Here is a 72,089-nt window from a genome sequence, read left to right as displayed (position 1 = left end):
GTGATCGGGGACCGTCGGATAATCTCCCTGTGATCAGAGACTGTCGGATAAACTTCCAGTGATCGGGGACTCTCCGGATAAACATCCAGTGATCGGGGACTGTCGGATAAACTCACAGTGATCGGGGACTGTCGGATAAACTCCCAGTGATCCGGGACTGTCGGATAAACTCCCAGTGCTCGGGGACTGTCGGATAAACTCTCAGTAATCGGGGACTGTCGGATAAACTCCCAGTGATCGGGGACTGTCGGATAAACTCCCAGTGATCGGGGACTGTCGGATAAACTCCCAGTGATAGGGGAATGTCGGATAAACTCCCAGTGATCGGGGACTGTCGGATAAACTCCCAGTGATCGGGGACTCTCCGGATAAACTCCCAGTGATCGGGGACTGTCGGATAAACTCCCAGTGATCGGGGACTGTCGGATAAACTCCCAGTGATCAGAGACTGTCGGATAAACTCCCAGTGATCGGGGACCGTCGGATAAACTCCCTGTGATCAGGGACTGTCGGATAAACTCCCAGTGATTGGGGACTGTCGGATAAACTCCCAGTGATCGGGGACTGTCGGATAAACTCCCAGTGATCGGGGACTCTCCGGATAAACTCCCAGTGATCGGGGACTGTCGGATAAACTCCCAGTGATCGGGGACTGTCGGATAAACTCCCAGTGATCGGGGACTGTCGGATAAACTCTCAGTGATCGGGGACTGTAGGATAAACTCCCAGTGATTGGAGACTCTCCGGATAAACTCCCAGTGATCGGGGACTGTCGGATAAACTCCCAGTGATCGTGGACTCTCCGGATAATCTCCCAGTGATCGGGGACTGTCGGATAAACTCCCAGTGATCGGGGACTCTCTGGAGAAACTCCCAGTGATCGGGGACTGTCGGATCAACTCCCAGTGATCGGGGACTGTCGGATAAACTCCCAGTGATCGGGGACTGTCGGATAAACTCCCAGTGATCGGGGACACTCCGGATAAACTCCCAGTGCTCGGGGACAGTCGGATAATCTCCTTGTGATCGGGGACTGTCGGATAAACTCCCAGTGATCGGGGACTGTCGGATAAACTCCCAGTGATCGTGGACTGTCGGATAAACTCCCAGTGATCGGGGACTGTCGGATAAACTCCCAGTGATCGGGGACTCTCTGGAGAAACTCCCAGTGATCGGGGACTGTCGGATCAACTCCCAGTGATCGGGGACTGTCGGATAAACTCCCAGTGATCGGGGACTGTCGGATAAACTCCCAGTGATCGGGGACACTCCGGATAAACTCCCAGTGCTCGGGGACAGTCGGATAATCTCCTTGTGATCGGGGACTGTCGGATAAACTCCCAGTGATCGGGGACTGTTGGATAAACTCCCAGTGATCGGGGACTGTCGGATAAACTCCCAGTGATCGTGGACTGTCGGATCAACTCCCAGTGATCGGGGACTGTCGGATAAACTCCCAGTGATCGGGGACTCCCCGGATAAACTCCCAGTGATCGGGGACTGTCGGATAAACTCCCAGTGATCGGGGACTGTCGGAAATACTCCCAGTGATCGGGGACTGTCGGATAAACTCCCAGTGATCGGGGACTCTCCGGATAAACTCCCAGTGATCGGGGACTGTCGGATAAACTCCCAGTGATCGGGGACTGTCGGATAAACTCCCAGTGATCGGGGCTGTCGGATAAACTCCCAGTGATCGGGGACTGTCGGACAAACTCCCAGTGATCGAGGACATCGGATAAACTCCCAGCGATCGGGGACTGTCGGATAAACTCCCAGCGATCAGCGACTGTCGGATAAACTCCCAGTGATCGGGGACTGTCGGATAAACTCCCAGTGATCGGGGACTCTCCGGATAAACTCCCAGTGATCGGGGACTGTCGGATAAACTCCCAGTGATCGGGGACTCTCCGGATAATCTCCCAGTGATCGGGGACTGTCGGATAAACTCCCAGTGATCGGGGACTCTCTGGATAAACTCCCAGTGATCGGGGACTGTCGGATCAACTCCCAGTGATCGGGGACTGTCGGATAAACTCCCAGTGAATGGGAACTGTCGGATAAACTCCCAGTGATCGGGGACACTCCGGATAAACTCCCAGTGCTCGGGGACTGTCGGATAATCTCCTTGTGATCGGGGACTGTCGGATAAACTCCCAGTGATCGGGGACTGTTGGATAAACTCCCAGTGATCGGGGACTGTCGGATAAACTCCCAGTGATCGGGGACTGTCGGATAAACGCCCAGTGATCGGGCGCTGTGGGATAAAATCCCAGTGAATTGGGACTGTCGGATAAACTCCCAGTGATCGGGGATATGTCGGATAAACTCCCAGTGATCGGGGACTATCGGATGAACTCCCAGTGATCGGGGACTCTCCGGATAAACTCCCAGTGATCGGGGACTGTCGGATAAACTCCCAGTGATCGGGGACTGTGGGATAAACTCCCAGTGATCGGGGACTGTCGGATAAACTCCCAGTGATCGGGGACCGTCGGATAAACTCCCAGTGATCGGGGACTGTCGGACAAACTCCCAGTGATCGGGGATATGTCGGATAAACTCCCAGTGATCGGGGACCGTCGGATAATCTCCCTGTGATCAGAGACTGTCGGATAAACTTCCAGTGATCGGGGACTCTCCGGATAAACATCCAGTGATCGGGGACTGTCGGATAAACTCACAGTGATCGGGGACTGTCGGATAAACTCCCAGTGATCCGGGACTGTCGGATAAACTCCCAGTGCTCGGGGACTGTCGGATAAACTCTCAGTAATCGGGGACTGTCGGATAAACTCCCAGTGATCGGGGACTGTCGGATAAACTCCCAGTGATCGGGGACTGTCGGATAAACTCCCAGTGATAGGGGAATGTCGGATAAACTCCCAGTGATCGGGGACTGTCGGATAAACTCCCAGTGATCGGGGACTCTCCGGATAAACTCCCAGTGATCGGGGACTGTCGGATAAACTCCCAGTGATCGGGGACTGTCGGATAAACTCCCAGTGATCAGAGACTGTCGGATAAACTCCCAGTGATCGGGGACCGTCGGATAAACTCCCTGTGATCAGGGACTGTCGGATAAACTCCCAGTGATTGGGGACTGTCGGATAAACTCCCAGTGATCGGGGACTGTCGGATAAACTCCCAGTGATCGGGGACTCTCCGGATAAACTCCCAGTGATCGGGGACTGTCGGATAAACTCCCAGTGATCGGGGACTGTCGGATAAACTCCCAGTGATCGGGGACTGTCGGATAAACTCTCAGTGATCGGGGACTGTAGGATAAACTCCCAGTGATTGGAGACTCTCCGGATAAACTCCCAGTGATCGGGGACTGTCGGATAAACTCCCAGTGATCGTGGACTCTCCGGATAATCTCCCAGTGATCGGGGACTGTCGGATAAACTCCCAGTGATCGGGGACTCTCTGGAGAAACTCCCAGTGATCGGGGACTGTCGGATCAACTCCCAGTGATCGGGGACTGTCGGATAAACTCCCAGTGATCGGGGACTGTCGGATAAACTCCCAGTGATCGGGGACACTCCGGATAAACTCCCAGTGCTCGGGGACAGTCGGATAATCTCCTTGTGATCGGGGACTGTCGGATAAACTCCCAGTGATCGGGGACTGTCGGATAAACTCCCAGTGATCGTGGACTGTCGGATAAACTCCCAGTGATCGGGGACTGTCGGATAAACTCCCAGTGATCGGGGACTCTCTGGAGAAACTCCCAGTGATCGGGGACTGTCGGATCAACTCCCAGTGATCGGGGACTGTCGGATAAACTCCCAGTGATCGGGGACTGTCGGATAAACTCCCAGTGATCGGGGACACTCCGGATAAACTCCCAGTGCTCGGGGACAGTCGGATAATCTCCTTGTGATCGGGGACTGTCGGATAAACTCCCAGTGATCGGGGACTGTTGGATAAACTCCCAGTGATCGGGGACTGTCGGATAAACTCCCAGTGATCGTGGACTGTCGGATCAACTCCCAGTGATCGGGGACTGTCGGATAAACTCCCAGTGATCGGGGACTCCCCGGATAAACTCCCAGTGATCGGGGACTGTCGGATAAACTCCCAGTGATCGGGGACTGTCGGAAATACTCCCAGTGATCGGGGACTGTCGGATAAACTCCCAGTGATCGGGGACTCTCCGGATAAACTCCCAGTGATCGGGGACTGTCGGATAAACTCCCAGTGATCGGGGACTGTCGGATAAACTCCCAGTGATCGGGGCTGTCGGATAAACTCCCAGTGATCGGGGACTGTCGGACAAACTCCCAGTGATCGAGGACATCGGATAAACTCCCAGCGATCGGGGACTGTCGGATAAACTCCCAGCGATCAGCGACTGTCGGATAAACTCCCAGTGATCGGGGACTGTCGGATAAACTCCCAGTGATCGGGGACTCTCCGGATAAACTCCCAGTGATCGGGGACTGTCGGATAAACTCCCAGTGATCGGGGACTCTCCGGATAATCTCCCAGTGATCGGGGACTGTCGGATAAACTCCCAGTGATCGGGGACTCTCTGGATAAACTCCCAGTGATCGGGGACTGTCGGATCAACTCCCAGTGATCGGGGACTGTCGGATAAACTCCCAGTGAATGGGAACTGTCGGATAAACTCCCAGTGATCGGGGACACTCCGGATAAACTCCCAGTGCTCGGGGACTGTCGGATAATCTCCTTGTGATCGGGGACTGTCGGATAAACTCCCAGTGATCGGGGACTGTTGGATAAACTCCCAGTGATCGGGGACTGTCGGATAAACTCCCAGTGATCGCGGACTGTCGGATCAACTCCCAGTGATCGGGGACTGTCGGATAAACTCCCAGTGATCGGGGACTCTCCGGATAAACTCCCAGTGATCGGGGACTGTCGGATAAACTCCCAGTGATCGGGGACTGTCGGAAATACTCCGAGTGATCGGGGACTGTCGGATAAACTCCCAGTGATCGGGGACTCTCCGGATAAACTCCCAGTGATCGGGGACTGTCGGATAAACTCCCAGTGATCGGGGACTGTCGGATAAACGCCCAGTGATCGGGCGCTGTGGGATAAAATCCCACTGAATTGGGACTGTCGGATAAACTCCCAGTGATCGGGGATATGTCGGATAAACTCCCAGTGATCGGGGACTGTCGGATGAACTCCCAGTGATCGGGGACTCTCCGGATAAACTCCCAGTGATCGGGGACAGTCGGATAAACTCCCAGTGATCGGGGACTGTGGGATAAACTCCCAGTGATCGGGGAATGTCGGATAAACTCCCAGTGATCGGGGATATGTCGGATAAACTCCCAGTGATCGGGGACTGTCGGATAAACTCCCAGTGATCGGGGACTGTCGGATAAACTCCCAGTGATCGGGGACCGTCGGATAATCTCCCTGTGATCAGAGACTGTCGGATAAACTTCCAGTGATCGGGGACTCTCCGGATAAACTTCCAGTGATCGGGGACTGTCGGATAAACTCACAGTGATCGGGGACTGTCGGATAAACTCCCAGTGATCCGGGACTGTCGGATAAACTCCCAGTGCTCGGGGACTGTCGGATAAACTCCCAGTAATCGGGGACTGTCGGATAAACTCCCAGTGATCGGGGACTGTCGGATAAACTCCCAGTGATAGGGGAATGTCGGATAAACTCCCAGTGATCGGGGACTGTCGGATAAACTCCCAGTGATCGGGGACTCTCCGGATAAACTCCCAGTGATCGGGGACTGTCGGATAAACTCCCAGTGATCGGGGACTGTCGGATAAACTCCCAGTGATCAGAGACTGTCGGATAAACTCCCAGTGATCGGGGACCGTCGGATAAACTCCCAGTGATCAGGGACTGTCGGATTAACTCCCAGTGATCGGGGACTGTCGGATAAACTCCCAGTGAGCGGGGACTGTCGGATAAACTCCCAGTGATCGGGGACTGTCGGATAAACTCACAGTGATCGGGGACTGTCGGATAAACTCCCAGTGATCGGGGACTGTCGGATAAACTCCCAGTGAACGGGGACTGTCGGATAAACTCCCAGTGATCGGGGACTCTCCGGATAAACTCCCAGTGATCGGGGCTGTCGGATAAACTCCCAGTGATCGGGGACTGTCGGATAAACTCCCAGTGATCGGGGACTGTCGGAAAATCTCCCAGTGATCGGGGACTGTCGGATAAACTCCCAGTGATCGGGGACTCTCCGGATAAACTCCCAGTGATCGGGGACTGTCGGATAAACTCCCAGTGATCGGGGACTGTCGGATAAACTCCCAGTGATCGGGGACTGTCGGATAAACTCCCAGTGATCGGGGACTGTCGGATAAACTCCCAGTGATCAGAGACTGTCGGATAAACTCCCAGTGATCGGGGACTGTCGGATAAACTCCCAGTGATCGGGGACTGTCGGATAAACTCCCAGTGATCGGGGACTGTTGGATAAACTCCCAGTGCTCGGGGACCGTCGGATAAACTCCCAGTGATCAGGGACTGTCGGATAAACTCCCAGTGATTGGGGACTGTCGGATAAACTCCCAGTGATCGGGGACTGTCGGATAAACTCCCAGTGCTCGGGGACCGTCGGATAAACTCCCAGTGATCAGGGACTGTCGGATAAACTCCCAGTGATTGGGGACTGTCGGATAAACTCCCAGTGATCGGGGACTGTCGGATAAACACCCAGTGAGCGGGGACTGTCGGATAACTCCCAGTGATCGGGGACTGTCGGATAAACTCCCAGTGATCGGGGACTCTCCGGATACACTCCCAGTGATCGGGGACTGTCGGATAAACTCCCAGTGATCGGGGACTGTCGGATAAACTCCCAGTGATTGGGGACTCTCCGGATAAACTCCCAGTGATCGGGGACTGTCGGATAAACTCCCAGTGATCGGAGACTCTCCGGATAATCTCCCAGTGATCGGGGACTGTCGGATAAACTCCCAGTGATCGGGGACTCTCTGGATAAACTCCCAGTGATCGGGGACTGTCGGATCAACTCCCAGTGATCGGGGACTGTCGGATAAACTCCCAGTGAACGGGGACCGTCGGATAAACTCCCAGTGATCGGGGACACTCCGGATAAACTCCCAGTGCTCGGGGACTGTCGGATAATCTCCTTGTGATCGGGGACTGTCGGATAAACTCCCAGTGATCGGGGACTGTTGGATAAACTCCCAGTGATCGGGGACTGTCGGATAAACTCCCAGTGATCGCGGACTGTCGGATCAACTCCCAGTGATCGGGGACTGTCGGATAAACTCCCAGTGATCGGGGACTCTCCGGATAAACTCCCAGTGATCGGGGATTGTCGGATAAACTCCCAGTGATCGGGGACTGTCGGAAATACTCCCAGTGATCGGGGACTGTCGGATAAACTCCCAGTGATCGGGGACTCTCCGGATAAACTCCCAGTGATCGGGGACTGTCGGATAAACTCCCAGTGATCGGGGACTGTCGGATAAACTCCCAGTGATCGGGAACTGTCGGATAAACTCCCAGTGATCGGGGACTGTCGGATAAACTCCCAGTGATCGGGGACTCTCCGGATAAACTCCCGGTGATAGGGGAATGTCGGGTAAACTCCCAGTGATCGGGGAGTGTGGGATAAACTCCCAGTGATCGGGGACTGTCGGATAAACTCCCAGTGATTGGGGACTGTCGGATAAACTCCCAGTGATCAGTGACTCTCCGGATAAACTCCCAGTGATCGGGGACTGTCGGATAAACTCCCAGTGATCGGGGACTGTCGGATAAACGCCCAGTGATCGGGCGCTGTGGGATAAAATCCCAGTGAATTGGGACTGTCGGATAAACTCCCAGTGATCGGGGATATGTCGGATAAACTCCCAGTGATCGGGGACTGTCGGATGAACTCCCAGTGATCGGGGACTCTCCGGATAAACTCCCAGTGATCGGGGACTGTCGGATAAACTCCCAGTGATCGGGGACTGTGGGATAAACTCCCAGTGATCGGGGACTGTCGGATAAACTCCCAGTGATCGGGGACCGTCGGATAAACTCCCAGTGATCGGGGACTGTCGGACAAACTCCCAGTGATCGGGGATATGTCGGATAAACTCCCAGTGATCGGGGACCGTCGGATAATCTCCCTGTGATCAGAGACTGTCGGATAAACTTCCAGTGATCGGGGACTCTCCGGATAAACATCCAGTGATCGGGGACTGTCGGATAAACTCACAGTGATCGGGGACTGTCGGATAAACTCCCAGTGATCCGGGACTGTCGGATAAACTCCCAGTGCTCGGGGACTGTCGGATAAACTCTCAGTAATCGGGGACTGTCGGATAAACTCGCAGTGATCGGGGACTGTCGGATAAACTCCCAGTGATCGGGGACTGTCGGATAAACTCCCAGTGATAGGGGAATGTCGGATAAACTCCCAGTGATCGGGGACTGTCGGATAAACTCCCAGTGATCGGGGACTCTCCGGATAAACTCCCAGTGATCGGGGACTGTCGGATAAACTCCCAGTGATCGGGGACTGTCGGATAAACTCCCAGTGATCAGAGACTGTCGGATAAACTCCCAGTGATCGGGGACCGTCGGATAAACTCCCTGTGATCAGGGACTGTCGGATAAACTCCCAGTGATTGGGGACTGTCGGATAAACTCCCAGTGATCGGGGACTGTCGGATAAACTCCCAGTGATCGGGGACTCTCCGGATAAACTCCCAGTGATCGGGGACTGTCGGATAAACTCCCAGTGATCGGGGACTGTCGGATAAACTCCCAGTGATCGGGGACTGTCGGATAAACTCTCAGTGATCGGGGACTGTAGGATAAACTCCCAGTGATTGGAGACTCTCCGGATAAACTCCCAGTGATCGGGGACTGTCGGATAAACTCCCAGTGATCGTGGACTCTCCGGATAATCTCCCAGTGATCGGGGACTGTCGGATAAACTCCCAGTGATCGGGGACTCTCTGGAGAAACTCCCAGTGATCGGGGACTGTCGGATCAACTCCCAGTGATCGGGGACTGTCGGATAAACTCCCAGTGATCGGGGACTGTCGGATAAACTCCCAGTGATCGGGGACACTCCGGATAAACTCCCAGTGCTCGGGGACAGTCGGATAATCTCCTTGTGATCGGGGACTGTCGGATAAACTCCCAGTGATCGGGGACTGTCGGATAAACTCCCAGTGATCGTGGACTGTCGGATAAACTCCCAGTGATCGGGGACTGTCGGATAAACTCCCAGTGATCGGGGACTCTCTGGAGAAACTCCCAGTGATCGGGGACTGTCGGATCAACTCCCAGTGATCGGGGACTGTCGGATAAACTCCCAGTGATCGGGGACTGTCGGATAAACTCCCAGTGATCGGGGACACTCCGGATAAACTCCCAGTGCTCGGGGACAGTCGGATAATCTCCTTGTGATCGGGGACTGTCGGATAAACTCCCAGTGATCGGGGACTGTTGGATAAACTCCCAGTGATCGGGGACTGTCGGATAAACTCCCAGTGATCGTGGACTGTCGGATCAACTCCCAGTGATCGGGGACTGTCGGATAAACTCCCAGTGATCGGGGACTCCCCGGATAAACTCCCAGTGATCGGGGACTGTCGGATAAACTCCCAGTGATCGGGGACTGTCGGAAATACTCCCAGTGATCGGGGACTGTCGGATAAACTCCCAGTGATCGGGGACTCTCCGGATAAACTCCCAGTGATCGGGGACTGTCGGATAAACTCCCAGTGATCGGGGACTGTCGGATAAACTCCCAGTGATCGGGGCTGTCGGATAAACTCCCAGTGATCGGGGACTGTCGGACAAACTCCCAGTGATCGAGGACATCGGATAAACTCCCAGCGATCGGGGACTGTCGGATAAACTCCCAGCGATCAGCGACTGTCGGATAAACTCCCAGTGATCGGGGACTGTCGGATAAACTCCCAGTGATCGGGGACTCTCCGGATAAACTCCCAGTGATCGGGGACTGTCGGATAAACTCCCAGTGATCGGGGACTCTCCGGATAATCTCCCAGTGATCGGGGACTGTCGGATAAACTCCCAGTGATCGGGGACTCTCTGGATAAACTCCCAGTGATCGGGGACTGTCGGATCAACTCCCAGTGATCGGGGACTGTCGGATAAACTCCCAGTGATCGGGGACTGTCGGATAAACTCCCAGTGATCGGGGACACTCCGGATAAACTCCCAGTGCTCGGGGACAGTCGGATAATCTCCTTGTGATCGGGGACTGTCGGATAAACTCCCAGTGATCGGGGACTGTTGGATAAACTCCCAGTGATCGGGGACTGTCGGATAAACTCCCAGTGATCGTGGACTGTCGGATCAACTCCCAGTGATCGGGGACTGTCGGATAAACTCCCAGTGATCGGGGACTCCCCGGATAAACTCCCAGTGATCGGGGACTGTCGGATAAACTCCCAGTGATCGGGGACTGTCGGAAATACTCCCAGTGATCGGGGACTGTCGGATAAACTCCCAGTGATCGGGGACTCTCCGGATAAACTCCCAGTGATCGGGGACTGTCGGATAAACTCCCAGTGATCGGGGACTGTCGGATAAACTCCCAGTGATCGGGGCTGTCGGATAAACTCCCAGTGATCGGGGACTGTCGGACAAACTCCCAGTGATCGAGGACATCGGATAAACTCCCAGCGATCGGGGACTGTCGGATAAACTCCCAGCGATCAGCGACTGTCGGATAAACTCCCAGTGATCGGGGACTGTCGGATAAACTCCCAGTGATCGGGGACTCTCCGGATAAACTCCCAGTGATCGGGGACTGTCGGATAAACTCCCAGTGATCGGGGACTCTCCGGATAATCTCCCAGTGATCGGGGACTGTCGGATAAACTCCCAGTGATCGGGGACTCTCTGGATAAACTCCCAGTGATCGGGGACTGTCGGATCAACTCCCAGTGATCGGGGACTGTCGGATAAACTCCCAGTGAATGGGAACTGTCGGATAAACTCCCAGTGATCGGGGACACTCCGGATAAACTCCCAGTGCTCGGGGACTGTCGGATAATCTCCTTGTGATCGGGGACTGTCGGATAAACTCCCAGTGATCGGGGACTGTTGGATAAACTCCCAGTGATCGGGGACTGTCGGATAAACTCCCAGTGATCGCGGACTGTCGGATCAACTCCCAGTGATCGGGGACTGTCGGATAAACTCCCAGTGATCGGGGACTCTCCGGATAAACTCCCAGTGATCGGGGACTGTCGGATAAACTCCCAGTGATCGGGGACTGTCGGAAATACTCCGAGTGATCGGGGACTGTCGGATAAACTCCCAGTGATCGGGGACTCTCCGGATAAACTCCCAGTGATCGGGGACTGTCGGATAAACTCCCAGTGATCGGGGACTGTCGGATAAACGCCCAGTGATCGGGCGCTGTGGGATAAAATCCCACTGAATTGGGACTGTCGGATAAACTCCCAGTGATCGGGGATATGTCGGATAAACTCCCAGTGATCGGGGACTGTCGGATGAACTCCCAGTGATCGGGGACTCTCCGGATAAACTCCCAGTGATCGGGGACAGTCGGATAAACTCCCAGTGATCGGGGACTGTGGGATAAACTCCCAGTGATCGGGGAATGTCGGATAAACTCCCAGTGATCGGGGATATGTCGGATAAACTCCCAGTGATCGGGGACTGTCGGATAAACTCCCAGTGATCGGGGACTGTCGGATAAACTCCCAGTGATCGGGGACCGTCGGATAATCTCCCTGTGATCAGAGACTGTCGGATAAACTTCCAGTGATCGGGGACTCTCCGGATAAACTTCCAGTGATCGGGGACTGTCGGATAAACTCACAGTGATCGGGGACTGTCGGATAAACTCCCAGTGATCCGGGACTGTCGGATAAACTCCCAGTGCTCGGGGACTGTCGGATAAACTCCCAGTAATCGGGGACTGTCGGATAAACTCCCAGTGATCGGGGACTGTCGGATAAACTCCCAGTGATAGGGGAATGTCGGATAAACTCCCAGTGATCGGGGACTGTCGGATAAACTCCCAGTGATCGGGGACTCTCCGGATAAACTCCCAGTGATCGGGGACTGTCGGATAAACTCCCAGTGATCGGGGACTGTCGGATAAACTCCCAGTGATCAGAGACTGTCGGATAAACTCCCAGTGATCGGGGACCGTCGGATAAACTCCCAGTGATCAGGGACTGTCGGATTAACTCCCAGTGATCGGGGACTGTCGGATAAACTCCCAGTGAGCGGGGACTGTCGGATAAACTCCCAGTGATCGGGGACTGTCGGATAAACTCACAGTGATCGGGGACTGTCGGATAAACTCCCAGTGATCGGGGACTGTCGGATAAACTCCCAGTGAACGGGGACTGTCGGATAAACTCCCAGTGATCGGGGACTCTCCGGATAAACTCCCAGTGATCGGGGCTGTCGGATAAACTCCCAGTGATCGGGGACTGTCGGATAAACTCCCAGTGATCGGGGACTGTCGGAAAATCTCCCAGTGATCGGGGACTGTCGGATAAACTCCCAGTGATCGGGGACTCTCCGGATAAACTCCCAGTGATCGGGGACTGTCGGATAAACTCCCAGTGATCGGGGACTGTCGGATAAACTCCCAGTGATCGGGGACTGTCGGATAAACTCCCAGTGATCGGGGACTGTCGGATAAACTCCCAGTGATCAGAGACTGTCGGATAAACTCCCAGTGATCGGGGACTGTCGGATAAACTCCCAGTGATCGGGGACTGTCGGATAAACTCCCAGTGATCGGGGACTGTTGGATAAACTCCCAGTGCTCGGGGACCGTCGGATAAACTCCCAGTGATCAGGGACTGTCGGATAAACTCCCAGTGATTGGGGACTGTCGGATAAACTCCCAGTGATCGGGGACTGTCGGATAAACTCCCAGTGCTCGGGGACCGTCGGATAAACTCCCAGTGATCAGGGACTGTCGGATAAACTCCCAGTGATTGGGGACTGTCGGATAAACTCCCAGTGATCGGGGACTGTCGGATAAACACCCAGTGAGCGGGGACTGTCGGATAACTCCCAGTGATCGGGGACTGTCGGATAAACTCCCAGTGATCGGGGACTCTCCGGATACACTCCCAGTGATCGGGGACTGTCGGATAAACTCCCAGTGATCGGGGACTGTCGGATAAACTCCCAGTGATTGGGGACTCTCCGGATAAACTCCCAGTGATCGGGGACTGTCGGATAAACTCCCAGTGATCGGAGACTCTCCGGATAATCTCCCAGTGATCGGGGACTGTCGGATAAACTCCCAGTGATCGGGGACTCTCTGGATAAACTCCCAGTGATCGGGGACTGTCGGATCAACTCCCAGTGATCGGGGACTGTCGGATAAACTCCCAGTGAACGGGGACCGTCGGATAAACTCCCAGTGATCGGGGACACTCCGGATAAACTCCCAGTGCTCGGGGACTGTCGGATAATCTCCTTGTGATCGGGGACTGTCGGATAAACTCCCAGTGATCGGGGACTGTTGGATAAACTCCCAGTGATCGGGGACTGTCGGATAAACTCCCAGTGATCGCGGACTGTCGGATCAACTCCCAGTGATCGGGGACTGTCGGATAAACTCCCAGTGATCGGGGACTCTCCGGATAAACTCCCAGTGATCGGGGATTGTCGGATAAACTCCCAGTGATCGGGGACTGTCGGAAATACTCCCAGTGATCGGGGACTGTCGGATAAACTCCCAGTGATCGGGGACTCTCCGGATAAACTCCCAGTGATCGGGGACTGTCGGATAAACTCCCAGTGATCGGGGACTGTCGGATAAACTCCCAGTGATCGGGAACTGTCGGATAAACTCCCAGTGATCGGGGACTGTCGGATAAACTCCCAGTGATCGGGGACTCTCCGGATAAACTCCCGGTGATAGGGGAATGTCGGGTAAACTCCCAGTGATCGGGGAGTGTGGGATAAACTCCCAGTGATCGGGGACTGTCGGATAAACTCCCAGTGATTGGGGACTGTCGGATAAACTCCCAGTGATCAGTGACTCTCCGGATAAACTCCCAGTGATCGGGGACTGTCGGATAAACTCCCAGTGATCGGGGACTGTCGGATAAACGCCCAGTGATCGGGCGCTGTGGGATAAAATCCCAGTGAATTGGGACTGTCGGATAAACTCCCAGTGATCGGGGATATGTCGGATAAACTCCCAGTGATCGGGGACTGTCGGATGAACTCCCAGTGATCGGGGACTCTCCGGATAAACTCCCAGTGATCGGGGACTGTCGGATAAACTCCCAGTGATCGGGGACTGTGGGATAAACTCCCAGTGATCGGGGACTGTCGGATAAACTCCCAGTGATCGGGGACCGTCGGATAAACTCCCAGTGATCGGGGACTGTCGGACAAACTCCCAGTGATCGGGGATATGTCGGATAAACTCCCAGTGATCGGGGACCGTCGGATAATCTCCCTGTGATCAGAGACTGTCGGATAAACTTCCAGTGATCGGGGACTCTCCGGATAAACATCCAGTGATCGGGGACTGTCGGATAAACTCACAGTGATCGGGGACTGTCGGATAAACTCCCAGTGATCCGGGACTGTCGGATAAACTCCCAGTGCTCGGGGACTGTCGGATAAACTCTCAGTAATCGGGGACTGTCGGATAAACTCGCAGTGATCGGGGACTGTCGGATAAACTCCCAGTGATCGGGGACTGTCGGATAAACTCCCAGTGATAGGGGAATGTCGGATAAACTCCCAGTGATCGGGGACTGTCGGATAAACTCCCAGTGATCGGGGACTCTCCGGATAAACTCCCAGTGATCGGGGACTGTCGGATAAACTCCCAGTGATCGGGGACTGTCGGATAAACTCCCAGTGATCAGAGACTGTCGGATAAACTCCCAGTGATCGGGGACCGTCGGATAAACTCCCTGTGATCAGGGACTGTCGGATAAACTCCCAGTGATTGGGGACTGTCGGATAAACTCCCAGTGATCGGGGACTGTCGGATAAACTCCCAGTGATCGGGGACTCTCCGGATAAACTCCCAGTGATCGGGGACTGTCGGATAAACTCCCAGTGATCGGGGACTGTCGGATAAACTCCCAGTGATCGGGGACTGTCGGATAAACTCTCAGTGATCGGGGACTGTAGGATAAACTCCCAGTGATTGGAGACTCTCCGGATAAACTCCCAGTGATCGGGGACTGTCGGATAAACTCCCAGTGATCGTGGACTCTCCGGATAATCTCCCAGTGATCGGGGACTGTCGGATAAACTCCCAGTGATCGGGGACTCTCTGGAGAAACTCCCAGTGATCGGGGACTGTCGGATCAACTCCCAGTGATCGGGGACTGTCGGATAAACTCCCAGTGATCGGGGACTGTCGGATAAACTCCCAGTGATCGGGGACACTCCGGATAAACTCCCAGTGCTCGGGGACAGTCGGATAATCTCCTTGTGATCGGGGACTGTCGGATAAACTCCCAGTGATCGGGGACTGTCGGATAAACTCCCAGTGATCGTGGACTGTCGGATAAACTCCCAGTGATCGGGGACTGTCGGATAAACTCCCAGTGATCGGGGACTCTCTGGAGAAACTCCCAGTGATCGGGGACTGTCGGATCAACTCCCAGTGATCGGGGACTGTCGGATAAACTCCCAGTGATCGGGGACTGTCGGATAAACTCCCAGTGATCGGGGACACTCCGGATAAACTCCCAGTGCTCGGGGACAGTCGGATAATCTCCTTGTGATCGGGGACTGTCGGATAAACTCCCAGTGATCGGGGACTGTTGGATAAACTCCCAGTGATCGGGGACTGTCGGATAAACTCCCAGTGATCGTGGACTGTCGGATCAACTCCCAGTGATCGGGGACTGTCGGATAAACTCCCAGTGATCGGGGACTCCCCGGATAAACTCCCAGTGATCGGGGACTGTCGGATAAACTCCCAGTGATCGGGGACTGTCGGAAATACTCCCAGTGATCGGGGACTGTCGGATAAACTCCCAGTGATCGGGGACTCTCCGGATAAACTCCCAGTGATCGGGGACTGTCGGATAAACTCCCAGTGATCGGGGACTGTCGGATAAACTCCCAGTGATCGGGGCTGTCGGATAAACTCCCAGTGATCGGGGACTGTCGGACAAACTCCCAGTGATCGAGGACATCGGATAAACTCCCAGCGATCGGGGACTGTCGGATAAACTCCCAGCGATCAGCGACTGTCGGATAAACTCCCAGTGATCGGGGACTGTCGGATAAACTCCCAGTGATCGGGGACTCTCCGGATAAACTCCCAGTGATCGGGGACTGTCGGATAAACTCCCAGTGATCGGGGACTCTCCGGATAATCTCCCAGTGATCGGGGACTGTCGGATAAACTCCCAGTGATCGGGGACTCTCTGGATAAACTCCCAGTGATCGGGGACTGTCGGATCAACTCCCAGTGATCGGGGACTGTCGGATAAACTCCCAGTGAATGGGAACTGTCGGATAAACTCCCAGTGATCGGGGACACTCCGGATAAACTCCCAGTGCTCGGGGACTGTCGGATAATCTCCTTGTGATCGGGGACTGTCGGATAAACTCCCAGTGATCGGGGACTGTCGGATAAACTCACAGTGATCGGGGACTGTCGGATAAACTCCCAGTGATCCGGGACTGTCGGATAAACTCCCAGTGCTCGGGGACTGTCGGATAAACTCCCAGTAATCGGGGACTGTCGGATAAACTCCCAGTGATCGGGGACTGTCGGATAAACTCCCAGTGATAGGGGAATGTCGGATAAACTCCCAGTGATCGGGGACTGTCGGATAAACTCCCAGTGATCGGGGACTCTCCGGATAAACTCCCAGTGATCGGGGACTGTCGGATAAACTCCCAGTGATCGGGGACTGTCGGATAAACTCCCAGTGATCAGAGACTGTCGGATAAACTCCCAGTGATCGGGGACCGTCGGATAAACTCCCAGTGATCAGGGACTGTCGGATTAACTCCCAGTGATCGGGGACTGTCGGATAAACTCCCAGTGAGCGGGGACTGTCGGATAAACTCCCAGTGATCGGGGACTGTCGGATAAACTCACAGTGATCGGGGACTGTCGGATAAACTCCCAGTGATCGGGGACTGTCGGATAAACTCCCAGTGAACGGGGACTGTCGGATAAACTCCCAGTGATCGGGGACTCTCCGGATAAACTCCCAGTGATCGGGGCTGTCGGATAAACTCCCAGTGATCGGGGACTGTCGGATAAACTCCCAGTGATCGGGGACTGTCGGAAAATCTCCCAGTGATCGGGGACTGTCGGATAAACTCCCAGTGATCGGGGACTCTCCGGATAAACTCCCAGTGATCGGGGACTGTCGGATAAACTCCCAGTGATCGGGGACTGTCGGATAAACTCCCAGTGATCGGGGACTGTCGGATAAACTCCCAGTGATCGGGGACTGTCGGATAAACTCCCAGTGATCAGAGACTGTCGGATAAACTCCCAGTGATCGGGGACTGTCGGATAAACTCCCAGTGATCGGGGACTGTCGGATAAACTCCCAGTGATCGGGGACTGTTGGATAAACTCCCAGTGCTCGGGGACCGTCGGATAAACTCCCAGTGATCAGGGACTGTCGGATAAACTCCCAGTGATTGGGGACTGTCGGATAAACTCCCAGTGATCGGGGACTGTCGGATAAACTCCCAGTGCTCGGGGACCGTCGGATAAACTCCCAGTGATCAGGGACTGTCGGATAAACTCCCAGTGATTGGGGACTGTCGGATAAACTCCCAGTGATCGGGGACTGTCGGATAAACACCCAGTGAGCGGGGACTGTCGGATAACTCCCAGTGATCGGGGACTGTCGGATAAACTCCCAGTGATCGGGGACTCTCCGGATACACTCCCAGTGATCGGGGACTGTCGGATAAACTCCCAGTGATCGGGGACTGTCGGATAAACTCCCAGTGATTGGGGACTCTCCGGATAAACTCCCAGTGATCGGGGACTGTCGGATAAACTCCCAGTGATCGGAGACTCTCCGGATAATCTCCCAGTGATCGGGGACTGTCGGATAAACTCCCAGTGATCGGGGACTCTCTGGATAAACTCCCAGTGATCGGGGACTGTCGGATCAACTCCCAGTGATCGGGGACTGTCGGATAAACTCCCAGTGAACGGGGACCGTCGGATAAACTCCCAGTGATCGGGGACACTCCGGATAAACTCCCAGTGCTCGGGGACTGTCGGATAATCTCCTTGTGATCGGGGACTGTCGGATAAACTCCCAGTGATCGGGGACTGTTGGATAAACTCCCAGTGATCGGGGACTGTCGGATAAACTCCCAGTGATCGCGGACTGTCGGATCAACTCCCAGTGATCGGGGACTGTCGGATAAACTCCCAGTGATCGGGGACTCTCCGGATAAACTCCCAGTGATCGGGGATTGTCGGATAAACTCCCAGTGATCGGGGACTGTCGGAAATACTCCCAGTGATCGGGGACTGTCGGATAAACTCCCAGTGATCGGGGACTCTCCGGATAAACTCCCAGTGATCGGGGACTGTCGGATAAACTCCCAGTGATCGGGGACTGTCGGATAAACTCCCAGTGATCGGGAACTGTCGGATAAACTCCCAGTGATCGGGGACTGTCGGATAAACTCCCAGTGATCGGGGACTCTCCGGATAAACTCCCGGTGATAGGGGAATGTCGGGTAAACTCCCAGTGATCGGGGAGTGTGGGATAAACTCCCAGTGATCGGGGACTGTCGGATAAACTCCCAGTGATTGGGGACTGTCGGATAAACTCCCAGTGATCAGTGACTCTCCGGATAAACTCCCAGTGATCGGGGACTGTCGGATAAACTCCCAGTGATCGGGGACTGTCGGATAAACGCCCAGTGATCGGGCGCTGTGGGATAAAATCCCAGTGAATTGGGACTGTCGGATAAACTCCCAGTGATCGGGGATATGTCGGATAAACTCCCAGTGATCGGGGACTGTCGGATGAACTCCCAGTGATCGGGGACTCTCCGGATAAACTCCCAGTGATCGGGGACTGTCGGATAAACTCCCAGTGATCGGGGACTGTGGGATAAACTCCCAGTGATCGGGGACTGTCGGATAAACTCCCAGTGATCGGGGACCGTCGGATAAACTCCCAGTGATCGGGGACTGTCGGACAAACTCCCAGTGATCGGGGATATGTCGGATAAACTCCCAGTGATCGGGGACCGTCGGATAATCTCCCTGTGATCAGAGACTGTCGGATAAACTTCCAGTGATCGGGGACTCTCCGGATAAACATCCAGTGATCGGGGACTGTCGGATAAACTCACAGTGATCGGGGACTGTCGGATAAACTCCCAGTGATCCGGGACTGTCGGATAAACTCCCAGTGCTCGGGGACTGTCGGATAAACTCTCAGTAATCGGGGACTGTCGGATAAACTCGCAGTGATCGGGGACTGTCGGATAAACTCCCAGTGATCGGGGACTGTCGGATAAACTCCCAGTGATAGGGGAATGTCGGATAAACTCCCAGTGATCGGGGACTGTCGGATAAACTCCCAGTGATCGGGGACTCTCCGGATAAACTCCCAGTGATCGGGGACTGTCGGATAAACTCCCAGTGATCGGGGACTGTCGGATAAACTCCCAGTGATCAGAGACTGTCGGATAAACTCCCAGTGATCGGGGACCGTCGGATAAACTCCCTGTGATCAGGGACTGTCGGATAAACTCCCAGTGATTGGGGACTGTCGGATAAACTCCCAGTGATCGGGGACTGTCGGATAAACTCCCAGTGATCGGGGACTCTCCGGATAAACTCCCAGTGATCGGGGACTGTCGGATAAACTCCCAGTGATCGGGGACTGTCGGATAAACTCCCAGTGATCGGGGACTGTCGGATAAACTCTCAGTGATCGGGGACTGTAGGATAAACTCCCAGTGATTGGAGACTCTCCGGATAAACTCCCAGTGATCGGGGACTGTCGGATAAACTCCCAGTGATCGTGGACTCTCCGGATAATCTCCCAGTGATCGGGGACTGTCGGATAAACTCCCAGTGATCGGGGACTCTCTGGAGAAACTCCCAGTGATCGGGGACTGTCGGATCAACTCCCAGTGATCGGGGACTGTCGGATAAACTCCCAGTGATCGGGGACTGTCGGATAAACTCCCAGTGATCGGGGACACTCCGGATAAACTCCCAGTGCTCGGGGACAGTCGGATAATCTCCTTGTGATCGGGGACTGTCGGATAAACTCCCAGTGATCGGGGACTGTCGGATAAACTCCCAGTGATCGTGGACTGTCGGATAAACTCCCAGTGATCGGGGACTGTCGGATAAACTCCCAGTGATCGGGGACTCTCTGGAGAAACTCCCAGTGATCGGGGACTGTCGGATCAACTCCCAGTGATCGGGGACTGTCGGATAAACTCCCAGTGATCGGGGACTGTCGGATAAACTCCCAGTGATCGGGGACACTCCGGATAAACTCCCAGTGCTCGGGGACAGTCGGATAATCTCCTTGTGATCGGGGACTGTCGGATAAACTCCCAGTGATCGGGGACTGTTGGATAAACTCCCAGTGATCGGGGACTGTCGGATAAACTCCCAGTGATCGTGGACTGTCGGATCAACTCCCAGTGATCGGGGACTGTCGGATAAACTCCCAGTGATCGGGGACTCCCCGGATAAACTCCCAGTGATCGGGGACTGTCGGATAAACTCCCAGTGATCGGGGACTGTCGGAAATACTCCCAGTGATCGGGGACTGTCGGATAAACTCCCAGTGATCGGGGACTCTCCGGATAAACTCCCAGTGATCGGGGACTGTCGGATAAACTCCCAGTGATCGGGGACTGTCGGATAAACTCCCAGTGATCGGGGCTGTCGGATAAACTCCCAGTGATCGGGGACTGTCGGACAAACTCCCAGTGATCGAGGACATCGGATAAACTCCCAGCGATCGGGGACTGTCGGATAAACTCCCAGCGATCAGCGACTGTCGGATAAACTCCCAGTGATCGGGGACTGTCGGATAAACTCCCAGTGATCGGGGACTCTCCGGATAAACTCCCAGTGATCGGGGACTGTCGGATAAACTCCCAGTGATCGGGGACTCTCCGGATAATCTCCCAGTGATCGGGGACTGTCGGATAAACTCCCAGTGATCGGGGACTCTCTGGATAAACTCCCAGTGATCGGGGACTGTCGGATCAACTCCCAGTGATCGGGGACTGTCGGATAAACTCCCAGTGAATGGGAACTGTCGGATAAACTCCCAGTGATCGGGGACACTCCGGATAAACTCCCAGTGCTCGGGGACTGTCGGATAATCTCCTTGTGATCGGGGACTGTCGGATAAACTCCCAGTGATCGGGGACTGTTGGATAAACTCCCAGTGATCGGGGACTGTCGGATAAACTCCCAGTGATCGCGGACTGTCGGATCAACTCCCAGTGATCGGGGACTGTCGGATAAACTCCCAGTGATCGGGGACTCTCCGGATAAACTCCCAGTGATCGGGGACTGTCGGATAAACTCCCAGTGATCGGGGACTGTCGGAAATACTCCGAGTGATCGGGGACTGTCGGATAAACTCCCAGTGATCGGGGACTCTCCGGATAAACTCCCAGTGATCGGGGACTGTCGGATAAACTCCCAGTGATCGGGGACTGTCGGATAAACTCCCAGTGATCGGGAACTGTCGGATAAACTCCCAGTGATCGGGGACTGTCGGATAAACTCCCAGTGATCGGGGACTCTCCGGATAAACTCCCGGTGATAGGGGAATGTCGGGTAAACTCCCAGTGATCGGGGAGTGTGGGATAAACTCCCAGTGATCGGGGACTGTCGGATAAACTCCCAGTGATTGGGGACTGTCGGATAAACTCCCAGTGATCGGTGACTCTCCGGATAAACTCCCAGTGATCGGGGACTGTCGGATAAACTCCCAGTGATCGGGGACTGTCGGATAAACGCCCAGTGATCGGGCGCTGTGGGATAAAATCACAGTGAATTGGGACTGTCGGATAAACTCCCAGTGATCGGGGATATGTCGGATAAACTCCCAGTGATCGGGGACTGTCGGATGAACTCCCAGTGATCGGGGACTCTCCGGATAAACTCCCAGTGATCGGGGACTGTCGGATAAACTCCCAGTGATCGGGGACTGTCAGATAAACTCCCAGTGATCAGAGACTGTCGGATAAACTCCCAGTGATCAGGGACTGTCGGATAAACTCCCAGTGATTGGGGACTGTCGGATAAACTCCCAGTGATCGGGGACTGTCGGATAAACTCCCAGTGAGCTGGGACTGTCGGATAACTCCCAGTGATCGGGGACTGTCGGATAAACTCCCAGTGATCGGGGACTCTCCGGATAAACTCCCAGTGATCGGGGACTGTCGGATAAACTCCCAGTGATCGGGGACTGTCGGATAAACTCCCAGTGATCGGGGACTGTCGGATAAACTCCCAGTGATCGGGGACTGTCGGATAAACTCCCAGTGATCAGAGACTGTCGGATAAACTCCCAGTGATCGGGGACTGTCGGATAAACTCCCAGTGATCGGGGACTGTTGGATAAACTCCCAGTGCTCGGGGACCGTCGGATAAACTCCCAGTGATCAGGGACTGTCGGATAAACTCCCAGTGATTGGGGACTGTCGGATAAACTCCCAGTGATCGGGGACTGTCGGATAAACTCCCAGTGCTCGGGGACCGTCGGATAAACTCCCAGTGATCAGGGACTGTCGGATAAACTCCCAGTGATCGGGGACTGTCGGATAAACTCCCAGTGAGCGGGGACTGTCGGATAACTCCCAGTGATCGGGGACTGTCGGATAAACTCCCAGTGATCGGGGACTCTCCGGATACACTCCCAGTGATCGGGGACTGTCGGATAAACTCCCAGTGATCGGGGACTGTCGGATAAACTCCCAGTGATTGGGGACTCTCCGGATAAACTCCCAGTGATCGGGGACTGTCGGATAAACTCCCAGTGATCGGGGACTCTCCGGATAATCTCCCAGTGATCGGGGACTGTCGGATAAACTCCCAGTGATCGGGGACTCTCTGGATAAACTCCCAGTGATCGGGGACTGTCGGATCAACTCCCAGTGATCGGGGACTGTCGGATAAACTCCCAGTGAATGGGAACTGTCGGATAAACTCCCAGTGATCGGGGACACTCCGGATAAACTCCCAGTGCTCGGGGACTGTCGGATAATCTCCTTGTGATCGGGGACTGTCGGATAAACTCCCAGTGATCGGGGACTGTTGGATAAACTCCCAGTGATCGGGGACTGTCGGATAAACTCCCAGTGATCGCGGACTGTCGGATCAACTCCCAGTGATCGGGGACTGTCGGATAAACTCCCAGTGATCGGGGACTCTCCGGATAAACTCCCAGTGATCGGGGACTGTCGGATAAACTCCCAGTGATCGGGGACTGTCGGAAATACTCCGAGTGATCGGGGACTGTCGGATAAACTCCCAGTGATCGGGGACTCTCCGGATAAACTCCCAGTGATCGGGGACTGTCGGATAAACTCCCAGTGATCGGGGACTGTCGGATAAACTCCCAGTGATCGGGAACTGTCGGATAAACTCCCAGTGATCGGGGACTGTCGGATAAACTCCCAGTGATCGGGGACTCTCCGGATAAACTCCCGGTGATAGGGGAATGTCGGGTAAACTCCCAGTGATCGGGGAGTGTGGGATAAACTCCCAGTGATCGGGGACTGTCGGATAAACTCCCAGTGATTGGGGACTGTCGGATAAACTCCCAGTGATCGGTGACTCTCCGGATAAACTCCCAGTGATCGGGGACTGTCGGATAAACTCCCAGTGATCGGGGACTGTCGGATAAACGCCCAGTGATCGGGCGCTGTGGGATAAAATCCCAGTGAATTGGGACTGTCGGATAAACTCCCAGTGATCGGGGATATGTCGGATAAACTCCCAGTGATCGGGGACTGTCGGATGAACTCCCAGTGATCGGGGACTCTCCGGATAAACTCCCAGTGATCGGGGACAGTCGGATAAACTCCCAGTGATCGGGGACTGTGGGATAAACTCCCAGTGATCGGGGAATGTCGGATAAACTCCCAGTGATCGGGGATATGTCGGATAAACTCCCAGTGATCGGGGACTGTCGGATAAACTCCCAGTGATCGGGGACTGTCGGATAAACTCCCAGTGATCGGGGACCGTCGGATAATCTCCCTGTGATCAGAGACTGTCGGATAAACTTCCAGTGATCGGGGACTCTCCGGATAAACTTCCAGTGATCGGGGACTGTCGGATAAACTCACAGTGATCGGGGACTGTCGGATAAACTCCCAGTGATCCGGGACTGTCGGATAAACTCCCAGTGCTCGGGGACTGTCGGATAAACTCCCAGTAATCGGGGACTGTCGGATAAACTCCCAGTGATCGGGGACTGTCGGATAAACTCCCAGTGATAGGGGAATGTCGGATAAACTCCCAGTGATCGGGGACTGTCGGATAAACTCCCAGTGATCGGGGACTCTCCGGATAAACTCCCAGTGATCGGGGACTGTCGGATAAACTCCCAGTGATCGGGGACTGTCGGATAAACTCCCAGTGATCAGAGACTGTCGGATAAACTCCCAGTGATCGGGGACCGTCGGATAAACTCCCAGTGATCAGGGACTGTCGGATTAACTCCCAGTGATCGGGGACTGTCGGATAAACTCCCAGTGAGCGGGGACTGTCGGATAAACTCCCAGTGATCGGGGACTGTCGGATAAACTCACAGTGATCGGGGACTGTCGGATAAACTCCCAGTGATCGGGGACTGTCGGATAAACTCCCAGTGAACGGGGACTGTCGGATAAACTCCCAGTGATCGGGGACTCTCCGGATAAACTCCCAGTGATCGGGGCTGTCGGATAAACTCCCAGTGATCGGGGACTGTCGGATAAACTCCCAGTGATCGGGGACTGTCGGAAAATCTCCCAGTGATCGGGGACTGTCGGATAAACTCCCAGTGATCGGGGACTCTCCGGATAAACTCCCAGTGATCGGGGACTGTCGGATAAACTCCCAGTGATCGGGGACTGTCGGATAAACTCCCAGTGATCGGGGACTGTCGGATAAACTCCCAGTGATCGGGGACTGTCGGATAAACTCCCAGTGATCAGAGACTGTCGGATAAACTCCCAGTGATCGGGGACTGTCGGATAAACTCCCAGTGATCGGGGACTGTCGGATAAACTCCCAGTGATCGGGGACTGTTGGATAAACTCCCAGTGCTCGGGGACCGTCGGATAAACTCCCAGTGATCAGGGACTGTCGGATAAACTCCCAGTGATTGGGGACTGTCGGATAAACTCCCAGTGATCGGGGACTGTCGGATAAACTCCCAGTGCTCGGGGACCGTCGGATAAACTCCCAGTGATCAGGGACTGTCGGATAAACTCCCAGTGATTGGGGACTGTCGGATAAACTCCCAGTGATCGGGGACTGTCGGATAAACACCCAGTGAGCGGGGACTGTCGGATAACTCCCAGTGATCGGGGACTGTCGGATAAACTCCCAGTGATCGGGGACTCTCCGGATACACTCCCAGTGATCGGGGACTGTCGGATAAACTCCCAGTGATCGGGGACTGTCGGATAAACTCCCAGTGATTGGGGACTCTCCGGATAAACTCCCAGTGATCGGGGACTGTCGGATAAACTCCCAGTGATCGGAGACTCTCCGGATAATCTCCCAGTGATCGGGGACTGTCGGATAAACTCCCAGTGATCGGGGACTCTCTGGATAAACTCCCAGTGATCGGGGACTGTCGGATCAACTCCCAGTGATCGGGGACTGTTGGATAAACTCCCAGTGAACGGGGACCGTCGGATAAACTCCCAGTGATCGGGGACACTCCGGATAAACTCCCAGTGCTCGGGGACTGTCGGATAATCTCCTTGTGATCGGGGACTGTCGGATAAACTCCCAGTGATCGGGGACTGTTGGATAAACTCCCAGTGATCGGGGACTGTCGGATAAACTCCCAGTGATCGCGGACTGTCGGATCAACTCCCAGTGATCGGGGACTGTCGGATAAACTCCCAGTGATCGGGGACTCTCCGGATAAACTCCCAGTGATCGGGGATTGTCGGATAAACTCCCAGTGATCGGGGACTGTCGGAAATACTCCCAGTGATCGGGGACTGTCGGATAAACTCCCAGTGATCGGGGACTCTCCGGATAAACTCCCAGTGATCGGGGACTGTCGGATAAACTCCCAGTGATCGGGGACTGTCGGATAAACTCCCAGTGATCGGGAACTGTCGGATAAACTCCCAGTGATCGGGGACTGTCGGATAAACTCCCAGTGATCGGGGACTCTCCGGATAAACTCCCGGTGATAGGGGAATGTCGGGTAAACTCCCAGTGATCGGGGAGTGTGGGATAAACTCCCAGTGATCGGGGACTGTCGGATAAACTCCCAGTGATTGGGGACTGTCGGATAAACTCCCAGTGATCAGTGACTCTCCGGATAAACTCCCAGTGATCGGGGACTGTCGGATAAACTCCCAGTGATCGGGGACTGTCGGATAAACGCCCAGTGATCGGGCGCTGTGGGATAAAATCCCAGTGAATTGGGACTGTCGGATAAACTCCCAGTGATCGGGGATATGTCGGATAAACTCCCAGTGATCGGGGACTGTCGAATGAACTCCCAGTGATCGGGGACTCTCCGGATAAACTCCCAGTGATCGGGGACTGTCGGATAAACTCCCAGTGATCGGGGACTGTGGGATAAACTCCCAGTGATCGGGGACTGTCGGATAAACTCCCAGTGATCGGGGACCGTCGGATAAACTCCCAGTGATCGGGGACTGTCGGACAAACTCCCAGTGATCGGGGATATGTCGGATAAACTCCCAGTGATCGGGGACCGTCGGATAATCTCCCTGTGATCAGAGACTGTCGGATAAACTTCCAGTGATCGGGGACTCTCCGGATAAACATCCAGTGATCGGGGACTGTCGGATAAACTCACAGTGATCGGGGACTGTCGGATAAACTCCCAGTGATCCGGGACTGTCGGATAAACTCCCAGTGCTCGGGGACTGTCGGATAAACTCTCAGTAATCGGGGACTGTCGGATAAACTCCCAGTGATCGGGGACTGTCGGATAAACTCCCAGTGATCGGGGACTGTCGGATAAACTCCCAGTGATAGGGGAATGTCGGATAAACTCCCAGTGATCGGGGACTGTCGGATAAACTCCCAGTGATCGGGGACTCTCCGGATAAACTCCCAGTGATCGGGGACTGTCGGATAAACTCCCAGTGATCGGGGACTGTCGGATAAACTCCCAGTGATCAGAGACTGTCGGATAAACTCCCAGTGATTGGGGACTGTCGGATAAACTCCCAGTGATCGGGGACTGTCGGATAAACTCCCAGTGATCGGGGACTCTCCGGATAAACTCCCAGTGATCGGGGACTGTCGGATAAACTCCCAGTGATCGGGGACTGTCGGATAAACTCCCAGTGATCGGGGACTGTCGGATAAACTCTCAGTGATCGGGGACTGTAGGATAAACTCCCAGTGATTGGAGACTCTCCGGATAAACTCCCAGTGATCGGGGACTGTCGGATAAACTCCCAGTGATCGTGGACTCTCTGGATAATCTCCCAGTGATCGGGGACTGTCGGATAAACTCCCAGTGATCGGGGACTCTCTGGAGAAACTCCCAGTGATCGGGGACTGTCGGATCAACTCCCAGTGATCGGGGACTGTCGGATAAACTCCCAGTGATCGGGGACTGTCGGATAAACTCCCAGTGATCGGGGACACTCCGGATAAACTCCCAGTGCTCGGGGACAGTCGGATAATCTCCTTGTGATCGGGGACTGTCGGATAAACTCCCAGTGATCGGGGACTGTCGGATAAACTCCCAGTGATCGTGGACTGTCGGATAAACTCCCAGTGATCGGGGACTGTCGGATAAACTCCCAGTGATCGGGGACTCTCTGGAGAAACTCCCAGTGATCGGGGACTGTCGGATCAACTCCCAGTGATCGGGGACTGTCGGATAAACTCCCAGTGATCGGGGACTGTCGGATAAACTCCCAGTGATCGGGGACACTCCGGATAAACTCCCAGTGCTCGGGGACAGTCGGATAATCTCCTTGTGATCGGGGACTGTCGGATAAACTCCCAGTGATCGGGGACTGTTGGATAAACTCCCAGTGATCGGGGACTGTCGGATAAACTCCCAGTGATCGTGGACTGTCGGATCAACTCCCAGTGATCGGGGACTGTCGGATAAACTCCCAGTGATCGGGGACTCCCCGGATAAACTCCCAGTGATCGGGGACTGTCGGATAAACTCCCAGCGATCGGGGACTGTCGGAAATACTCCCAGTGATCGGGGACTGTCGGATAAACTCCCAGTGATCGGGGACTCTCCGGATAAACTCCCAGTGATCGGGGACTGTCGGATAAACTCCCAGTGATCGGGGACTGTCGGATAAACTCCCAGTGATCGGGGCTGTCGGATAAACTCCCAGTGATCGGGGACTGTCGGACAAACTCCCAGTGATCGAGGACATCGGATAAACTCCCAGCGATCGGGGACTGTCGGATAAACTCCCAGCGATCAGCGACTGTCGGATAAACTCCCAGTGATCGGGGACTGTCGGATAAACTCCCAGTGATCGGGGACTCTCCGGATAAACTCCCAGTGATCGGGGACTGTCGGATAAACTCCCAGTGATCGGGGACTCTCCGGATAATCTCCCAGTGATCGGGGACTGTCGGATAAACTCCCAGTGATCGGGGACTCTCTGGATAAACTCCCAGTGATCGGGGACTGTCGGATCAACTCCCAGTGATCGGGGACTGTCGGATAAACTCCCAGTGAATGGGAACTGTCGGATAAACTCCCAGTGATCGGGGACACTCCGGATAAACTCCCAGTGCTCGGGGACTGTCGGATAATCTCCTTGTGATCGGGGACTGTCGGATAAACTCCCAGTGATCGGGGACTGTTGGATAAACTCCCAGTGATCGGGGACTGTCGGATAAACTCCCAGTGATCGCGGACTGTCGGATCAACTCCCAGTGATCGGGGACTGTCGGATAAACTCCCAGTGATCGGGGACTCTCCGGATAAACTCCCAGTGATCGGGGACTGTCGGATAAACTCCCAGTGATCGGGGACTGTCGGAAATACTCCGAGTGATCGGGGACTGTCGGATAAACTCCCAGTGATCGGGGACTCTCCGGATAAACTCCCAGTGATCGGGGACTGTCGGATAAACTCCCAGTGATCGGGGACTGTCGGATAAACTCCCAGTGATCGGGAACTGTCGGATAAACTCCCAGTGATCGGGGACTGTCGGATAAACTCCCAGTGATCGGGGACTCTCCGGATAAACTCCCGGTGATAGTGGAATGTCGGGTAAACTCCCAGTGATCGGGGAGTGTGGGATAAACTCCCAGTGATCGGGGACTGTCGGATAAACTCCCAGTGATTGGGGACTGTCGGATAAACTCCCAGTGATCGGTGACTCTCCGGATAAACTCCCAGTGATCGGGGACTGTCGGATAAACTCCCAGTGATCGGGGACTGTCGGATAAACGCCCAGTGATCGGGCGCTGTGGGATAAAATCCCAGTGAATTGGGACTGTCGGATAAACTCCCAGTGATCGGGGATATGTCGGATAAACTCCCAGTGATCGGGGACTGTCGGATGAACTCCCAGTGATCGGGGACTCTCCGGATAAACTCCCAGTGATCGGGGACAGTCGGATAAACTCCCAGTGATCGGGGACTGTGGGATAAACTCCCAGTGATCGGGGAATGTCGGATAAACTCCCAGTGATCGGGGATATGTCGGATAAACTCCCAGTGATCGGGGACTGTCGGATAAAGTCCCAGTGATCGGGGACTGTCGGATAAACTCCCAGTGATCGGGGACCGTCGGATAATCTCCCTGTGATCAGAGACTGTCGGATAAACTTCCAGTGATCGGGGACTCTCCGGATAAACTTCCAGTGATCGGGGACTGTCGGATAAACTCACAGTGATCGGGGACTGTCGGATAAACTCCCAGTGATCCGGGACTGTCGGATAAACTCCCAGTGCTCGGGGACTGTCGGATAAACTCCCAGTAATCGGGGACTGTCGGATAAACTCCCAGTGATCGGGGACTGTCGGATAAACTCCCAGTGATAGGGGAATGTCGGATAAACTCCCAGTGATCGGGGACTGTCGGATAAACTCCCAGTGATCGGGGACTCTCCGGATAAACTCCCAGTGATCGGGGACTGTCGGATAAACTCCCAGTGATCGGGGACTGTCGGATAAACTCCCAGTGATCAGAGACTGTCGGATAAACTCCCAGTGATCGGGGACCGTCGGATAAACTCCCAGTGATCAGGGACTGTCGGATTAACTCCCAGTGATCGGGGACTGTCGGATAAACTCCCAGTGAGCGGGGACTGTCGGATAAACTCCCAGTGATCGGGGACTGTCGGATAAACTCACAGTGATCGGGGACTGTCGGATAAACTCCCAGTGATCGGGGACTGTCGGATAAACTCCCAGTGAACGGGGACTGTCGGATAAACTCCCAGTGATCGGGGACTCTCCGGATAAACTCCCAGTGATCGGGGCTGTCGGATAAACTCCCAGTGATCGGGGACTGTCGGATAAACTCCCAGTGATCGGGGACTGTCGGAAAATCTCCCAGTGATCGGGGACTGTCGGATAAACTCCCAGTGATCGGGGACTCTCCGGATAAACTCCCAGTGATCGGGGACTGTCGGATAAACTCCCAGTGATCGGGGACTGTCGGATAAACTCCCAGTGATCGGGGACTGTCGGATAAACTCCCAGTGATCGGGGACTGTCGGATAAACTCCCAGTGATCAGAGACTGTCGGATAAACTCCCAGTGATCGGGGACTGTCGGATAAACTCCCAGTGATCGGGGACTGTCGGATAAACTCCCAGTGATCGGGGACTGTTGGATAAACTCCCAGTGCTCGGGGACCGTCGGATAAACTCCCAGTGATCAGGGACTGTCGGATAAACTCCCAGTGATTGGGGACTGTCGGATAAACTCCCAGTGATCGGGGACTGTCGGATAAACTCCCAGTGCTCGGGGACCGTCGGATAAACTCCCAGTGATCAGGGACTGTCGGATAAACTCCCAGTGATTGGGGACTGTCGGATAAACTCCCAGTGATCGGGGACTGTCGGATAAACACCCAGTGAGCGGGGACTGTCGGATAACTCCCAGTGATCGGGGACTGTCGGATAAACTCCCAGTGATCGGGGACTCTCCGGATACACTCCCAGTGATCGGGGACTGTCGGATAAACTCCCAGTGATCGGGGACTGTCGGATAAACTCCCAGTGATTGGGGACTCTCCGGATAAACTCCCAGTGATCGGGGACTGTCGGATAAACTCCCAGTGATCGGAGACTCTCCGGATAATCTCCCAGTGATCGGGGACTGTCGGATAAACTCCCAGTGATCGGGGACTCTCTGGATAAACTCCCAGTGATCGGGGACTGTCGGATCAACTCCCAGTGATCGGGGACTGTCGGATAAACTCCCAGTGAACGGGGACAGTCGGATAAACTCCCAGTGATCGGGGACACTCCGGATAAACTCCCAGTGCTCGGGGACTGTCGGATAATCTCCTTGTGATCGGGGACTGTCGGATAAACTCCCAGTGATCGGGGACTGTTGGATAAACTCCCAGTGATCGGGGACTGTCGGATAAACTCCCAGTGATCGCGGACTGTCGGATCAACTCCCAGTGATCGGGGACTGTCGGATAAACTCCCAGTGATCGGGGACTCTCCGGATAAACTCCCAGTGATCGGGGATTGTCGGATAAACTCCCAGTGATCGGGGACTGTCGGAAATACTCCCAGTGATCGGGGACTGTCGGATAAACTCCCAGTGATCGGGGACTCTCCGGATAAACTCCCAGTGATCGGGGACTGTCGGATAAACTCCCAGTGATCGGGGACTGTCGGATAAACTCCCAGTGATCAGGAACTGTCGGATAAACTCCCAGTGATCGGGGACTGTCGGATAAACTCCCAGTGATCGGGGACTCTCCGGATAAACTCCCGGTGATAGGGGAATGTCGGGTAAACTCCCAGTGATCGGGGAGTGTGGGATAAACTCCCAGTGATCGGGGACTGTCGGATAAACTCCCAGTGATTGGGGACTGTCGGATAAACTCCCAGTGATCGGTGACTCTCCGGATAAACTCCCAGTGATCGGGGACTGTCGGATAAACTCCCAGTGATCGGGGACTGTCGGATAAACGCCCAGTGATCGGGCGCTGTGGGATAAAATCCCAGTGAATTGGGACTGTCGGATAAACTCCCAGTGATCGGGGATATGTCGGATAAACTCCCAGTGATCGGGGACTGTCGGATGAACTCCCAGTGATCGGGGACTCTCCGGATAAACTCCCAGTGATCGGGGACTGTCGGATAAACTCCCAGTGATCGGGGACTGTGGGATAAACTCCCAGTGATCGGGGACTGTCGGATAAACTCCCAGTGATCGGGGACCGTCGGATAAACTCCCAGTGATCGGGGACTGTCGGACAAACTCCCAGTGATCGGGGATATGTCGGATAAACTCCCAGTGATCGGGGACCGTCGGATAATCTCCCTGTGATCAGAGACTGTCGGATAAACTTCCAGTGATCGGGGACTCTCCGGATAAACATCCAGTGATCGGGGACTGTCGGATAAACTCACAGTGATCGGGGACTGTCGGATAAACTCCCAGTGATCCGGGACTGTCGGATAAACTCCCAGTGCTCGGGGACTGTCGGATAAACTCTCAGTAATCGGGGACTGTCGGATAAACTCCCAGTGATCGGGGACTGTCGGATAAACTCCCAGTGATCGGGGACTGTCGGATAAACTCCCAGTGATAGGGGAATGTCGGATAAACTCCCAGTGATCGGGGACTGTCGGATAAACTCCCAGTGATCGGGGACTCTCCGGATAAACTCCCAGTGATCGGGGACTGTCGGATAAACTCCCAGTGATCGGGGACTGTCGGATAAACTCCCAGTGATCAGAGACTGTCGGATAAACTCCCAGTGATCGGGGACCGTCGGATAAACTCCCTGTGATCAGGGACTGTCGGATAAACTCCCAGTGATTGGGGACTGTCGGATAAACTCCCAGTGATCGGGGACTGTCGGATAAACTCCCAGTGAGCGGGGACTGTCGGATAACTCCCAGTGATCGGGGACTGTCGGATAAACTCCCAGTGATCGGGGACTCTCCGGATAAACTCCCAGTGATCGGGGACTGTCGGATAAACTCCCAGTGATCGGGGACTGTCGGATAAACTCTCAGTGATCGGGGACTGTAGGATAAACTCCCAGTGATTGGAGACTCTCCGGATAAACTCCCAGTGATCGGGGACTGTCGGATAAACTCCCAGTGATCGTGGACTCTCCGGATAATCTCCCAGTGATCGGGGACTGTCGGATAAACTCCCAGTGATCGGGGACTCTCTGGAGAAACTCCCAGTGATCGGGGACTGTCGGATCAACTCCCAGTGATCGGGGACTGTCGGATAAACTCCCAGTGATCGGGGACTGTCGGATAAACTCCCAGTGATCGGGGACACTCCGGATAAACTCCCAGTGCTCGGGGACAGTCGGATAATCTCCTTGTGATCGGGGACTGTCGGATAAACTCCCAGTGATCGGGGACTGTCGGATAAACTCCCAGTGATCGTGGACTGTCGGATAAACTCCCAGTGATCGGGGACTGTCGGATAAACTCCCAGTGATCGGGGACTCTCTGGAGAAACTCCCAGTGATCGGGGACTGTCGGATCAACTCCCAGTGATCGGGGACTGTCGGATAAACTCCCAGTGATCGGGGACTGTCGGATAAACTCCCAGTGATCGGGGACACTCTGGATAAACTCCCAGTGCTCGGGGACAGTCGGATAATCTCCTTGTGATCGGGGACTGTCGGATAAACTCCCAGTGATCGGGGACTGTTGGATAAACTCCCAGTGATCGGGGACTGTCGGATAAACTCCCAGTGATCGTGGACTGTCGGATCAACTCCCAGTGATCGGGGACTGTCGGATAAACTCCCAGTGATCGGGGACTCCCCGGATAAACTCCCAGTGATCGGGGACTGTCGGATAAACTCCCAGTGATCGGGGACTGTCGGAAATACTCCCAGTGATCGGGGACTGTCGGATAAACTCCCAGTGATCGGGGACTCTCCGGATAAACTCCCAGTGATCGGGGACTGTCGGATAAACTCCCAGTGATCGGGGACTGTCGGATAAACTCCCAGTGATCGGGGCTGTCGGATAAACTCCCAGTGATCGGGGACTGTCGGACAAACTCCCAGTGATCGAGGACATCGGATAAACTCCCAGTGATCGGGGACTGTCGGATAAACTCCCAGTGATCGGGGACTGTCGGATAAACTCCCAGCGATCGGGGACTGTCGGATAAACTCCCAGCGATCAGCGACTGTCGGATAAACTCCCAGTGATCGGGGACTGTCGGATAAACTCCCAGTGATCGGGGACTCTCCGGATAAACTCCCAGTGATCGGGGACTGTCGGATAAACTCCCAGTGATCGGGGACTGTCGGATAAACTCCCAGTGATCGGGGATATATCGGATAAACTCCCAGTGATCGGGGACTGTCGGATAAACTCCCAGTAATCGGGGACTGTCGGATAAACTCCCAGTGATCGGGGACTGTCGGATAAACTCCCAGTGATAGGGGAATGTCGGATAAACTCCCAGTGATCGGGGACTGTCAGATAAACTCCCAGTGATCGGGGACTCTCCGGATGAACTCCCAGTGATCGGGGACTGTCGGATAAACTCCCAGTGATCGGGGACTGTCGGATAAACTCCCAGTGATCAGAGACTGTCGGTTAAACTCCCAGTGATCGGGGACCGTCGGATAAACTCCCAGTGATCAGGGACTGTCGGATAAACTCCCAGTGATTGGGGACTGTCGGATAAACTCACAGTGATCGGGGACTGTCGGATAAACTCCCAGTGAGCGGGGACTGTCGGATAACTCCCAGTGATCGGGGACTGTCGGATAAACTCCCAGTGATCGGGGACTCTCCGGATAAACTCCCAGTGATCGGGGACAGTCGGGTAAACTCCCAGTGATCGGGGACTGTCGGATAAACTCCCAGTGATCGGGGACTGTCGGATAAACTCTCAGTGATCGGTGACTGTAGGATAAACTCCCAGTGATTGGAGACTCTCCGGATAAACTCCCAGTGATCGGGGACTGTCGGATAAACTCCCAGTGATCGTGGACTCTCCGGATAATCTCCCAGTGATCGGGGACTGTCGGATAAACTCCCTGTGATCGGGGACTCTCTGGAGAAACTCCCAGTGATCGGGGACTGTCGGATCAACTCCCAGTGATCGGGGACTGTCGGATAAACTCCCAGTGATCGGGGACTGTCGGATAAACTCCCAGTGATCGGGGACACTCCGGATAAACTCCCAGTGCTCGGGGACAGTCGGATAATCTCCTTGTGATCGGGGACTGTCGGATTAACTCCCAGTGATCGGGGACTGTTGGATAAACTCCCAGTGATCGGGGACTGTCGGATAAACTCCCAGTGATCGCGGACTGTCGGATCAACTCCCAGTGATCGGGGACTGTCGGATAAACTCCCAGTGATCGGGGACTCTCCGGATAAACTCCCAGTGATCGGGGACTGTCGGATAAAGTCCCAGTGATCGGGGACTGTCGGAAATACTCCCAGTGATCGGGGACTGTCGGATAAACTCCCAGTGATCGGGGACTCTCCGGATAAACTCCCAGTGATCGGGGACTGTCGGATAAACTCCCAGTGATCGGGGACTGTCGGATAAACTCCCAGTGATCGGGGATTGTCGGATAAACTCCCAGTGATCGGGGACTGTCGGATAAACTCCCAGTGATCGGGGACTGTCGGATAAACTCCCGGTGATAGGGGAATGTCGGATAAACTCCCAGTGATCGGGGACTGTGGGATAAACTCCCAGTGATCGGGGACTGTCGGATAAACTCCCAATGATTGGGGACTGTCGGATAAACTCCCAGTGATCGGGGACTGTCGGATAAACTCCCAGTGATCGGTGACTCTCCGGATAAACTCCCAGTGATCGGGGACTGTCGGATAAACTCCCAGTGATCGGGGACTGTCGGATAAACTCCTAGTGATCGGGCGCTGTGGGATAAAATCCCAGTGAATTGGGACTGTCGGATAAACTCCCAGTGATCGGGGATATGTCGGATAAACTCCCAGTGATCGGGGACTGTCGGATGAACTCCCAGTGATCGGGGACTCTCCGGATAAACTCCCAGTGATCGGGGACTGTCGGATAAACTCCCAGTGATCGGGGACTGTGGGATAAACTCCCAGTGATCGGGGACTGTCGGATAAACTCCCAGTGATCGGGGATATGTCGGATAAACTCCCAGTGATCGGGGACTGTCGGATAAACTCCCAGTGATCGGGGACTGTCGGATAAACTCCCAGTGATCGGGGACCGTCGGATAATCTCCCTGTGATCAGAGACTGTCGGATAAACTCCCAGTGATCGGGGACTCTCCGGATAAACTTCCAGTGATCGGGGACTGTCGGATAAACTCACAGTGATCGGGGACTGTCGGATAAACTCCCAGTGATCCGGGACTGTCGGATAAACTCCCAGTGCTCGGGGACTGTCGGATAAACTCCCAGTAATCGGGGACTGTCGGATAAACTCCCAGTGCTCGGGGACTGTCGGATAAACTCCCAGTGATCGGGGACTGTCGGATAAACTCCCAGTGATAGGGGAATGTCGGATAAACTCCCAGTGATCGGGGACTGTCGGATAAACTCCCAGTGATCGCGGACTCTCCGGATAAACTCCCAGTGATCGGGGACTGTCGGATAAACTCCCAGTGCTCGGGGACCGTCGGATAAACTCCCAGTGATCAGGGACTGTCGGATAAACTCCCAGTGATTGGGGACTGTCGGATAAACTCCCAGTGATCGGGGACTGTCGGATAAACTCCCAGTGCTCGGGGACCGTCGGATAAACTCCCAGTGATCAGGGACTGTCGGATAAACTCCCAGTGATTGGGGACTGTCGGATAAACTCCCAGTGATCGGGGACTGTCGGATAAACACCCAGTGAGCGGGGACTGTCGGATAACTCCCAGTGATCGGGGACTGTCGGATAAACTCCCAGTGATCGGGGACTGTCGGATAAACTCCCAGTGATCAGAGACTGTCGGTTAAACTCCCAGTGATCGGGGACCGTCGGATAAACTCCCAGTGATCAGGGACTGTCGGATAAACTCCCAGTGATTGGGGACTGTCGGATAAACTCACAGTGATCGGGGACTGTCGGATAAACTCCCAGTGAGCGGGGACTGTCGGATAACTCCCAGTGATCGGGGACTGTCGGATAAACTCCCAGTGATCGGGGACTCTCCGGATAAACTCCCAGTGATCGGGGACAGTCGGGTAAACTCCCAGTGATCGGGGACTGTCGGATAAACTCCCAGTGATCGGGGACTGTCGGATAAACTCTCAGTGATCGGTGACTGTAGGATAAACTCCCAGTGATTGGAGACTCTCCGGATAAACTCCCAGTGATCGGGGACTGTCGGATAAACTCCCAGTGATCGTGGACTCTCCGGATAATCTCCCAGTGATCGGGGACTGTCGGATAAACTCCCTGTGATCGGGGACTCTCTGGAGAAAATCCCAGTGATCGGGGACTGTCGGATCAACTCCCAGTGATCGGGGACTGTCGGATAAACTCCCAGTGATCGGGGACTGTCGGATAAACTCCCAGTGATCGGGGACACTCCGGATAAACTCCCAGTGCTCGGGGACAGTCGGATAATCTCCTTGTGATCGGGGACTGTCGGATTAACTCCCAGTGATCGGGGACTGTTGGATAAACTCCCAGTGATCGGGGACTGTCGGATAAACTCCCAGTGATCGCGGACTGTCGGATCAACTCCCAGTGATCGGGGACTGTCGGATAAACTCCCAGTGATCGGGGACTCTCCGGATAAACTCCCAGTGATCGGGGACTGTCGGATAAAGTCCCAGTGATCGGGGACTGTCGGAAATACTCCCAGTGATCGGGGACTGTCGGATAAACTCCCAGTGATCGGGGACTCTCCGGATAAACTCCCAGTGATCGGGGACTGTCGGATAAACTCCCAGTGATCGGGGACTGTCGGATAAACTCCCAGTGATCGGGGATTGTCGGATAAACTCCCAGTGATCGGGGACTGTCGGATAAACTCCCAGTGATCGGGGACTGTCGGATAAACTCCCGGTGATAGGGGAATGTCGGATAAACTCCCAGTGATCGGGGACTGTGGGATAAACTCCCAGTGATCGGGGACTGTCGGATAAACTCCCAATGATTGGGGACTGTCGGATAAACTCCCAGTGATCGGGGACTGTCGGATAAACTCCCAGTGATCGGTGACTCTCCGGATAAACTCCCAGTGATCGGGGACTGTCGGATAAACTCCCAGTGATCGGGGACTGTCGGATAAACTCCTAGTGATCGGGCGCTGTGGGATAAAATCCCAGTGAATTGGGACTGTCGGATAAACTCCCAGTGATCGGGGATATGTCGGATAAACTCCCAGTGATCGGGGACTGTCGGATGAACTCCCAGTGATCGGGGACTCTCCGGATAAACTCCCAGTGATCGGGGACTGTCGGATAAACTCCCAGTGATCGGGGACTGTGGGATAAACTCCCAGTGATCGGGGACTGTCGGATAAACTCCCAGTGATCGGGGATATGTCGGATAAACTCCCAGTGATCGGGGACTGTCGGATAAACTCCCAGTGATCGGGGACTGTCGGATAAACTCCCAGTGATCGGGGACCGTCGGATAATCTCCCTGTGATCAGAGACTGTCGGATAAACTCCCAGTGATCGGGGACTCTCCGGATAAACTTCCAGTGATCGGGGACTGTCGGATAAACTCACAGTGATCGGGGACTGTCGGATAAACTCCCAGTGATCCGGGACTGTCGGATAAACTCCCAGTGCTCGGGGACTGTCGGATAAACTCCCAGTAATCGGGGACTGTCGGATAAACTCCCAGTGCTCGGGGACTGTCGGATAAACTCCCAGTGATCGGGGACTGTCGGATAAACTCCCAGTGATAGGGGAATGTCGGATAAACTCCCAGTGATCGGGGACTGTCGGATAAACTCCCAGTGATCGCGGACTCTCCGGATAAACTCCCAGTGATCGGGGACTGTCGGATAAACTCCCAGTGCTCGGGGACCGTCGGATAAACTCCCAGTGATCAGGGACTGTCGGATAAACTCCCAGTGATTGGGGACTGTCGGATAAACTCCCAGTGATCGGGGACTGTCGGATAAACTCCCAGTGCTCGGGGACCGTCGGATAAACTCCCAGTGATCAGGGACTGTCGGATAAACTCCCAGTGATTGGGGACTGTCGGATAAACTCCCAGTGATCGGGGACTGTCGGATAAACACCCAGTGAGCGGGGACTGTCGGATAACTCCCAGTGATCGGGGACTGTCGGATAAACTCCCAGTGATCGGGGACTCTCCGGATACACTCCCAGTGATCGGGGACTGTCGGATAAACTCCCAGTGATCGGGGACTGTCGGATAAACTCCCAGTGATTGGGGACTCTCCGGATAAACTCCCAGTGATCGGGGACTGTCGGATAAACTCCCAGTGATCGGAGACTCTCCGGATAATCTCCCAGTGATCGGGGACTGTCGGATAAACTCCCAGTGATCGGGGACTCTCTGGATAAACTCCCAGTGATCGGGGACTGTCGGATCAACTCCCAGTGATCGGGGACTGTCGGATAAACTCCCAGTGAACGGGGACAGTCGGATAAACTCCCAGTGATCGGGGACACTCCGGATAAACTCCCAGTGCTCGGGGACTGTCGGATAATCTCCTTGTGATCGGGGACTGTCGGATAAACTCCCAGTGATCGGGGACTGTTGGATAAACTCCCAGTGATCGGGGACTGTCGGATAAACTCCCAGTGATCGCGGACTGTCGGATCAACTCCCAGTGATCGGGGACTGTCGGATAAACTCCCAGTGATCGGGGACTCTCCGGATAAACTCCCAGTGATCGGGGATTGTCGGATAAACTCCCAGTGATCGGGGACTGTCGGAAATACTCCCAGTGATCGGGGACTGTCGGATAAACTCCCAGTGATCGGGGACTCTCCGGATAAACTCCCAGTGATCGGGGACTGTCGGATAAACTCCCAGTGATCGGGGACTGTCGGATAAACTCCCAGTGATCGGGAACTGTCGGATAAACTCCCAGTGATCGGGGACTGTCGGATAAACTCCCAGTGATCGGGGACTCTCCGGATAAACTCCCGGTGATAGGGGAATGTCGGGTAAACTCCCAGTGATCGGGGAGTGTGGGATAAACTCCCAGTGATCGGGGACTGTCGGATAAACTCCCAGTGATTGGGGACTGTCGGATAAACTCCCAGTGATCGGTAACTCTCCGGATAAACTCCCAGTGATCGGGGACTGTCGGATAAACTCCCAGTGATCGGGGACTGTCGGATAAACGCCCAGTGATCGGGCGCTGTGGGATAAAATCCCAGTGAATTGGGACTGTCGGATAAACTCCCAGTGATCGGGGATATGTCGGATAAACTCCCAGTGATCGGGGACTGTCGGATGAACTCCCAGTGATCGGGGACTCTCCGGATAAACTCCCAGTGATCGGGGACTGTCGGATAAACTCCCAGTGATCGGGGACTGTGGGATAAACTCCCAGTGATCGGGGACTGTCGGATAAACTCCCAGTGATCGGGGACCGTCGGATAAACTCCCAGTGATCGGGGACTGTCGGACAAACTCCCAGTGACGGGGAATATGTCGGATAAACTCCCAGTGATCGGGGACCGTCGGATAATCTCCCTGTGATCAGAGACTGTCGGATAAACTTCCAGTGATCGGGGACTCTCCGGATAAACATCCAGTGATCGGGGACTGTCGGATAAACTCACAGTGATCGGGGACTGTCGGATAAACTCCCAGTGATCCGGGACTGTCGGATAAACTCCCAGTGCTCGGGGACTGTCGGATAAACTCTAAGTAATCGGGGACTGTCGGATAAACTCCCAGTGATCGGGGACTGTCGGATAAACTCCCAGTGATCGGGGACTGTCGGATAAACTCCCAGTGATAGGGGAATGTCGGATAAACTCCCAGTGATCGGGGACTGTCGGATAAACTCCCAGTGATCGGGGACTCTCCGGATAAACTCCCAGTGATCGGGGACTGTCGGATAAACTCCCAGTGATCGGGGACTGTCGGATAAACTCCCAGTGATCAGAGACTGTCGGATAAACTCCCAGTGATCGGGGACCGTCGGATAAACTCCCTGTGATCAGGGACTGTCGGATAAACTCCCAGTGATTGGGGACTGTCGGATAAACTCCCAGTGATCGGGGACTGTCGGATAAACTCCCAGTGAGCGGGGACTGTCGGATAACTCCCAGTGATCGGGGACTGTCGGATAAACTCCCAGTGATCGGGGACTCTCCGGATAAACTCCCAGTGATCGGGGACTGTCGGATAAACTCCCAGTGATCGGGGACTGTCGGATAAACTCCCAGTGATCGGGGACTGTCGGATAAACTCTCAGTGATCGGGGACTGTAGGATAAACTCCCAGTGATTGGAGACTCTCCGGATAAACTCCCAGTGATCGGGGACTGTCGGATAAACTCCCAGTGATCGTGGACTCTCCGGATAATCTCCCAGTGATCGGGGACTGTCGGATAAACTCCCAGTGATCGGGGACTCTCTGGAGAAACTCCCAGTGATCGGGGACTGTCGGATCAACTCCCAGTGATCGGGGACTGTCGGATAAACTCCCAGTGATCGGGGACTGTCGGATAAACTCCCAGTGATCGGGGACACTCCGGATAAACTCCCAGTGCTCGGGGACAGTCGGATAATCTCCTTGTGATCGGGGACTGTCGGATAAACTCCCAGTGATCGGGGACTGTCGGATAAACTCCCAGTGATCGTGGACTGTCGGATAAACTCCCAGTGATCGGGGACTGTCGGATAAACTCCCAGTGATCGGGGACTCTCTGGAGAAACTCCCAGTGATCGGGGACTGTCGGATCAACTCCCAGTGATCGGGGACTGTCGGATAAACTCCCAGTGATCGGGGACTGTCGGATAAACTCCCAGTGATCGGGGACACTCCGGATAAACTCCCAGTGCTCGGGGACAGTCGGATAATCTCCTTGTGATCGGGGACTGTCGGATAAACTCCCAGTGATCGGGGACTGTTGGATAAACTCCCAGTGATCGGGGACTGTCGGATAAACTCCCAGTGATCGTGGACTGTCGGATCAACTCCCAGTGATCGGGGACTGTCGGATAAACTCCCAGTGATCGGGGACTCCCCGGATAAACTCCCAGTGATCGGGGACTGTCGGATAAACTCCCAGTGATCGGGGACTGTCGGAAATACTCCCAGTGATCGGGGACTGTCGGATAAACTCCCAGTGATCGGGGACTCTCCGGATAAACTCCCAGTGATCGGGGACTGTCGGATAAACTCCCAGTGATCGGGGCTGTCGGATAAACTCCCAGTGATCGGGGACTGTCGGACAAACTCCCAGTGATCGAGGACATCGGATAAACTCCCAGTGATCGGGGACTGTCGGATAAACTCCCAGTGATCGGGGACTGTCGGATAAACTCCCAGCGATCGGGGACTGTCGGATAAACTCCCAGCGATCAGCGACTGTCGGATAAACTCCCAGTGATCGGGGACTGTCGGATAAACTCCCAGTGATCGGGGACTCTCCGGATAAACTCCCAGTGATCGGGGACTGTCGGATAAACTCCCAGTGATCGGGGACTGTCGGATAAACTCCCAGTGATCGGGGATATATCGGATAAACTCCCAGTGATCGGGGACTGTCGGATAAACTCCCAATAATCGGGGACTGTCGGATAAACTCCCAGTGATCGGGGACTGTCGGATAAACTCCCAGTGATAGGGGAATGTCGGATAAACTCCCAGTGATCGGGGACTGTCAGATAAACTCCCAGTGAACGGGGACTCTCCGGATGAACTCCCAGTGATCGGGGACTGTCGGATAAACTCCCAGTGATCGGGGACTGTCGGATAAACTCCCAGTGATCAGAGACTGTCGGTTAAACTCCCAGTGATCGGGGACCGTCGGATAAACTCCCAGTGATCAGGGACTGTCGGATAAACTCCCAGTGATTGGGGACTGTCGGATAAACTCACAGTGATCGGGGACTGTCGGATAAACTCCCAGTGAGCGGGGACTGTCGGATAACTCCCAGTGATCGGGGACTGTCGGATAAACTCCCAGTGATCGGGGACTCTCCGGATAAACTCCCAGTGATCGGGGACAGTCGGGTAAACTCCCAGTGATCGGGGACTGTCGGATAAACTCCCAGTGATCGGGGACTGTCGGATAAACTCTCAGTGATCGGTGACTGTAGGATAAACTCCCAGTGATTGGAGACTCTCCGGATAAACTCCCAGTGATCGGGGACTGTCGGATAAACTCCCAGTGATCATGGACTCTCCGGATAATCTCCCAGTGATCGGGGACTGTCGGATAAACTCCCTGTGATCGGGGACTCTCTGGAGAAACTCCCAGTGATCGGGGACTGTCGGATCAACTCCCAGTGATCGGGGACTGTCGGATAAACTCCCAGTGATCGGGGACTGTCGGATAAACTCCCAGTGATCGGGGACACTCCGGATAAACTCCCAGTGCTCGGGGACAGTCGGATAATCTCCTTGTGATCGGGGACTGTCGGATTAACTCCCAGTGATCGGGGACTGTTGGATAAACTCCCAGTGATCGGGGACTGTCGGATAAACTCCCAGTGATCGCGGACTGTCGGATCAACTCCCAGTGATCGGGGAGTGTCGGATAAACTCCCAGTGATCGGGGACTCTCCGGATAAACTCCCAGTGATCGGGGACTGTCGGATAAAGTCCCAGTGATCGGGGACTGTCGGAAATACTCCCAGTGATCGGGGACTCTCCGGATAAACTCCCAGTGATCGGGGACTCTCCGGATAAACTCCCAGTGATCGGGGACTGTCGGATAAAGTCCCAGTGATCGGGGACTGTCGGAAATACTCCCAGTGATCGGGGACTGTCGGATAAACTCCCAGTGATCGGGGACTGTCGGATAAACTCCCAGTGATCGGGGATTGTCGGATAAACTCCCAGTGATCGGGGACTGTCGGATAAACTCCCAGTGATCGGGGACTGTCGGATAAACTCCCGGTGATAGGGGAATGTCGGATAAACTCCCAGTGATCGGGGACTGTGGGATAAACTCCCAGTGATCGGGGACTGTCGGATAAACTCCCAATGATTGGCGACTGTCGGATAAACTCCCAGTGATCGGGGACTGTCGGATAAACTCCCAGTGATCGGTGACTCTCCGGATAAACTCCCAGTGATCGGGGACTGTGGGATAAACTCCCAGTGATCGGGGACTGTCGGATAAACTCCTAGTGATCGGGCGCTGTGGGATAAAATCCCAGTGAATTGGGACTGTCGGATAAACTCCCAGTGATCGGGGATATGTCGGATAAACTCCCAGTGATCGGGGACTGTCGGATGAACTCCCAGTGATCGGGGACTCTCCGGATAAACTCCCAGTGATCGGGGACTGTCGGATAAACTCCCAGTGATCGGGGACTGTGGGATAAACTCCCAGTGATCGGGGACTGTCGGATAAACTCCCAGTGATCGGGGATATGTCGGATAAACTCCCAGTGATCGGGGACTGTCGGATAAACTCCCAGTGATCGGGGACTGTCGGATAAACTCCCAGTGATCGGGGACCGTCGGATAATCTCCCTGTGATCAGAGACTGTCGGATAAACTCCCAGTGATCGGGGACTCTCCGGATAAACTTCCAGTGATCGGGGACTGTCGGATAAACTCACAGTGATCGGGGACTGTCGGATAAACTCCCAGTGATCCGGGACTGTCGGATAAACTCCCAGTGCTCGGGGACTGTCGGATAAACTCCCAGTAATCGGGGACTGTCGGATAAACTCCCAGTGCTCGGGGACTGTCGGATAAACTCCCAGTGATCGGGGACTGTCGGATAAACTCCCAGTGATAGGGGAATGTCGGATAAACTCCCAGTGATCGGGGACTGTCGGATAAACTCCCAGTGATCGCGGACTCTCTGGATAAACTCCCAGTGATCGGGGACTGTCGGATAAACTCCCAGTGATCGGGGACTGTCGGATAAACTCCCAGTGATCGGGGACTGTCGGTTAAACTCCCAGTGAATTGGGACAGTCGGATAAATTCCCAGTGATCGGGGACTCTCCGGATAAACTCCGAGTGATCGGGGACTCTCGGATAAACTCCCAGTGATCGGGGACTGTCGGATAAACTCCCAGTGATCGGGGGCTGTCGGATAAACTCCCAGTGATCGGGGACTGTCGGATTAACTCCCAGTGATCGGGGACTGTCTGATAATCTCCCAGTGATCGGGGACTGTCGGATAAACTCCCAGTGATCGGGGCCTCTCCGGATAAACTCCCACTGATCAGGGACTGTCGGATAAACTCCCAGTGATCGGGGACTGTCGGATAAACTCCCAGTGATCGGGGACTGTCGGATAAGATCGCAGTGATCGGGGACTGTCGGATAAACTCCCAGTGATCGGGGACTGTCGGATAAACTCCCAGTGATCGGGGACTGCCGGATAAACTCCCAGTGATCGGGGACTGTCGGATAAACTCCCAGTGATAGGGGAATGTCGGATAAACTCCCAGTGATCGGGGACTGTCGGATAAACTCCCAGTGATCGGGGACTGTCGGATAAACCCCCAGTGATCGGGGACTGTCGGATAAACGCCCAGTGATCGGGGACTGTCGGATAAACTCCCAGTGATCGGGGACTGTCGGATAAACTCCCCGTGATCGGGGACTGTCGGATAAACTCCCGGTGATCGGGGATATGTCGAATAAACTCCCAGTGATCGGGGACTGTCGGATAAACTCCCAGTGATCGGGGACTGTCGGATAAACTCCCAGTGATCAGGGACTGTCGGATAAACTCCCAGTGATCGGGGACTGTCGGATATACTCCCTGTGATCGGGGACTGTCGGATAAACTCCCAGTGATCGGGGACTGTCGGATAAACTCCCAGTGATCGGGGACTCTCCGGATAAACTCCCAGTGATCGGGGACTGTGGGATAAACTCCCTGTGAATTGGGACTGTCGGATAAAGTCGCAGTGATCGGGGATATGTCGGATATACTCCCAGTGATCGGGGGCTGTCGGATAAACTCCCAGTGATCGTGGACTGTCGGATAAACTCCCAGTGATCGGGGACTCTCCGGATAAACTCCCAGTGATCGGGGACCGTCGGATAATCTCCCAGTGATCAGAGACTGTCGGATAAACTCCCAGTGATCGGGGACTGTCGGATAAACTCCCAGTGATCGGGGACTGTCGGATGAACTCCCAGTGATCGGGGACTGTCGGATAAACTCCCAGTGATCGGGGACTGTCGGATAAACTCCCAGTGATCGGGGACTGTCAGATAAACTCCCAGTGATCGGTGACTCTCCGGATAAACTCCCAGTGATCGGGGACTATCGGATAAACTCCCAGTGATCGGGGACTGTCGGATAAACTCCCAGTGATCGGGCACTGTGGGATAAAATCCCAGTGAATTGGGACTGTCGGATAAACTCCCAGTGATCGGGGACTGTCGGATCAACTCCCAGTGATCGGGGACTGTCGGATAAACTCCCAGTGATCGGGGACACTCCGGATAAACTCCCAGTGATCGGGGACTGTCGGAAATACTCCCAGTGATCGGGGACTGTCGGATAAACTCCCAGTGATCGGGGACTCTCCGGATAAACTCCCAGTGATCGGGGACTGTCGGATAAACTCCCAGTGATCGGGGACTGTCGGAAAAACTCCCAGTGATCGGGGACTCTCCGGATAAACTCCCAGTGATCGGGGACTGTCGGATAAACTCCCAGTGATCGGGGACTGTCGGATAAACTCCCAGTGATCGGGGACTGTCGGATAAACTCCCAGTGATCGGGGACTGTCGGACAAACTCCCAGTGATCGAGGACATCGGATAAACTCCCAGTGATCGGGGACTGTCGGATAAACTCCCAGCGATCGGGGACTGTCGGATAAACTCCCAGCGATCAGCGACTGTCGGATAAACTCCCAGTGATCGGGGACTGTCGGATAAACTCCCAGTGATCGGGGACTCTCCGGATAAACTCCCAGTGATCGGGGACTGTCGGATAAACTCCCAGTGATCGGGGACTGTGGGATAAACTCCCAGTGATCGGGGACTGTCGGATAAACTCCCAGTGATCGGGGATATATCGGATAAACTCCCAGCGATCGGGGACTGTCGGATAAACTCCCGGTAATCGGGGACTGTCGGATAAACTCCCAGTGATCGGGGACTGTCGGATAAACTCCCAGTGATCGGGGACTCTCCGGTTAAAGTCCCAGTGATCGGGGACTGTCGGATAAACTCCCAGTGATCGGGGACTGTCGGATAAACTCCCAGTGATCAGAGACTGTCACTTAAACTCCCAGTGATCGGGGACCGTCGGATAAACTCCCAGTGATCAGGGACTGTCGGATAAACTCCCAGTGATTGGGGACTGTCGGATAAACTCCCAGTGATCGGGGACTGTCGGATAAACTCCCAGTGATCGGGGACTCTCCGGATAAACTCCCAGTGATCGGGGACTCTCGGGTAAACTCCCAGTGATCGGGGACTGTCGGATAAACTCCCAGTGATCGGGGACTGTCGGATAAACTCCCAGTGATCGGGGACTGCCGGATAAACTCCCAGTGATCGGGGACTGTCGGATAAACTCCCAGTGATAGGGGAATGTCGGATAAACTCCCAGTGATCGGGGACTGTCGGATAAACTCCCAGTGATCGGGGACTGTCGGATAAACCCCCAGTGATCGGGGACTGTCGGATAAACGCCCAGTGATCGGGGACTGTCGGATAAACTCCCAGTGATCGGGGACTGTCGGATAAACTCCCCGTGATCCGGGACTGTCGGATAAACTCCCGGTGATCGGGGATATGTCGAATAAACTCCCAGTGATCGGGGACTGTCGGATAAACTCCCAGTGATCGGGGACTGTCGGATAAACTCCCAGTGATCAGGGACTGTCGGATAAACTCCCAGTGATCGGGGACTGTCGGATATACTCCCTGTGATCGGGGACTGTCGGATAAACTCCCAGTGATCGGGGACTGTCGGATAAACTCCCAGTGATCGGGGACTCTCTGGATAAACTCCCAGTGATCGGGGACTGTGGGATAAACTCCCTGTGAATTGGGACTGTCGGATAAAGTCGCAGTGATCGGGGATATGTCGGATATACTTCCAGTGATCGGGGGCTGTCGGATAAACTCCCAGTGATCGTGGACTGTCGGATAAACTCCCAGTGATTGGGGACTCTCCGGATAAACTCCCAGTGATCGGGGACCGTCGGATAATCTCCCAGTGATCAGAGACTGTCGGATAAACTCCCAGTGATCGGGGACTGTCGGATAAACTCCCAGTGATCGGGGACTGTCGGATGAACTCCCAGTGATCGGGGACTGTCGGATAAACTCCCAGTGATCGGGGACTGTCGGATAAACTCCCAGTGATCGGGGACTGTCAGATAAACTCCCAGTGATCGGTGACTCTCCGGATAAACTCCCAGTGATCGGGGACTGTCGGATAAACTCCCAGTGATCGGGGACTGTCGGATAAACTCCCAGTGATCGGGCACTGTGGGATAAAATCCCAGTGAATTGGGACTGTCGGATAAACTCCCAGTGATCGGGGATATGTCGGATAAACTCCCAGTGATCGGGGACTGTCGGATAAACTCCCAGTGATTGGGGACTCTCTGGAGAAACTCCCAGTGATCGGGGACTGTCGGATCAACTCCCAGTGATCGGGGACTGTCGGATAAACTCCCAGTGATCGGGGACTGTCGGATAAACTCCCAGTGATCGGGGACACTCCGGATAAACTCCCAGTGCTCGGGGACAGTCGGATAATCTCCTTGTGATCGGGGACTGTCGGATAAACTCCCAGTGATCGGGGACTGTTGGATAAACTCCCAGTGATCGGGGACTGTCGGATAAACTCCCAGTGATCGCGGACTGTCGGATCAACTCCCAGTGATCGGGGACTGTCGGATAAACTCCCAGTGATCGGGGACTCTCCGGATAAACTCCCAGTGATCGGGGACTGTCGGATAAACTCCCAGTGATCGGGGACTGTCGGAAATACTCCCAGTGATCGGGGACTGTCGGATAAACTCCCAGTGATCGGGGACTCTCCGGATAAACTCCCAGTGATCGGGGACTGTCGGATAAACTCCCAGTGATCGGGGACTGTCGGAAAAACTCCCAGTGATCGGGGACTCTCCGGATAAACTCCCAGTGATCGGGGACTGTCGGATAAACTCCCAGTGATCGGGGACTGTCGGATAAACTCCCAGTGATCGGGGACTGTCGGATAAACTCCCAGTGATCGGGGACTGTCGGACAAACTCCCAGTGATCGAGGACATCGGATAAACTCCCAGTGATCGGGGACTGTCGGATAAACTCCCAGCGATCGGGGACTGTCGGATAAACTCCCAGCGATCAGCGACTGTCGGATAAACTCCCAGTGATCGGGGACTGTCGGATAAACTCCCAGTGATCGGGGACTCTCCGGATAAACTCCCAGTGATCGGGGACTGTCGGATAAACTCCCAGTGATCGGGGACTGTGGGATAAACTCCCAGTGATCGGGGACTGTCGGATAAACTCCCAGTGATCGGGGATATATCGGATAAACTCCCAGCGATCGGGGACTGTCGGATAAACTCCCGGTAATCGGGGACTGTCGGATAAACTCCCAGTGATCGGGGACTGTCGGATAAACTCCCAGTGATCGGGGACTGTCAGATAAACTCCCAGTGATCGGGGACTCTCCGGTTAAAGTCCCAGTGATCGGGGACTGTCGGATAAACTCCCAGTGATCGGGGACTGTCGGATAAACTCCCAGTGATCAGAGACTGTCACTTAAACTCCCAGTGATCGGGGACCGTCGGATAAACTCCCAGTGATCAGGGACTGTCGGATAAACTCCCAGTGATTGGGGACTGTCGGATAAACTCCCAGTGATCGGGGACTGTCGGATAAACTCCCAGTGATCGGGGACTCTCCGGATAAACTCCCAGTGATCGGGGACTGTCAGGTAAACTCCCAGTGATCGGGGACTGTCGGATAAACTCCCAGTGATCGGGGACTGTCGGATAAACTCCCAGTGATCGGGGACTGTCGGATAAACTCTCAGTGATCGGGGACTGTTGGATGAACTCCCAGTGATTGGAGACTCTCCGGATAAACTCCCAGTGATCGGGGACTGTCGGATAAACTCCCACTGATCGTGGACTCTCCGGATAATCTCCCAGTGATCGGGGACTGTCGGATAAACTCCCAGTGATCGGGGACTCTCTGGAGCAACTCCCAGTGATCGGGGACTGTCGGATCAACTCCCAGTGATCGGGGACTGTCGGATAAACTCCCAGTGATCGGGGACACTCCGGATAAACTCCCAGTGCTCGGGGACAGTCGGATAATCTCCTTGTGATCGGGGACTGTCGGATTAACTCCCAGTGATCGGGGACTGTTGGATAAACTCCCAGTGATCGGGGACTGTCGGATAAACTCCCAGTGATCGCGGACTGTCGGATCAACTCCCAGTGATCGGGGACTGTCGGATAAACTCCCAGTGATCAGGGACTCTCCGGATAAACTCCCAGTGATCGGGGACTGTCGGATAAACTCCCAGTGATCGGGGACTGTCGAAAATACTCCCAGTGATCGGGGACTGTCGGATAAACTCCCAGTGATCGGGGACTCTCCGGATAAACTCCCAGTGATCGGGGACTGTCGGATAAACTCCCAGTGATCGGGGACTGTCGGATAAACTCCCAGTGATCGGGGATTGTCGGATAAACTCCCAGTGATCGGGGACTGTCGGATAAACTCCCAGTGATCGGGGACTGTCGGATAAACTCCCGGTGATAGGGGAATGTCGGATAAACTCCCAGTGATCGGGGACTGTGGGATAAACTCCCAGTGATCGGGACTGTCGGATAAACTCCCAATGATTGGGGACTGTCGGATAAACTCCCAGTGATCGGGGACTGTCGGATAAACTCCCAGTGATCGGTGACTCTCCGGATAAACTCCCAGTGATCGGGGACTGTCGGATAAACTCCCAGTGATCGGGGACTGTCGGATAAACTCCTAGTGATCGGGCGCTGTGGGATAAAATCCCAGTGAATTGGGACTGTCGGATAAACTCCCAGTGATCGGGGATATGTCGGATAAACTCCCAGTGATCGGGGACTGTCGGATGAACTCCCAGTGATCGGGGACTCTCCGGATAAACTCCCAGTGATCGGGGACTGTCGGATAAACTCCCAGTGATCGGGGACTGTGGGATAAACTCCCAGTGATCGGGGACTGTCGGATAAACTCCCAGTGATCGGGGATATGTCGGATAAACTCCCAGTGATCGGGGACTGTCGGATAAACTCCCAGTGATCGGGGACTCTCCGGATAAACTTCCAGTGATCGGGGACTGTCGGATAAACTCACAGTGATCGGGGACTGTCGGATAAACTCCCAGTGATCCGGGACTGTCGGATAAACTCCCAGTGCTCGGGGACTGTCGGATAAACTCCCAGTAATCGGGGACTGTCGGATAAACTCCCAGTGATCGGGGACTGTCGGATAAACTCCCAGTGATAGGGGAATGTCGGATAAACTCCCAGTGATCGGGGACTGTCGGATAAACTCCCAGTGATCGGGGACTCTCCGGATAAACTCCCAGTGATCGGGGACTGTCGGATAAACTCCCAGTGATCGGGGACTGTCGGTTAAACTCCCAGTGAATTGGGACATTCGGATAAATTCCCAGTGATCGGGGTCTCTCCGGATAAACTCCGAGTGATCGGGGACTCTCGGATAAACTCCCAGTGATCGGGGACTGTCGGTTAAACTCCCAGTGATCGGGGGCTGTCGGATAAACTCCCAGTGATCGGGGACTGTCGGATTAACTCCCAGTGAGCGGGGACTGTCGGATAAACTCCCAGTGATCGGGGACTGTCTGATAATCTCCCAGTGATCGGGGACTGTCGGATAAACTCCCAGTGATCGGGGACTGTCTGATAATCTCCCAGTGATCGGGGACTGTCGGATAAACTCCCAGTGGTCGGGGACTGTCGGATAAACTCCCAGTGATCGGGGCCTCTCCGGATAAACTCCCACTGATCAGGGACTGTCGGATAAACTCCCAGTGATCGGGGACTGTCGGATAAACTCCCAGTGATCGGGGACTGTCGGATAAACTCCCAGTGTTCGGGGACTGTCGGATAAACTCCCAGTGATCGGTGACTCTCCGGATAAACTCCCAGTGATCGGGGACTGTCGGATAAACTCCCAGTGATCGGGGACTGTCGGATAAACTCCCAGTGATCGGGCACTGTGGGATAAAATCCCAGTGAATTGGGACTGTCGGATAAACTCCCAGTGATCGGGGATATGTCGGATAAACTCCCAGTGATCGGGGACTGTCGGATAAACTCCCAGTGATTGGAGACTCTCCGGATAAACTCCCAGTGATCGGGGACTGTCGGATAAACTCCCAGTGATCGTGGACTCTCCGGATAATCTCCCAGTGATCGGGGACTGTCGGCTAAACTCCCAGTGATCGGGTACTCTCTGGAGAAACTCCCAGTGATCGGGGACTGTCGGATCAACTCCCAGTGATCGGGGACTGTCGGATAAACTCCCAGTGATCGGGGACTGTCGGATAAACTCCCAGTGATCGGGGACACTCCGGATAAACTCCCAGTGCTCGGGGACAGTCGGATAATCTCCTCGTGATCGGGGACTGTCGGATTAACTCCCAGTGATCGGGGACTGTTGGATAAACTCCCAGTGATCGGGGACTGTCGGATAAACACCCAGTGATCGCGGACTGTCGGATCAACTCCCAGTGATCGGGGACTGTCGGATAAACTCCCAGTGATCGGTGACTCTCCGGATAAACTCCCAGTGATCGGGGACTGTCGGATAAACTCCCAGTGATCGGGGACTGTCGGATAAACTCCCAGTGATCGGGCACTGTGGGATAAAATCCCAGTGAATTGGGACTGTCGGATAAACTCCCAGTGATCGGGGATATGTCGGATAAACTCCCAGTGATCGGGGACTGTCGGATCAACTCCCAGTGATCGGGGACTGTCGAATAAACTCCCAGTGATCGGGGACAGTCGGATAAACTCCCAGTGATCGGGGACACTCCGGATAAACTCCCAGTGCTCGGGGACAGTTGGATAATCTCCTTGTGATCGGGGACTGTCGGATAAACTCCCAGTGATCGGGGACTGTTGGATAAACTCCCAGTGATCGGGGACTGTCGGATAAACTCCCAGTGATCGCGGAATGTCGGATCAACTCCCAGTGATCGGGGACTGTCGGATAAACTCCCAGTGATCGGGGACTGTCGGATAAACTCCCAGTGATCGGGGACTGTCGGAAATACTCCCAGTGATCGGGGACTGTCGGATAAACTCCCAGTGATCGGGGACTCTCCGGATAAACTCCCAGTGATCGGGGACTGTCGGATAAACTCCCAGTGATCGGGGACTGTCGGAAAAACTCCCAGTGATCGGGGACTCTCCGGATAAACTCCCAGTGATCGGGGACTGTCGGATAAACTCCCAGTGATCGGGGACTGTCGGATAAACTCCCAGTGTTCGGGGACTGTCGGATAAACTCCCAGTGATCGGGGACTGTCGGACAAACTCCCAGTGATCGAGGACATCGGATAAACTCCCAGTGATCGGGGACTGTCGGATAAACTCCCAGTGATCGGGGACTGTCGGATAAACTCCCAGCGATCGGGGACTGTCGGATAAACTCCCAGCGATCAGCGACTGTCGGATAAACTCCCAGTGATCGGGGACTGTCGGATAAACTCCCAGTGATCGGGGACTGTCGGATAAACTCCCAGTGATCGGGGACTCTCCGGATAAACTCCCAGTGATCGGGGACTGTCGGATAAACTCCCAGTGATCGGGGACTGTGGGATAAACTCCCAGTGATCGGGGACTCTCCGGATAAACTCCCAGTGATCGGGGACTGTCGGATAAACTCCCAGTGATCGGGGACTGTGGGATAAACTCCCAGTGATCGGGGACTGTCGGATAAACTCCCAGTGATCGGGGATATATCGGATAAACTCCCAGCGATCGGGGACTGTCGGATAAACTCCCAGTAATCGGGGACTGTCGGATAAACTCCCAGTGATCGGGGACTGTCGGATAAACTCCCAGTGATAGGGGAATGTCGGATAAACTCCCAGTGATCGGGGACTGTCAGATAAACTCCCAGTGATCGGGGACTCTCCGGTTAAACTCCCAGTGATCGGGGACTGTCGGATAAACTCCCAGTGATCGGGGACTGTCGGATAAACTCCCAGTGATCAGAGACTGTCAGTTAAACACCCAGTGATCGGGGACCGTCGGATAAACTCCCAGTGATCAGGGACTGTCGGATAAACTCCCAGTGATTGGGGACTGTCGGATAAACTCCCAGGGATCGGGGACTGTCGGATAAACTCCCAGTGAGCGGGGACTGTCGGATAACTCCCAGTGATCGGTGACTCTCCGGATAAACTCCCAGTGATCGGGGACTGTCGGGTAAACTCCCAGTGATCGGGGACTGTCGGATAAACTCCCAGTGATCGGGGACTGTCGGATAAACTCTCAGTGATCGGGGACTGTAGGATAAACTCCCAGTGATTGGAGACTCTCCGGATAAACTCCCAGTGATCGGGGACTGTCGGATAAACTCCCAGTGATCGTGGACTCTCCGGATAATCTCCCAGTGATCGGGGACTGTCGGCTAAACTCCCAGTGATCGGGTACTCTCTGGAGAAACTCCCAGTGATCGGGGACTGTCGGATCAACTCCCAGTGATCGGGGACTGTCGGATAAACTCCCAGTGATCGGGGACTGTCGGATAAACTCCCAGTGATCGGGGACACTCCGGATAAACTCCCAGTGCTCGGGGACAGTCGGATAATCTCCTCGTGATCGGGGACTGTCGGATTAACTCCCAGTGATCGGGGACTGTTGGATAAACTCCCAGTGATCGGGGACTGTCGGATAAACTCCCAGTGATCGCGGACTGTCGGATCAACTCCCAGTGATCGGGGACTGTCGGATAAACTCCCAGTGATCGGGGACTCTCCGGATAAACTCCCAGTGATCGGGGACTGTCGGATAAACTCCCAGTGATCGGGGACTGTCGGATAAACTCCCAGTGATCGGGGATTGTCGGATAAACTCCCAGTGATCGGGGACTGTCGGATAAACTCCCAGTGATCGGGGACTGTCGGATAAACTCCCGGTGATAGGGGAATGTCGGATAAACTCCCAGTGATCGGGGACTGTGGGATAAACTCCCAGTGATAGGGGACTGTCGGATAAACTCCCAATGATTGGGGACTGTCGGATAAACTCCCAGTGATCGGGGACTGTCGGATAAACTCCCAGTGATCGGTGACTCTCCGGATAAACTCCCAGTGATCGGGGACTGTCGGATAAACTCCCAGTGATCGGGGACTGTCGGATAAACTCCTAGTGATCGGGCGCTGTGGGATAAAATCCCAGTGAATTGGGACTGTCGGATAAACTCCCAGTGATCGGGGATATGTCGGATAAACTCCCAGTGATCGGGGACTGTCGGATGAACTCCCAGTGATCGGGGACTCTCCGGATAAACTCCCAGTGATCGGGGACTGTCGGATAAACTCCCAGTGATCGGGGACTGTGGGATGAACTCCCAGTGATCGGGGACTGTCGGATAAACTCCCAGTGATCGGGGATATTTCGGATAAACTCCCAGTGATCGGGGACTGTCGGATAAACTCCCAGTGATCGGGGACTGTCGGATAAACTCCCAGTGATCGGGGACCGTCGGATAATCTCCCTGTGATCAGAGACTGTCGGATAAACTCCCAGTGATCGGGGACTGTCGGATAAACTCCCAGTGATCGGGGACTGTCGGATAAACTCACAGTGATCGGGGACTGTCGGATAAACTCCCAGTGATCCGGGACTGTCGGATAAACTCCCAGTGCTCGGGGACTGTCGGATAAACTCCCAGTAATCGGGGACTGTCGGATAAACTCCCAGTGATCGGGGACTGTCGGATAAACTCCCAGTGATAGGGGAATGTCGGATAAACTCCCAGTGATCGGGGACTGTCGGATAAACTCCCAGAGATCGGGGACTCTCCGGATAAACTCCCAGTGATCGGGGACTGTCGGATAAACTCCCAGTGATCGGGGACTGTCGGTTAAACTCCCAGTGAATTGGGACAGTCGGATAAATTCCCAGTGATCGGGGTCTCTCCGGATAAACTCCGAGTGATCGGGGACTCTCGGATAAACTCCCAGTGATCAGGGACTGTCGGATAAACTCCCAGTGATCGGGGGCTGTCGGATAAACTCCCAGTGATCGGGGACTGTCGGATTAACTCCCAGTGAGCGGGGACTGTCGGATAAACTCCCAGTGATCGGGGACTGTCTGATAATCTCCCAGTGATCGGGGACTGTCGGATAAACTCCCAGTGATCGGGGACTGTCTGATAATCTCCCAGTGATCGGGGACAGTCGGATAAACTCCCAGTGGTCGGGGACTGTCGGATAAACTCCCAGTGATCGGGGCCTCTCCGGATAAACTCCCACTGATCAGGGACTGTCGGATAAACTCCCAGTGATCGGGGACTGTCGGATAAACTCCCAGTGATCGGGGACTGTCGGATAAACTCCCAGTGATCGGGGACTGTCGGATAAGATCGCAGTGATCGGGGACTGTCGGATAAACTGCCAGTGATCGGGGCCTCTCCGGATAAACTCCCACTGATCAGGGACTGTCGGATAAACTCCCAGTGATCAGGGACTGTCGGATAAACTCCCAGTGATCGGGGAATGCCGGATAAACTCCCAGTGATCGGGGACTGTCGGATAAACTCCCCGTGATCGGGGACTGTCGGATAAACTCCCGGTGATCGGGGATATGTCGAATAAACTCCCAGTGATCGGGGACTGTCGGATAAACTCCCAGTGATCGGGGACTGTCGGATAAACTCCCAGTGATCAGGGACTGTCGGATAAACTCCCAGTAATCGGGGACTGTCGGATAAACTCCCAGTGATCGGGGACTGTCGGATGAACTCCCAGTGATCGGGGACTGTCGGATAAACTCCCAGTGATCGGGGACTGTCGGATAAACTCCCAGTGAATTGGGACTGTCGGATATACTCCCTGTGATCGGGGACTGTCGGATAAACTCCCAGTGATCGGGGACTGTCGGATAAACTCCCAGTGATCGGGGACTCTCCGGATAAACTCCCAGTGATCGGGGACTGTGGGATAAACTCCCTGTGAATTGGGACTGTCGGATAAACTCGCAGTGATCGGGGATATGTCGGATATACTCCCAGTGATCGGGGGCTGTCGGATAAACTCCCAGTGATCGTGGACTGTCGGATAAACTCCCAGTGATCGGGGACTCTCCGGGTAAACTCCCAGTGATCGGGGACCGTCGGATAATCTCCCAGTGATCAGAGACTGTCGGCTAAACTCCCAGTGATCGGGGACTGTCGGATAAACTCCCAGTGATCGGGGACTGTCGGATAAACTCCCAGTGATCGGGGACTGTCGGATAAACTCCCAGTGATCGGGGACTGTCGGATAAACTCCCAGTGATCGGGGACTGTCGGATAAACTCCCAGTGATCGGTGACTCTCCGGATAAACTCCCAGTGATCGGGGACTGTCGGATAAACTCCCAGTGATCGGGGACTGTCGGATAAACTCCCAGTGATCGGGCACTGTGGGATAAAATCCCAGTGAATTGGGACTGTCGGATAAACTCCCAGTGATCGGGGATATGTCGGATAAACTCCCAGTGATCGGGGACTGTCGGATAAACTCCCAGTGATCGGGGACTGTCGGATAAACTCCCAGTGATCGGGGACCGTCGGATAAACTCCCAGTGATCGGGGACTTTCGGATAAACTCCCAGTGATCGGGGACTCTCCGGATAAACTCCCAGTGATCGGGGACTGTCGGATAAACTCCCAGTGATTGGGGCCTCTCCGGATAAACTCCCAGTGATCGGGGACTGTCGGATAAACTCCCAGTGATCGGGGACTGTCGGATAAACTCCCAGTGATCGGGGACAGTCGGAAAAACTCCCAGTGATCGGGGACTCTCCGGATAAACTCCCAGTGATCGGGGACTGTCGGATAAACTCCCAGTGATCGGGGACTGTCGGATAAACTCCCAGTGATCGGGGACTGTCGGATAAACTCCCAGTGATCGGGGACTGTCGGACAAACTCGCAGTGATCGGGGACTGTCGGATAAACTCCCAGTGATCGAGTACATCGGATAAACTCCCAGTGATCGGGGACTGTCGGATAAACTCCCAGTGATCAGGGACTGTCGGATAAACTCCCAGTGATCAGAGACTGTAGGATAAACTCCCAGTGATCGGGGACTGTGGGATAAACTCCCAGTGATCGTGGACTGTCGCATAAACTCCCAGTGATCGGGGACTGTCGGATAAACTCCCAGCGATCGGGGACTGTCGGATAAACTCCCAGCGATCAGAGACTGTCGGATAAACTCCCAGCGATCGGGGACTGTCGGATAAACTCCCAGTGATCGGGGACTCTCCGGATAAACTCCCAGTGATCGGGGACTGTCGGATAAACTCCCAGTGATCGGGGACTGTGGGATAAACTCCCAGTGATCGGGGACTGTCGGATAAACTCCCAGTGATCGGGGACTGTCGGATAAACTCCCAGTGATCGGGGACCGTCGGATAATCTCCCTGTGATCAGAGACTGTCGGATAAACTCCCAGTGATCGGGGACTCTCCGGATAAACTTCTGGCGATCGGGGACTGTCGGATAAACTCACAGTGATCGGGGACTGTCGGATAAACTCCCAGTGATCCGGGACTGTCGGATAAACTCCCAGTGCTCGGGGACTGTCGGATAAACTCCCAGTAATCGGGGACTGTCGGATAAACTCCCAGTGATCGGGGACTGTCGGATAAACTCCCAGTGGTAGGGGAATATCGGATAAACTCCCAGTGATCGGGGACTGTCGGATAAACTCCCAGTGCTCGGGGACTCTCCGGATAAACTCCCAGTGATCGGGGACTGTCGGATAAACTCCCAGTGATCGGGGACTGTCGGATAAACTCCCAGTGAATTGGGACAGTCGGATAAATTCCCAGTGATCGGGGACTCTCCGGTAAACTCCGAGTGATCGGGGACTCTCGGATAAACTCCCAGTGATCGGGGACTGTCGGATAAACTCCCAGTGATCGGGGGCTGTCGGATAAACTCCCAGTGATCGGGGACTGTCGGATTAACTCCCAGTGATCGGGGACTGTCTGATAATCTCCCAGTGATCGGCGACTGTCGGATAAACTCCCAGTGATCGGGGCCTCTCCGGATAAACTCCCACTGATCAGGGACTGTCGGATAAACTCCCAGTGATCGGGGACTGTCGGATAAACTCCCAGTGATCGGGGACTGTCGGATAAACTCCCAGTGATCGGGGACTGTCGGATTAGATCGCAGTGATCGGGGACTGTCGGATAAACTCCCAGTGATCGGGGACTGCCGGATAAACTCCCAGTGATCGGGGACTGTCGGATAAACTCCCAGTGATAGGGGAATGTCGGATAAACTCCCAGTGATCGGGGACTGTCGGATAAACTCCCAGTGATCGGGGACTGTCGGATAAACTCCCAGTGATCGGGGACTGTCGGATAAACTCCCAGTGATCGGGGACTGTCGGATAAACTCCCAGTGATCGGGGACTGTCGGATAAACTCCCCGTGATCGGGGACTGTCGGATAGACTCCCGGTGATCGGGGATATGTCGGATAAACTCCCAGTGATCGGGGACTGTCGGATAAACTCCCAGTGATCGGGGACTGTCGGATAAACTCCCAGTGACCAGGGACTGTCGGATAAACTCCCAGTGATCGGGGACTGTCGGATATACTCCCTGTGATCGGGGACTGTCGGATAAACTCCCAGTGATCGGGGACTGTCGGATAAACTCCCAGTGATCGGGGACTCTCCGGATAAACTCCCAGTGATCGGGGACTGTGGGATAAACTCCCAGTGAATTGGGACTGTCGGATAAACTCGCAGTGATCGGGGATATGTCGGATATACTCCCAGTGATCTGGGGCTGTCGGATAAACTCCCAGTGATCGTGGACTGTCGGATAAACTCCCAGTGATCGGGGACTCTCCGGATAAACTCCCAGTGATCGGGGACCGTCGGATAATCTCCCAGTGATCAGAGACTGTCGGATAAACTCCCAGTGATCGGGGACTGTCGGATAAACTCCCAGTGATCGGGGACTGTCGGATAAACTCCCAGTGATCGGGGACTGTCGGATAAACTCCCAGTGATCGGGGACTGTCGGATAAACTCCCAGTGATCGGGGACTGTCGGATAAACTCCCAGCGATCGGGGACTGTCGGATAAACTCCCAGCGATCAGAGACTGTCGGATAAACTCCCAGTGATCGGGGACTGTCGGATAAACTCCCAGTGATCGGGGACTGTCGGATAAACTCCCAGTGATCGGGGACTGTCGGATAAACTCCCAGTGATCGGGGACTGTCGGATAAACTCCCATGGATCGGGGACTGTCGGATAAACTCCCAGTGATCAGAGACTGTCGGATAGACTCCCAGTGATCGGGGACTGTCGGATAAACTCCCAGTGATCAGGGACTGTCGGATAAACTCCCAGTGATAGGGGAATGTCGGATAGACTCCCAGTGATCGGGGACTGTCGGATAAACTCCCAGTGATCGGGGACCGTCGGATAAACTCCCAGTGATCAGGGAATGTCGGATAAACTCCCAGTGATCGGGGACTGTCGGATAAACTCCCAGTGATCGGGGACTCTCCGGATAAACTCCCAGTGATCGGGGACTGTCGGATAAACTCCCAGTGAACGGGGACTGTCGGATAAACTCCCAGTGATCGGGGACTGTCGGATAAACTCCCAGTGATCGGGGACTGTCGGATAAACTCCCAGTGGTCGGGGACTGTCGGATAAACTCCCCGTGATCGGGGACTGTCGGATAGACTCCCGGTGATCGGGGATATGTCGGATAAACTCCCAGTGATCGGGGACTGTCGGATAAACTCCCAGTGATCGGGGACTGTCGGATAAACTCCCAGTGACCGGGGACTGTCGGATAAACTCCCAGTGATCCGGGACTGTCGGATATACTCCCTGTGATCGGGGACTGTCGGATAAACTCCCAGTGATCGGGGACTGTCGGATAAACTCCCAGTGATCGGGGACTCTCCGGATAAACTCCCAGTGATCGGGGACTGTGGGATAAACTCCCAGTGAATTGGGACTGTCGGATAAACTCGCAGTGATCGGGGATATGTCGGATATACTCCCAGTGATCTGGGGCTTTCGGATAAACTCCCAGTGATCGTGGACTGTCGGATAAACTCCCAGTGATCGGGGACTCTCGGATAAACTCCCAGTGATCGGGGACTGTTGGATAAACTCCCAGTGTTCGGGGACAGTCGGATAAACTCCCAGTGATCGGGGACTGTCGGATAAACTCCCAGCGATCGGGGACTGTCGGATAAACTCCCAGCGATCGGGGACTGTCGGATAAACTCCCAGCGATCGGGGACTGTCGGATAAACTCCCAGCGATCGGGGACTGTCGGATAAACTCCCAGCGATCAGAGACTGTCGGATAAACTCCCAGCGATCGGGGACTGTCGGATAAACTCCCAGTGATCGGGGACTGTCGGATAAACTCCCAGTGATCGGGGACTGTCGGATAAACTCCCAGTGATCGGGGACTGTCGGATAAACTCCCAGTGATCGGGGACTGTCGGATAAACTCCCAGTGATCGGGGACTGTCGGATAAACTCCCAGTGATAGGGGAATGTCGGATAGACTCCCAGTGATCGGGGACTGTCGGATAAACTCCCAGTGATCGGGGACCGTCGGATAAACTCCCAGTGATCAGGGACTGTCGGATAAACTCCCAGTGATTGGGGACTGTCGGATAAACTCCCAGTGATCGGGGCCTCTCCGGATAAACTCCCAGTGATCGGGGACTGTCGGATAAACTCCCAGTGAACGGGGACTGTCGGATAAACTCCCAGTGATCGGGGACTCTCGGATAAACTGCCAGTGATCGGGGACTGTCGGATAAACTCCCAGTGATTGGGGACTCTCCGGATAAACTCCCAGTGATCGGGGACTGTCGGATAAACTCCCAGTGATCGGGGACTCTCCGGATAATCTCCCAGTGATCGGGGACTGTCGGATAAACTCCCAGTGATCGGGGACTCTCCGGATAAACTCCCAGTGATCGGGGACTGTCGGATAAACTCCCAGTGATCGGGGACTGTCGGATAAACTCCCAGTGATCGGGGACTGTCGCATAAACTCCCAGTGATCGGGGACTGTCGGATAAACTCCCAGTGATCAGAGACTGTCGGATAGACTCCCAGTGATCGGGGACTGTCGGATAAACTCCCAGTGATCGGGGATCGTCGGATAAACTCCCAGTGATCAGGGACTGTCGGATAAACTCCCAGTGATCGGGGACTGTCGGATAAACTCCCAGTGATCGGGGACTGTCGGATAAACTCCCAGTGATCGGGGACTGTCGGATAAACTCCCAGTGATCGGGGACTGTCGGATAAACTCCCAGTGATCGGGGACTGTCGGATAAACTCCCAGTGATCGGGGACTGTCGGATAAACTCCCAGTGATCAGAGACTGTCGGATAGACTCCCAGTGATCGGGGACTGTCGGATAAACTCCCAGTGATCGGGGACTGTCGGATAAACTCCCAGTGATAGGGGAATGTCGGATAAACTCCCAGTGATCGGGGACTGTCGGATAAACTCCCAGTGATCGGGGACTGTCGGATAAACCCCCAGTGATCGGGGACTGTCGGATAAACGCCCAGTGATCGGGGACTGTCGGATAAACTCCCAGTGATCGGGGACTGTCGGATAAACTCCCCGTGATCGGGGACTGTCGGATAAACTCCCGGTGATCGGGGATATGTCGAATAAACTCCCAGTGATCGGGGACTGTCGGATAAACTCCCAGTGATCGGGGACTGTCGGATAAACTCCCAGTGATCAGGGACTGTCGGATAAACTCCCAGTGATCGGGGACTGTCGGATATACTCCCTGTGATCGGGGACTGTCGGATAAACTCCCAGTGATCGGGGACTGTCGGATAAACTCCCAGTGATCGGGGACTCTCCGGATAAACTCCCAGTGATCGGGGACTGTGGGATAAACTCCCTGTGAATTAGGACTGTCGGATAAAGTCGCAGTGATCGGGGATATGTCGGATATACTCCCAGTGATCGGGGGCTGTCGGATAAACTCCCAGTGATCGTGGACTGTCGGATAAACTCCCAGTGATCGGGGACTCTCCGGATAAACTCCCAGTGATCGGGGACCGTCGGATAATCTCCCAGTGATCAGAGACTGTCGGATAAACTCCCAGTGATCGGGGACTGTCGGATAAACTCCCAGTGATCGGGGACTGTCGGATAAACTCCCAGTGATCGGGGACTGTCGGATAAACTCCCAGTGATCGGGGACTGTCGGATAAACTCCCAGTGATCGGGTCTGTCGGATAAACTCCCAGTGATCGGTGACTCTCCGGATAATCTCCCAGTGATCGGGGACTGTCGGATAAACTCCCAGTGATCGGGGACTGTCGGATAAACTCCCAGTGATCGGGCACTGTGGGATAAAATCCCAGTGAATTGGGACTGTCGGATAAACTCCCAGTGATCGGGGATATGTCGGATAAACTCCCAGTGATCGGGGACTGTCGGATAAACTCCCAGTGATCGGGGACTGTCGGATAAACTCCCAGTGATCGGGGACCGTCGGATAAACTCCCAGTGATCGGGGACTGTCGGATAAACTCCCAGTGATCGGGGACTCTCCGGATAAACTCCCAGTGATCGGGGACTGTCGGATAAACTCCCAGTGATCGGGGCCTCTCCGGATAAACTCCCAGTGATCGGGGACTGTCGGATAAACTCCCAGTGATCGGGGACTGTCGGAAAAACTCCCAGTGATCGGGGACTCTCCGGATAAACTCCCAGTGATCGGGGACTGTCGGATAAACTCCCAGTGATCGGGGACTGTCGGATAAACTCCCAGTGATCGGGGACTGTCGGATAAACTCCCAGTGATTGGGGACTGTCGGACAAACTCCCAGTGATCGGGGACTGTCGGATAAACTCCCAGTGATCGAGTACATCGGATAAACTCCCAGTGATCGGGGACTGTCGGATAAACTCCCAGTGATCAGGGACTGTCGGATAAACTCCCAGTGATCAGAGACTGTAGGATAAACTCCCAGTGATCGGGGACTGTGGGATAAACTCCCAGTGATCGGGGACTGTCGGATAAACTCCCAGTGATCGGGGACTGTCGGATAAACTCCCAGTGATCGGGGACTGTCGGATAAACTCCCAGTGATCGGGGACTGTCGGATAAACTCCCAGTGATCGGGGACTGTCGGATAAACTCCCAGCGATCGGGGACTGTCGGATAAACTCCCAGCGATCAGAGACTGTCGGATAAACTCCCAGTGATCGGGGACTGTCGGATAAACTCCCAGTGATCGGGGACTGTCGGATAAACTCCCAGTGATCGGGGACTGTCGGATAAACTCCCAGTGATCGGGGACTGTCGGATAAACTCCCAGTGATCGGGGACTGTCGGATAAATTCCCAGTGATCGGGGACTGTCGGATAAACTCCCAGTGATCGGGGACTGTGGGATAAACTCCCAGTGATCGGGGACTGTCGGATAAACTCCCAGTGATCGGTGATATGTCGGATAAACTCCCAGTGATCTGGGACTGTCGGATAAACTCCCAGTGATCGGGGACTGTCGGATAAACTCCCAGTGATCGGGGACCGTCGGATAATCTCCCTGTGATCAGTGACTGTCGGATAAACTCCCAGTGATCGGGGACTGTCGGATAAACTCCCAGTGATCCGGGACTGTCGGATAAACTCCCAGTGCTCGGGGACTGTCGGATAAACTCCCAGTAATCGGGGACTGTCGGATAAACTCCCAGTGATCGGGGACTGTCGGATAAACTCCCAGTGATAGGGGAATATCGGATAAACTCCCAGTGATCGGGGACTGTCGGATAAACTCCCAGTTCTCGGGGACTCTCCGGATAAACTCCCAGTGATCGGGGACTGTCGGATAAACTCCCAGTGATCGGGGACTGTCGGATAAACTCCCAGTGAATTGGGACAGTCGGATAAATTCCCAGTGATCGGGGACTCTCCGGATAAACTCCGAGTGATCGGGGACTCTCGGATAAACTCCCAGTGATCGGGGACTGTCGGATAAACTCCCAGTGATCGGGGGCTGTCGGATAAACTCCCAGTGATCGGGGACTGTCGGATTAACTCCCAGTGATCGGGGACTGTCTGATAATCTCCCAGTGATCGGCGACTGTCGGATAAACTCCCAGTGATCGGGGCCTCTCCGGATAAACTCCCACTGATCAGGGACTGTCGGATAAACTCCCAGTGATCGGGGACTGTCGGATAAACTCCCAGTGATCGGGGACTGTCGGATAAACTCCCAGTGATCGGGGACTGTCGGATAAGATCGCAGTGATCGGGGACTGTCGGATAAACTCCCAGTGATCGGGGACTGCCGGATAAACTCCCAGTGATCGGGGACTGTCGGATAAACTCCCAGTGATAGGGGAATGTCGGATAAACTCCCAGTGATCGGGGACTGTCGGATAAACTCCCAGTGATCTGGGACTGTCGGATAAACTCCCAGTGATCGGGGACTGTCGGATAAACTCCCAGTGATCGGGGACTGTCGGATAAACTACCAGTGATCGGGGACTGTCGGATAAACTCCCCGTGATCGGGGACTGTCGGATAGACTCCCGGTGATCGGGGATATGTCGGATAAACTCCCAGTGATCGGGGACTGTCGGATAAACTCCCAGTGATCGGGGACTGTCGGATAAACTCCCAGTGACCAGGGACTGTCGGATAAACTCCCAGTGATCGGGGACAGTCGGATATACTCCCTGTGATCGGGGACTGTCGGATAAACTCCCAGTGATCGGGGACTGTCGGATAAACTCCCAGTGATCGGGGACTCTCCGGATAAACTCCCAGTGATCGGGGACTGTGGGATAAACTCCCAGTGAATTGGGACTGTCGGATAAACTCGCAGTGATCGGGGATATGTCGGATATACTTCCAGTGATCAGAGACTGTCGGATAAACTCCCAGTGATCGGGGACTGTCGGATAAACTCCCAGTGATCGGGGACTGTCGGATAAACTCCCAGTGATCGGGGACTGTCGGATAAACTCCCAGTCATCGGGGACTGTCGGATAAACTCCCAGCGATCGGGGACTGTCGGATAAACTCCCAGCGATCGGGGACTGTCGGATAAACTCCCAGCGATCAGAGACTGTCGGATAAACTCCCAGTGATCGGGGACTGTCGGATAAACTCCCAGTGATCGGGGACTGTCGGATAAACTCCCAGTGATCGGGGACTGTCGGATAAACTCCCAGTGATCGGGGACTGTCGGATAAACTCCCAGTGATCGGGGACTGTCGGATAAACTCCCAGTGATCAGGGACTGTCGGATAAACTCCCAGTGATAGGGGAATGTCGGATAGACTCCCAGTGATCGGGGACTGTCGGATAAACTCCCAGTGATCGGGGACCGTCGGATAAACTCCCAGTGATCAGGGACTGTCGGATAAACTCCCAGTGATCGGGGACTGTCGGATAAACTCCCAGTGATCGGGGACTCTCCGGATAAACTCCCAGTGATCGGGGACTGTCGGATAAACTCCCAGTGATCGGGGACTGTCGGATAAACTCCCAGTGATCGGGGACTGTCGGATAAACTGCCAATGATCGGGGACTGTCGGATAAACTCCCAGTGATTGGGGACTCTCCGGATAAACTCCCAGTGATCGGGGACTGTCGGATAAACTCCCAGTGATCGGGGACTCTCCGGATAATCTCCCAGTGATCGGGGACTGTCGGATAAACTCCCAGTGATCGGGGACTCTCCGGATAAACTCCCAGTGATCGGGGACTGTCGGATAAACTCCCAGTGATCGGGGACTGTCGGATAAACTCCCAGTGATCGGGGACTGTCGCATAAACTCCCAGTGATCGGGGACTGTCGGATAAACTCCCAGTGATCAGAGACTGTCGGATAGACTCCCAGTGATCGGGGACTGTCGGATAAACTCCCAGTGATCGGGGACCGTCGGATAAACTCCCAGTGATCAGGGACTGTCGGATAAACTCCCAGTGATCGGGGACTGTCGGATAAACTCCCAGTGATCGGGGACTGTCGGATAAACTCCCAGTGATCGGGGACTGTCGCATAAACTCCCAGTGATCAGGGACTGTCGGATAAACTCCCAGTGATCGGGGACTCTCCGGATAAACTCCCAGTGATCGGGGACTGTCGGATAAACTCCCAGTGATCGGGGACTGTCGGATAAACTCCCAGTGATCGGGGACTGTCGCATAAACTCCCAGTGATCGGGGACTGTCGGATAAACTCCCAGTGATCGGGGACTGTCGGATAAACTCCCAGTGATCAGAGACTGTCGGATAGACTCCCAGTGATCGGGGACTGTCGGATAAACTCCCAGTGATCAGGGACTGTCGGATAAACTCCCAGTGATAGGGGAATGTCGGATAGACGCCCAGTAATCGGGGACTGTCGGATAAACTCCCAGTGATCGGGGACCGTCGGATAAACTCCCAGTGATCAGGGACTGTCGGATAAACTCCCAGTGATCGAGGACTGTCGGATAAACTCCCAGTGATTGGGGACTCTCCGGATAAACTCCCAGTGATCGGGGACTGTCGGATAAACTCCCAGTGATCGGGGACTCTCCGGATAATCTCCCAGTGATCGGGGACTGTCGGATAAACTCCCAGTGATCGGGGACTCTCCGGATAAACTCCCAGTGATCGGGGACTGTCGGATAAACTCCCAGTGATCGGGGACTGTCGGATAAACTCCCAGTGATCGGGGACTGTCGGATAAACTCCCAGTGATCGGGGACTGTCGGATAAACTCCCAGTGATCAGAGACTGTCGGATAGACTCCCAGTGATCGGGGACTGTCGGATAAACTCCCAGTGATCGGGGACCGTCGGATAAACTCCCAGTGATCAGGGACTGTCGGATAAACTCCCAGTGATCGGGGACTGTCGGATAAACTCCCAGTGATCGGGGACTGTCGGATAAACTCCCAGTGATCGGGGTCTGTCGGAAAAACTGCCAGTGATCGGTGACTGTCGGATAAACTCCCAGTGATTGGGGACTCTCCGGATAAACTCCCAGTGATCGGGGACTGTCGGATAAACTCCCAGTGATCGGGGACTCTCCGGATAATCTCCCAGTGATCGGGGACTGTCGGATAAACTCCCAGTGATCGGGGACTCTCCGGATAAACTCCCAGTGATCGGGGACTGTCGGATCAACTCCCAGTGATCGGGGACTGTCGGATAAACTCCCAGTGATCGGGGACTGTCGGATAAACTCCCAGTGATCGGGGACACTCCCGATAAACTCCCAGTGCTCGGGGACTGTCGGATAATCTCCTTGTGATCGGGGACTGTCGGATAAACTCCCAGTGATCGGGGACTGTCGGATAAACTCCCAGTGATCGGGGACTGTCGGATAAACTCCCAGTGATCGGGGACTGTCGGATCAACTCCCAGTGATCGGGGACTGTCGGATAAACTCCCAGTGATCGGGGACTCTCCGGATAAACTCCCAGTGATCGGGGACTGTCGGATAAACTCCCAGTGATCGGGGACTGTCGGATAAACTCCCAGTGATCGGGGACTGTCGGATATACTCCCAGTGATCGGGGACTGTCGGTTAAACTCCCAGTGATCGGGGACTGTCGGATCAACTCCCAGTGATCGGGGACTGTCGGATAAACTCCCAGTGATCGGGGCCTCTCCGGATGAACTCCCAGTGATCGGGGACTGTCGGATAAACTCCCAGTGATGGGGGACTGTCGGATAAACTCCCAGTGATCGGGGACTGTCGGATAATCTCCCAGTGATCGGGGACTGTCGGATAAACTCCCAGTGATCGGGGACTGTCGGAAATACTCCCAGTGATCGGGGACTGTCGGATAAACTCCCAGTGATCGGGGACTCTCCGGATAAACTCCCAGTGATCGGGGACTGTCGGATAAACTCCCAGTGATCGGGGACTGTCGGATAAACTCCCAGTGATCGGGGACTGTCGGATAAACTCCCAGTGATCGGGGACTTTCGGATAAACTCCCAGGGATCGGGGACTGTCGGATAAACTCCCAGTGATCGGGGACTTTCGGATAAACTCCCAGTGATCGGGGACTGTCGGATAAAGTCCCAGTGATCGGGGACTGTCGGATAAACTCCCAGTGATCGGGGACTGTCGGATAAACTCCAAGTGATCGGGGACTGTCGGATAAACTCCCAGTGATCGGTGACTGTCGGATAAACTCCCAGTGATCGGGGACTGTCGGATAAACTCCCAGTGAACGGGGACTGTCGGATAAACTCCCAGTGATCGGGGACTGTCGGATAAACTCCCAGTGACCGGGGACTGTCGGATAAACTCCCAGTGATCGGGGACTCTCCGGATAAACTCCCAGTGATCGGGGACTGTGGGATAAACTCCCAGTGATCGGGGACTGTGGGATAAACTCCCAGTGATCGGGGATATGTCGGATAAACTCCCAGTGATCGGGGACTGTCGGATAAACTCCCAGTGATCGGGGACTGTCGGATAAACTCCCAGTGATCGGGGACCGTCGGATAATCTCCCTGTGATCAGAGACTGTCGGATAAACTCCCAGTGATCGGGGACTCTCCGGATAAACTTCCAGTGATCGGGGACTGTCGGATAAACTCACAGTGATCGGGGACTGTCGGATAAACTCCCAGTGATCCGGGACTGTCGGATAAACTCCCAGTGCTCGGGGACTGTCGGATAAACTCCCAGTAACCGGGGACTGTCGGATAAACAGCCAGTGATCGGTGACTGTCGGATAAACTCCCAGTGATCGGGGACTGTCGGATTAACTCCCAGTGATCGGGGACTGTCTGATAATCTCCCAGTGATCGGGGACTGTCGGATAAACTCCCAGTGATCGGGGCCTCTCCGGATAAACTCCCAGTGATCGAGGACTGTCGGATAAACTCCCAGTGATCGGGGACTGTCGGATAAACCCCCAGTGATCGGGGACTGTCGGATAAACTCCCATTGATCGGGGACTGTCGGAAATGCTCCCAGTGATCGGGGACTGTCGGATAATCTCCCTGTGATCAGAGACTGTCGGATAAACTCCCAGTGATCGGGGACTCTCCGGATAAACTTCCAGTGATCGGGGACTGTCGGATAAACTCACAGTGATCGGGGACTGTCGGATAAACTCCCAGTGATCCGGGACTGTCGGATAAACTCCCAGTGCTCGGGGACTGTCGGATAAACTCCCAGTAACCGGGGACTGTCGGATAAACAGCCAGTGATCGGTGACTGTCGGATAAACTCCCAATGATAGGGGAATGTCGGATAAACTCCCAGTGATCGGGGACTGTCGGATAAACTCCCAGTGATCGGGGACTCTCCGGATAAACTCCGAGTGATCGGGGACTCTCGGATAAACTCCCAGTGATCGGGGACTGTCGGATAAACTCCCAGTGATCGGGGACTGTCGGATTAACTCCCAGTGATCGGGGACTCTCCGGATAAACTCCGAGTGATCGGGGACTCTCGGATAAACTCCCAGTGATCGGGGACTGTCGGATAAACTCCCAGTGATCGGGGACTGTCGGATAAACTCCCAGTGATCGGGGACTGTCGGATTAACTCCCAGTGATCGGGGACTGTCTGATAATCTCCCAGTGATCGGGGACTGTCGGATAAACTCCCAGTGATCGGGGCCTCTCCGGATAAACTCCCAGTGATCGAGGACTGTCGGATAAACTCCCAGTGATCGGGGACTGTCGGATAAACTCCCAGTGATCGGGGACTGTCGGATAAACTCCCATTGATCGGGGACTGTCGGAAATGCTCCCAGTGATCGGGGACTGTCGGATAAACTCCCAGTGATCGGGGACTGTCGGAAATACTCCCAGTGATCGGGGACTGTCGGAAATACTCCCAGTGATCGGGGACTGTCGGATAAACTCCCAGTGATCGGGGACTGTCGGAAATACTCCCAGTGATCGGGGACTGTCGGATAAACTCCCAGTGATCGGGGACTGTTGGAAATACTCCCAGTAATCGGGGACTGTCTGATAAACTCCCAGTGATCGGGGCCTGTCGGATAAACTCCCAGTGATCGGGGACTGTCGGATAAACTCCCAGTGATCGGGGACTGTCGGATATACTTCCAGTGATCGGGGACTGTAGGATAAACTCACAGTGACCGGGGACTGTCGGATAAACTCCCCGTGATCGGGGACTGTCGGATAAGCTCCCAGTGATCGGGGACTGTCGGATAAACTCCCAGTGATCGGGGACTGTCGGATATACTTCCAGTGATCGGGGACTGTCGGATAAACTCACAGTGACCGGGGACTGTCGGATAAACTCCCAGTGATCGGGGACTGTCGGATTAACTCCCAGTGATCGGGGACTGTCGGATAAACTCCCAGTGATCGGGGACTGTCGGATAAACTCCCACTGATCGGGGACTGTCGGATAAACTCCCAGTGATCGGGGACTGTC

Source organism: Somniosus microcephalus, chromosome 23, assembly GCF_052327205.1.
Source record: "Somniosus microcephalus isolate GS21.2 chromosome 23, FLI_Smic_1.0, whole genome shotgun sequence".
NCBI classification, from domain to species: Eukaryota; Metazoa; Chordata; class Chondrichthyes; order Squaliformes; family Somniosidae; genus Somniosus; species Somniosus microcephalus.
Note: the sequence above shows the minus strand (reverse complement) of the source record.